Below are 72,089 nucleotides of genomic sequence, written 5' to 3' on the forward strand. Positions count from 1 at the left end.
GACCCTGGGACTGCGGGAAACGAGGCCAGCCACGTGGCACTGAAGGCCAGGAGCCCGCCAGGGACACCGTGCCGCATGCTTGGGACGCCCAGTGCCAGGTAAGGCAGCGCGTCACCGGGGGACGACCTCACACGGGACCATCTTTGACCCCGGTGTGGTCCTAGGCCACGCCACACATGCGCATGTGCAGACAGTGCCGGGGGTTTGGCCCCCAGGAACAGGCACCAGCATGGTCCCGAGCACACTGAAGCCATGTGGATGGGAAGACATCCAAGCAGAGCCAGAGACCCAGGGAGGAGACGGAAGGAGGAAGGCACGGGCCACCGCCGAGGGAGCAAGGCTTGGCAAGTGTCACATGACCCCAGAACGCCAACTGCAAGGGGAAGTAGAAGATTCTTCCCTGGACTTGGGGACAACAGAAGGGTCATTTGTACCTTTATCTAAAGAGTAAAGGGAGAGGACTATGGTAACACACTCCTGGAATCCCAGCCACTTTGAGGCAGAAACAGGAAGATCAAGAGGTGGTAGAGCATTGTCTAGCATTTGTAGGGCCCTAGATTACAATCCCAACACTGTAAAAAATAAAATAAAAGAGGAAAAGGATGAACAAATACAGCAATGGTCATCACTGGGCACTATGCAGAAATGAACTATGCAACTTGTGGGTGAAGAGGAGGGGAAAACAGGAGAGAGGGAGGGAAAGAGTGACCTTGTCCAAAAGGAAATGTACCCTTTGCCTGACCTATGTAACCATAACCCCTCTGTACCTCACCTTAGAGAGGAAGGGGCAGAGAAGAAGAGAGGGAAGGAGTGAGAGGGAGATCCGGAAGGAGAGTGCTGTGTGGTATTAGAGGTCGTTGGAGCACTTGGCTTTTCTCTGGGGCACTTGGGCTGGGGGCAGGCAGAACATGGCCTGACCATGGCTTTTCAGAGGGTCCCTGGGCCGGTGTTTCTGTAGTAAGACAAGCATGCACGGAGGCAGGGAAGCAGGTAGATTCTGGATCATTCCGCCATGCGGAGCCAGAAAGCGTGCCAACAGATGAGCCTCCCTCACCGCTAGCTCAGGCTCCAGGGGCTTCCTGACAAGGAGCAGTGGCTTCTCTTGAGAAATAAAAGCACTGCTTTCTTTTCAAGGATGGTAGTTCACAGCAGTATGGGAGGCCACGGGCATCGCACGAACGGTGGAGGGTCACGGGGTCCACACAGAGCCGGGGTCTCGGAGGGGGAGCGGTGTCCTGAAGGAGCATCTGTTCCCCTCACCTCCACAGGCCTCACGGGAAAGGACCAAACAGGACCAAGCCACCGGGAGCCCTCGGCAGCCTGGGGTGGAGCAAACGTGGTCAGCTCCGGTGTGTCCTCCCAAGGCCTGAGAGGAGAGGTCTCAGGAGCAGTGCCTCCCCAGAACACTTGCCCCCACCCTGACAGAGTGTGAAGGGACCCCCAAATTCACACCAGAACCTCATCCCTGATCCTATAGCATGAGGCCTTGGGAAGGTGCTCAAAGCCCTTATTTGAAAACGAAAACAGGAAAAACACAATTGCCCGGCTTTCCTTGCTGCCCTGTCCCCTTGTGCTATGTGAAGTCAACCTGGAGGACCAGGGGCAGGAAGACGCAATGGAGAGACGTCGTCTTGGACGTGGAGCCCAGGCCCCCGCCCCACACAGAACTCCCCCTGCCTTCCGCTTGGACTTGTAAACTCTAGAACTGCAGGAAATGCCATCTGTTGCCTTTAAGTTCCCTGGGGCCCAAATACTTTGTTACAGCAGCAAAAACTGACTACGACACGTCTCCCTGGGACCTTCAAGATTCTCCATGAGGACAGGATTTTCCACATCTGATCAAAAAGTGTCAGCTGGCCTGAGGTGGGCCGGTGACATCGCCCGCCAGCTGATGGGTGGTAGAGTTGCCGCTGTGAGAGGCTGCACACAGGGCTCCTGACACAGGGGTTGGTGCTTCCCGACACGCAGCTCGGCTCAGACCACAGGCCCAGCCCTGTCCTCTACTGTCTGGGCATCTTCAGCATCTCTTGGAAGAGAAGAAGGGCATGGCCTGCTCCCAGACGCTGAGTATCTAAGCGAGAGAAACAGACCCTAGCTTTGCATTCCCATCTTTTCAGGTATGTGTGACTGTGTCCCTATTCACACAAGTTGTCTTTGTTCTTTGGGGAACAAGGAAGTGTTTAAATAGATAACCAAGTAACACTTTGGTCACACAGCCAGACTCATGCTACCTGTATTTTAATCCTATCTTTTCACTCATTATTATGGTGTAAGTGTTTCCCGTTGTTATTATAGATCTGTGAGCCTAATTCTTAATAACAATCATGTTTCTCCAAGCACTGTAATTTGTCAAAGCCTTTTTTCTGTGGTCGGCCATTGATTTCCAGTGTTCTTGGTTTGTAAATGTTTCAGGGAACATGGGGACCAAATTTATTAATTATATAAGCATTCGCCTTTCCTCTTTGCCTAGTCTCATGCAACTGAGGTTACCAAATAGGGAAGTTATATCATCCATGTCTTTGAGGAGTTTGCCATTTGTGGCGTAGAGAAGGAGGGGTGAGCTTACCCATGAGGCTATGCACCAGCAATGGAGAAAGGAAATACACTTAATTCCTGACTCATGTTGTTGACATCCCTCTGTACATCACCTCTATAATAATAGTAAAGTTTAAAAAAGAAAGAAGAGAAAAGGCTACATGCCAAACAATATATGTACCTGCAGGGTTGGGCTTGTAATCCCAGCTACTTTAGAGATAGATAGGAAGATCATGGACAGAGTCCAATCCAGGCTAAGCTGCCTGACCCTATCTGAAAAGCAAACTAAAGCAAAAAAGGTCTGGGGGTTTGGCTCAAGTGGTAGAGCACTGGCCTAGCAAGAACAAAGCCTTAGGTTCAAATCCCAGTACTATTGGGGAGGAGGGAGTGTAAACACACACACACACACACACACACACACACACATACATACATATATATATATATATATATATATACACACACACACATATACATTCACATACACAGAAGGACAAGTATTAGAGTAGTTCCAGCAAAGGAAAGTAGGTGTGTGTGTGTGTGTGTGTTTGTGTGTGTGTGTGTGTGTGTGTGTGTGTGTTTCAGACACAACCAAGAGTCACTTGCTATCAGTGTAGTCACAGCTCACTGGTGAGATCCTTGTGACCAAGAAACAGCCAGAGGGGCCAAGGAAGGCTCGCTCTGCACCTGTCTGGTCCGGTCAGGGTGGGGGAGGAGTTGATGGGCAGACACAGCCTTCCCTTCCCCCGTGGGGCCCCGGCTCGAGAGCAAGACCTTGCAGGCAGCCGGCACTCCCCTGCCACCGAGCGGGTTAATACACACCACACAGGGCACGCTGTCCTGGCTGTTAAGATTCACAGCTGTACATGGAACACAACAGACTGTGAAATGCCAATAAATCTGGAGTTGCCTCTCAGTTTCACCAATAATAATTAGCAAATTAAAATGGAAATGTCACCATCAACCCATAAAAATTCTTAAGTGCAGCATGGAAAACTCTCTGAGGAGCAGAAATGGCTTCTGTCCGTGCAGGACCCAGGGCAGACGTGCTGTCAAATGTTGCTCGGGACAGCCGTGGCTCCCAGAGAGCCCAGCTCGGAGCTGATTAATCACGAGCTCAGCCGTCTTTATGTGTCAGCCAGCTAACACAACTGTGTCATCAAGCCTGCTTTATGGGGCCTGAAATACATGGCCGGAGGCTGGAAGCCATTGCTCTAACAAGACAGTGGGGAGAGGAAAGATCGCCAACCACACCCCAAGTTCTTCGTGGCCAACATCATGGCCACTGTGCATCCATTTGGCCACACTCGGGGATGTTCAAGAAGAACGAAGTAAATAAGGTGCCATCTGTCTTGCATTTTGGAGAGCTTGGGCACACCGAATGCCAGGAATCCTGGCACGGCCATGGAGACCCAGGCCCGCAGACCCAGGCAGCGGCTTCCTTTTCCTTCTCCAGAGTGCTGGGGATTCTCCCTACAGTAGCCATGAGTCCCACACATGAACATGCAACCAGAGCAAACCCAAACTTCCCAAACCGCTGGCTGTGGAGAAACCGTCCTCGGTGCAAAATGGTTTGAAGTACAATCTTCAGCTCTTCCTCCTCTAAAAAACGACGGATCACAAAGAGCCAGGTCTATCCCCCTGACCACAGTAAATGAAAATCTACACACCTCAGGGCGCCCCAGAGACAAGAACACAGGATGCACCTATAAATAGACACATACAGGGAAAGATTCATTGTACGGAACTGGGTTCACACAATCATGGAGGCCAACAAGTGCCGAGACTGGAAAGGTGACTTGGCAGCAGCCACGTTCCTTCAATCACAAAGAGAAAGAACTAAAATAAGTATTCAGGGTCTAGCTCAGTAGTAGAGCACTTGCCTGGTATGTGCGAGGCCATGGATTTGGTCCGTTAGCACAGAAAAAGAAAGACCCAAGGTATTGGACATCTGGCAGTGAAGGCCAGAGACCCCCACAATTACTCCAGCTGACGGCCTGGAGTTACCAGGCTCAGCAAGCAGCCTAAGGGACTGAGTTAAGAAGGTCTAGCTCAGTCTTGTAAGACCACAGTGGCAGGAGTGTCAGAGAAGAGTGGTACAGAGAAAAGAGAGAGGAGAGAGTTCTAGATGTCCATGGGTCATCCATCAGCTGTGTGTTGATTCCTACGTGAGGAAAACACAGGAGACCACAGAGACCTCCAAGGGAACAGAACTCACCGTTCACACACAAGGCACAGGTCCCCTGCTCATCCCTGCTGGACTGGAAAACCCCAGCATTGACCAAGCCTGGGTCAACACTCAGCAGAGTCTGGCTTCAGTCATCCAAAACAATTACCCTTGGTGGAGTGCCAGTCAATGTCTTCTTACAAAGAGAAGAGGAAGGAAGTCCAATGTGACCAGAAGAGACCGAAATCAATGATAGTGAGAGGGGGAAGTAGATAAAAGTAACACAACTCAAAGTTGGTCTTTGAGAGATCAATAAACTTCTGGCAGATGGAGCAGAATGAGAGGGAAGGCGTGCCCTCCATCATGCAGAATGAGCGCTTCTAGCTCTGCAGGGCCTGCAGGCTGGTGAGCTTAGCGCGGTTGCAGGAAACAAGGTTGATACACAAAAGTCTATCTCACTTCTAGACATCAACCTTATAAAAGAAGTGGAAGATACATGTGCTGAAAACTTCTGCTGAGAGAAATTTTAGGGGTCCTACATAAATGACAAGAGATGCTGTGTTCATGAAAGATTAGGGTTCGAGTGACAGGAAGTCATCTACAGATGCCAGATGCCAGCCATCCACAGATCCCATTCACAACAGGAGGAAGCTTTCTTTGCAGACAGGGACATGCAGATTCTCAGATTTCGAGGGGAAATGTATGAAAAGGACCTAGAAATTATCAAATCCATTTTGAAAAACAACTAATTGATTTCTGGGCTTACTATAAAATCATAGCAGTTAACACTGTGAAACACTGACACCGATAGCAATAAACAGATCAATGAGCAAAACAAGAGTCCCGAAATAAATCCACACACACAGAGGGAGAGCAAGTCTTATACAAAGGGGGAAAGCCAGTCAATAAAGGACAATTTTTACGTAATCAGCTCTGAAGCAATTGATTGTCCAACTACCCAAAACAAAATGAATTTTGATTCAAACCTTGTACTAAACATAAAAACTTGAAATGGGGTAAAATGCTAAGTGTAAAAACTAAATACATAAAACTTCAAGTGAGGTCAATTCTCATGACTTTACAGTAGTCCAAGATTTTTTTCCTATGGCACCCAAACTCAAATAAAGTAACAAATTAATAAATTGAGTTTCATCAAACCTCTGCTGTTTAAAGTATACTGCTAATGAAATGAAGAAACAAATTGATATAAGGAAACTTCTCATGTTGAGGCAAATGCTTCTCAGATTATGAAAATTATTAGGATTAGGGAAATGCCACAGTATCTGGAGATCAGATAGAAAAGACCCTATCATCTGAACATATTTTTAAAAACACATGAAAAGAAAACAAGTGATCTAAGTTGTTAAAAATGATCTGAAATACGTATTCCACTAGTACAAAAAGATATCCAAGTGGCAAATAAGCATACAACAGGCTTCCAAACAGCATTAATCATTAGAGAAATGATCGTCAACACCACCCTGAGAGCCCCAGTCAACCCGAGAAAGACTTGCGCTACAGGAGGTAAAGAGCTTGCCGGGGAATTAGAGTTCATATGCACTGCTGGTGGAAATATAGAGAAATGTCAATGCCGACTACATTCTGCTGGTGGCACCTGGGGTTGGAGCTCGGAGCCTCACACTTGTTCCGCTGGTTTGAAAATGCTGAGCCATGTCCCGTGCTGCTGGTAGAATAGAAGCCTGCGGAAAATCAGCTTTCTGTTGTTGTTGGTTCACGGGTAGGCAACAACTCTATGGAAGCTGCCCTTCCACAGAGATGAGTGTCTCCCAGACTCCTCTCTCCAAGCTAGCCTGGTACTGTTATCCTCCTGATTTCAGCCTCCTCCATAGCTTGGGATATGTGTCACTGTCCCCAGCTAGGAGTTGTGAAGGGGTCCTGCAAGCATTACGACTCAAATGGCCTCACACTGTGATCCTCACATTCTCAGCTTCTCAGGTGGCTGAGATTACAGGCATGGGCCACTCATGCCAGGTTTGGAGTTTCTTTATAGGTTAGGTACAGAAACCCACGTCGTAGAGCCATCCTACGTCTAGGTGCCTGCATTTATGTAAGAGGAAAGCAGTCATGTGTCCTTACGAAGTCTTCCTAGCAACTCTACTGCTGTCAGAATTAGAAATAATCCCACAGGGAAAGAGGTGAAGGGATAAATCAAGTCCTGGTCTACATATTCAGGGGAACACGACTCAGAAATGAAGAGGAGCAACCTGTTGATACATGCCATGCCATGAATTAATCTCAGAATCACTGTGCTAACTTAAAAAAATGTCAGACCTCTCACCACAAAAACAAATTAGAGCATACCCTATATGATTCCATTTCTACAGAATCTACAAAATGTAAAGTCTCCTGGTACTGGCAAAAGCAGATCACTGGTAATGCTTAGGAAGAGTAAAGGACCCTGAGAGGAGTGAGGGGGAGGGGTCCCAACAGGCCACGGGGGGGCTGTGGGGAACAGTGGAGACGTTTGTTATTAGGGGATGTATGCCTTCCCGGAACAAACTCTAACAAACTCCCTCACAGTTGACAGCTTCAACAAGAGAAATGTATTTTCCTACAGTCCTGGAGTCTGGAAGACCAAGACCAAGTGCTGGGAGATTGGCTCCTCCTGACGCCTTTGTCCACAGCTTGTCAATGGCCATTGGGCCCCTGGATCCACAGGTCATCTCCTCTGTCCATGCCTGGGCCCTGACTTCCTCTTACAAGGACACCAGTCCTCTTGTATTAGTTTCCAGCCTAATGATCCCATTTCAACGTAATGACTTTGACTTATAAAGACATCCCATCTCCAAACACAGTCACATAGGACGGTAACACAGGACAGCGGGCAGGTGCACAAGTGAGCTCGTAAGAGGTGATTTCACAGGTGAGGCTTTTACATTGCAAATATGTGTATGGTATTCTGTGCTAATCATACCTCTGTGGAGCTGACTTTCTCCCCCCCCACCCCCCCCCCGCAAAGAAGACTCTCAGATTATGTTGTGTGTGTCTAATCACATGGGATTTGGTTCATCAAAGTATGGTTGGAGTTGAGTTGTTCTGAATGAAATGGTATCATGTCATAACACCTGTCTGTTTGTCCCCTTCCGCCCTCATTTTCCTGCAGCTTCTCACTCGCGTGGCGCTGTGCTGTCTCCATGCTGGAGGTTGTCCTGTTTCAAGTTGACCTGGGCCAGGCTGGAGCTCTCCATAGTCCTGAAAGCAGAAGCTATGGTGACAGACAGCTTGGGCTGACACGGATGCCCCCCTCTAGCCTACCCTCTGTGCATCTCAGATGATCTGGTAGCTTAAAAATCTCCCCGAGGGCTTTCTTGGTCTCAAATCAAGGACACGCTGCTCCCTGCGAGTGACTACAACTCTTGTCCAGGAGAACTCACTTGTCCTTAGCTGTCATCAGCAAATGTCACTTTCAACTTGACTACAAACATCCAGAAGTGTCTGATGTCACTATTAGTTCCAAAAGGACTATAAATGATGTTTTATAGTCAGCTTTTATAGCCAGGCACTGGTGGCTCACAACTAACTACTCAGGAGTCTGAGAAAATGGAGACTGACAGTTCAAAGCCAGCTGGAGCAGAAAAATCTGCAAGACTCTACCTCCAATTACCTAGCAAAAAAATCCTAGTCTGTAGGCACGTCTCAAGTGGCAGAGCACCAACTGTGGGTGAGAAAGTCAAGAGAGCACAAGGCCTTGAATTCAGACCCTAGTGTCAGCATATGTATGTATGTATACATATATACTATAATATATATTACAGATTTATCCTCATTTACTTATCCTTCTAGAAATAACTCTGCTCTCTAGTTTCATCAGAAATTCTGAGCATTCAAATACCTCCTGGGCAGAAAAAAATGAATGATCCTTGAAGGTAAAAGTACCATCCAGGGACTGGGAAGGTGGCTCAGTGGTAGAGCGCTTGCCTTGCATGAACGAGGCCCTGGGTTCGATTCCCCAGCACCACATAAGCAAAAAGAAAACAAAAGCTGGAAGTGGCACTGTGGCTCAAGTGGTAGAGCACTAGCCTTGAGCTGAAGAGCTGAGGGACAGCGCCCAGACTCAGAGTTCAGGCCCCACGACCGGACCCCCCCCAAAAAAAAAAGTACCATCCAACTCAAATTTGTAAGTCAGGGACCCACGTGTTGCTAAAGCAGCCTCTGCCCTGTTAATCCAACTCATCAGTGATTTAGGTCCTGACTGGCACATAGCACGATCTCCTCCCTGGGATCCCAGCCCTATAAAAGCAGAGCCCTGCTCCTCTCCTTGGCTGCTCTGCCCCAAGTATCTAAGCCATCCTGGCATATGGTGGCTGCCCAATAAATGTTAGCTAAACGAGCAAATTGGGCTGTAAACTCTCATGGAGAACTGTGAAACGTGGGAATTCTGTGGCCTGGAACAGTCTGTATGCTGTTCCCCTTCTGTTTAGGGGAATGGGTATCATGGGCCCCAGCAGCCTGGAAGTGGACCTGCAAACCCTATGGCCTTTCAATCCATCAGAGTAACTCATTTCAGCCTGTTTTTTTTTAAATCTATTGTGCCTGCGTGAAAATTTATGGTATGGAAATAAGTATATGACCAGTAGTGGCTCACACACCATCTCAGGAAACTGAGGTTCGGGGGATTGCAGTTTGAAGCCATCCCTGCCTACAAGGCTTGCAAGACCTCCTATCTCAAGCAGTAACTCCTGAGCACAGTGGCACACGCCTGCCATCCCTGCTGTGAAGGAAGTGTAAATAGGAGGGCTGCAATCCAGATTAGCCCAGAGGAAAAGTGAGACACTATGGAAAAAAATAACAAACGCAAAAATAACTGGAGATGTGACTCAAGTAGAAAAGCATCCGTCTGATAAGCGCAAGGCCTTTAGTTTAAACTCCAGTGCCTCCAAGTTCAAAGGCTATCACTCTTTTCTGGGTATGTGCTGGTTCTGGGGCTTGAACTCTCAGCCAGGGCTCTGTCCCTGAGCTTTTTTACTCAAGGCTGACACTCTACTTGAGCCACGCCTCTACTTCTGGCTTTCTGCTGATTAATTGAAGATACAAATCTCTCAAATTTGTCTGCCCAAGCTTGCTTCGAACCACAGTCGTCTGATCTGAGTGTCTAAGATTACAGGTGTGAGCCACCCGCACCCACCAATACCACCCCTCACATGTAGCTCCAGAGCCAAAGCAATGGCGGCCTTTGAAGTGGCACCTCCTTTGAGATACAGGAGAAGTGTCCAATCACAGTCCACGTTAAGAAAGATTTACAAACCAGCGGAGGACAGAGGAGGCGCCACACCATCTCGGAGGCTCCCCACCGCCGCTGTCTCTGCTTCCGCCGAGGCTGTGGAGAGGGGAGGGAGGCTGCGCAGAGGGAAAGCCAAAGAAAGCAAATGCAACAGCAATTCCGCAGTCCAGAGGGCAGTCACATCCAGATGTGGAGACAGGAACCTTTCCAGCCACAGAGACGGTAGAGAATCATAGCTCAGAGCCAGGCAGGGCAATAAGACGTTTTGGATACTGCATCTCAACCAATGGCTGGGATGCAGTGTCACACAGCTGTCATCCTCATGACAAACAGGCTGGTCCGGCATCAAGCAAGACCCCACCTTCAACACAACACGAAGTGGGGCGCTGCAGGAGGGCCCCAGTGGAATACCTGCCTAGTACGCAAGAGGCCCTGGGTTCAGTCCCCAGGACCAAAACATATTTTTAAAAAGATGACAGCATCCTCTCCCGCAGAGAGTGCCCGGCTGACCCTCGAGTTTCAGTGCCCCAAGACTGGCATCCTTTTCTGTCCCTGAAAAATGACAGAGACACCGAGGACAATAAGGGAGAGCCGGCAGAGGCATGCGCGACACCCCTGCTGGGGACGTGCTGAAAGACTGTCCTTTTAAAAACTCCCGAAAGAGCTGTTCCAGCGCGGCGCCTGCTCTCCTGAGACCTCAGATCTCCACACCTCACCCCGTGCCATTCCCCCAACCCCCTCCCTCTGACCACAGCAGGCCCGCCGGAGACCTGACTCATTTGGCCTCACCTCTCCCTGTGACAGGCCCAGGAGCCAGGCTGGTTATATTGTCTGTTGGGTGGTCTATTCCATCTTTGAACCGCTCAGACTTTGACTTCTGTCTTTAATCAGATAAAATTCTCTCTCCCGGAAACCTCAATTCTGCCCTGAAGGTCACACACAGAAATCATTTCTTTCCGACCTGCGGAAATACCCACCAGCACTCAAAGAGAGCCTTCACGCCGGCGGCCTAACGCAGCCGTCCACAGTAAATGCTGCTTATCACATCAGCCCCTTCAAAGCCCATCCATATTTAGCAACGAAAGCCTCACCGCAGATGTGGTGAGCTGGATGAGGGAATCCAGAAACTCCCCAGGTCTGAAGATTCCGATTCATGTGCTCTCTGGCCCATGGTGTCGAGAATCTGCTTCTTCCCAGATGTAAAATTGGAACAAGCTCTCCCATCCTCCCTGATTCCTCAGAGGCTCCCCGCACCCATCCTGCATCATCCAGAATTAAGAATCAAGCCTGCACTGTACATGATGGCTTCCTTCTTCGTTCAAGCAGCAGCACCACGCACAGGGTCGATCAGGACAAACACTGCGTCTGCCCATTTCACTGATGATGACAGGCCCAAGGCCTGTCAGTGACGGGCCCTTCTCTATCACCCAAACCTTCACCCGGCACTCAGCCTTCTCCCCAGCAAGAGTGATTCTCCACCATTCTAGAACACTGCTCCTGGGGTTGCAGCTGCAGGGACCCCAGAGGAGCTGTCAATCCGCCGTCCCCTCTGTCCTTGGACAGGGAGTGTGGAGGAGAGGGAGAGGCTACGGATGAGGACGAAGCCCATGACGGAGAAGTGGAGATCCCCACTAGGATCTCCTGTGACTCGCAGCTCTGCCTCAAGGGTTAATGCTCAGAACACTTTCTCCTAAGACAGAACCCCAAGCAGCCAGCTGCGGGCCTGCACTGGGGCTGGGCTGGGCTCGAGCCCAGCAAGCTTGAAATGGGCCCAAAGGTGGCGGGAACTGGGACCTTCCAACCGCTTTTACTTTCCCTGGCAGAACGGCTGTAAAGAAAACAAGACATAAAATACCTCCCTGTGTCGCCTGCTGGTTTATAGGTGGTTGCGTCTCGGTTCTAAATGGCTATCCAAATGCTCCGTATGGTCCTCACAGGATGAGGGTTGAAAGTACTGTGGAGGCCCCGGGAGCCAGGAGACCAGGAGACCCCAAAGGCCGCTGCCGGGTCCCTCCTCGTTCTCGTGGCCGGGCTGCGTGGGCTGGGGGCCAGGCACTGCCCTGAGACAAGCAGAGCCCTCCTTGGACCCCCCTGCCCTCCTGAGTTTTGCTGTGCTTCTACCCTCCAAGCCCCCAACAGACCTGTCCCCCCACCCCCGCCAGCAGGCCTGGCCCTGCTTGTCAAGGGCCTCCTGTGTGGCTGCATCAGAGAGCAGAGAGTGTCAGAGCAGCACAGACTGTCTGACCTTGAGCACAGGGAATAAAATCCTCCTCCCTCCCCCCCCCCACCGCCTCTCTGCCACCCCTCCTCCAGCCAGCCCCTGACTTCCTGCCCAGCATGGACAGGAAGCACGTGTCTGTTTTACAAGTAGGGGGTGGGAATCACCACCAGAAAACTTGACTCGTGCATGGTTTATATATGCAAACTACCTGCAAGGACTTGATTAACGGCTGTTTTATATTTATACTCATTCATCATACGAAATCAAATTTATTTTTAATATTGATTAAATTCAATTAACATAAATATATTGAGGTTAACAACATATTAAATGTTAACCTATTAGATTATGTTTATCTGCAACATAACCGTGGGCTCAGGGGAAGCTGTGAGAATTGTAGAGAGAGGTCTCCTGAGCTCTCAGACACCCCAGGCTATATAACATCTTCATAGCTAGGACACAAAATCCAACCGGAAGCCAGGAACCAGGACGCCAGCCTGGCCCCCATCTGCAGACCCTGTGAAGAGTCCACTTCCTCTCTGTGCATAGGGAAACCTGTGTGCATGTGTCTTTAGGTGTCTGTCTGTATGTTTGTATCCATCTGTCTATGCGTGAACACATCGAACTATATGTGACCCCATGCAAAGAGAAAGTTGGATTTTATGTCTGTGTGAATGTCTATATGTGCATGTATGTCTCTATGCACCTGTGTGTCTATGTACATGTCTATACATGCATGTGTGTCTCTTTATGTCTCTGTACATGTCTATGCATGTATGGGTGTTTCTATGGGCCTCTATGCCGATGTGCATGTCTATGCGTGTGTCTGTGTGCCTGAGTGTGCATGTCTGTGTGCATGTGTGTGTCTGTGGGAGAGCAGACACTGGGCTCCCCCAACCTGAGGGAAGCTCCCCAGAACCCCCATTCCACCTCATCTCTTTACCACCACCCGCCTCACTCCCAGATCCAGGCACAAAGGCAAGAGGGGCATTTCCCAGGTGGAGCCAGGGTCTCCGCATCAGCCCCCAGAACCCAGCACTGCTGGCTTCTAGGCCTGGAGGTGGCCAGGACCTCTCGGTTTGCCTCCGCCTCCTCCTGGGCCCTGCCACGGAGGGCAGCTCATGTCCCACAGGCAGCAGCCTCCCGAGAGGAAGAGCCACCACTTCCCTATGACCCACAGCCTACAGGAGAGATTCTTCAGGCCCATGCCACGGGTGCCCATGGTCACCGTGGCTCTCAGCTCTCTTCTTACTGTCCCATCTGATGCCTGAAACAAGGCCCCTAGCCCCTGGCGAGTCTCACAGGACCTCTGAGAAGCCAGTGGGGTGAGACACACAGAGGCACCATCGGAGCTATGCCCAGGACCCTTACGGCTGCCAGAGGGACCCCTGCTCTGGGATTGCACCAGATACTGCCAACACTGGCTCCAGGGCAGAGCACTGAAGTGTGGCGCTGCCAGCAGATGAGGAGCTCACTGCCCTGAAGGGCTCAAGGGATGTTTCCATCTCTGACCCCATCGGATGCTGAGCCAGACCCAAAGCAGGAGAACATCTGAGAGAGGAACTGGGAGTCCAGCCCTAGATGGGGTCCAGGGGTGGCCCTTGACCCGAGTCCTATAGTTCCCCATTCCCTGCCCCTATCATGGCTTCTGAGAGTACATGCTTCCTGAGGGCTGAGACCAGGGTGTGCCACTCACCACCCATCCCATTCTCCATGTTGTACAAAGAACATTCTGCAGAAACACTGGCTGAGGGAAGGAAGGAATCCGTGAGTGAGGTCACTGACATTTGAGCTAAAATAACCCCTGCCACCACTTCGGGGGCACCAGAGTTTCTCCATGCTCCCCATGTCCTCCTCACCCTCCATAAGGGTTTCCAGGAACTTGGTCTGTGTTGCACAGGACTTTCCCATCTCTGCAGAACATAGCCTTTTCCTTCTGAAGACACACAGCACGGCCATGATAAAGCTGTTCTTCACATTAAGCTAAATCTAATGCACTAGACTCAGAGCCACGAAAGTTCAGACAAGACATAATTGTGTCGTTTGATTTGTTCAGCAAAGAGCAGGTCTGATTGAAAGGTTACCATCCTCTTAAAAATATTCTGACAACAATTTTTTTGTATTTTAATGTTATCATTTTACCTTTTCAGGGAAAAGGGTTTCCATTTATCAGGGATGAGTCGATGCATCTGAAATCTGGGATTACTGCCTTTGACCTTTTCTTTATCGGCAGGTAGTAAACCGAAGGGGCAGATGACAGAAATGTAATTTGAGGATTACAGAATTTATGAGGAGCAGCCCACAGAGGGGGAAGGAGTGTGATCTGAGTGGGAGAGAAAGTACAGAAAGGGGAAATGCAACAAAAACCATTTCCCAGGCACTCTGGCTTTGGGAAGGAAAATTCCAGTATTTGTGCCTCTTACAGTACCATCAGCATCATTACCACCACCACCAACATCGTCACCACCAACGTCATCACCCACAGCAGAAGCACCAGCAGCACCATTGCCACCATAATTATCATTATCATCACCACCACTATCATCCACAAATCATTACACCACCACCACCAACATCATCATCATCACCGTCACTATCTGTCTTATTATCTAAGGAAAGTGCCTGAGAATGGAACTCTGGGTAACTCACATATCTGTTGCTTCACACTCTCCTTCCCTCCAGAGCTGCAGGTGTCTGGCTGCTGAGCTAAGGCCTCTTTCTTATCCTGTATTTGCAGCCACCCATCTGTGTGGTAGGTTAAACTGGGTGTCCCCAAAAGGATGTGTTGAAGTCTTAACTTCTGGACATGTGAGTATGGTCTTATTTGGAAAGAGCTTTGCCCCATGTGGGATGAACTTAAGACTAGACACATGCCTTACAGCGGCCCTCACCCAGTGACTGCTGGCCTCAGAAGAAAAGGGGAATTGGCAGCTAGATGTGGGGATACAAGAAGAAGGTCACAGAAAGACAGTCAAAGATTACAGGGAGGCAGCCACAAGCCAGGAGTGCTAGAACTGCCAGCAACAGGAGAGTCTGGAGAAGCAGGGGGGGTCCCCCTACTTTATCCCCAGAGCCTTCAGGAGAAGCAGGACACTATGGACCCCATCAGGGCTCCAGAACAGAGAGACAAAACATTTGCATTGTTACAACAGGTCTGGGACATCCAGTTGACAGATATTGGCATGCCAGAGGTTCCTCTAGGGATGGAGCACAGGACAGTATGAACACAGTCTCGCCCCTTTGCCCACAGGTGCCAGGTACCAGATGTTCAATGTACCGGGATAAACATAAGAAATGGGATCTTGAATTTTCTGGGCCACACAGCAGGGGTGAGAAACAGACATATGAGTACTCATGTGATTTGAGGTTATTCCTACCCTAAGAGGGAGAGGCTAGTTAAGTTGAGACTCAGAACAGTTAACAGGCCTGACTCAGGGGCGTCAACTCAGAGCACTGACCCCACCTGAGGGAAAGGGAAGCCAGGCACAAGACTTAGTCAATATGATTATTGTAAAGTACTGACAGTAAAGCTCACCAAAAAGTCCATTGATCTGAGAAAAACAAAAGGTGGTGGGGTTTCCTCCCAGAGTCCCTCATGACTACTCCAAATGGGCAAAGAGTGGAGCCATGACATGTTCCTGTTGGGCAGAAGGGGGCCAATGTTGAAAATATTAAGAAACACTATGGGCTGGGAAGGTGGCTCAGTGGTAGAGCGCTTGCCTTGCATGCATGAGGCCCTGGGTTCGATTCCTCAGCACCACATAAGAAAAAAGAAAAAAGCCAGAAGTGGTGCTGTGGCTCAAGTGGTAGAGTGCTAGCCTTGAGCTGAAGAGCTGAGGGACAGCGCCCAGGCCCAGAGTTCAGGCCCCACGACCAGACCCCCAAAAAAATATTAAGAAACACTATTCACTTAGAACTAAGGTATACCTTACACAGAAGCAGCTTCCATGAGATGGTGAGTACTGACCTTTGTCACTAGGGAATCCAAGGACAGCTGTACCTCTAAGGGATCCCTTGGGGCCAAAGTCTAGCTCAGCTCACCAGGGTGTAACTCAAAAAGATGGACAGCTGTTCTCTCCAATGGGAAGACAGTTCTCCACACTCAACCCATCTTGGGGCCAATAAAGAGATGAGTCTTTGTACAGCACAGCTGTAGGTTCAGAGGCAATTGTTTACCAATTGTAGGATGACTCTTGTCAATTGGAGATAGCCACACATGACTTTCAAATGTAATATAACTTTGGGAAATAAAAGAGAAGCCACAAGGTCTCTGCTTCCATCACCTGGATCAGGGAAAGGCAAGGTTTGACGCAATGCCTACTGGAATGCTGATCACCAGCTCATCCTCTCACCAGAATATATGCCCAACAGCTGCCTCAGAGTGGCCCTGGCTCAGCCAGAAGACTCCACCTCAGAAGAGAGTCCCACACTAGCAGAGTAGATACAGGCCAATATCAGAGCTCTGTTTGATGAGAAATACAAAGCACTAACTGAGAAATCTAGCTCAAAAGTGGACACCAAGCAAATTCAAGCAGTCAGATCAAGAAACATCAAAACTAGGCTGGAAAAGCACTTGCCTAGCAAGTATCCTGGGTTTGATCCCCAGTATCAAAAAAAAAGACAAAAAAAAAAGAAATATCAAAAAACTTTATCTCAGAAGGAGGAAAAATCCCAAGAAAAAAACAGTCTGTGGAGCCAGGTTTCTGTCAGCTCAGCCCCCCACTCAGTGTGGATTATCACTGTGTGAATTACCATTAGGTGCAGATCCATGCTCCATACAGACCCCCACTTAGCACAGGTCCACTCCACTCCGTGCAGCTCCATGCTCCATGCAGATCCATGCTCTGGGCAGATCCCCTCTCAGCACAGGTCTCTACTACACACAACCTGCCAAATGGCACAACTTGCTGTCCTGAAGCTCTTGCAAACTCATTTCCTTTGGGACAAGAAATTCGTTTGCAAGAACTTCAGGACTTCCTTGATAGGTATCAAGGAAGAAGAAAAGCAGATAATTAAGGGTGTAGGAAATGTATTTAATAGAATTATAGATGGAGACTCCCAAATACTCAAAAAGAAAAGTCCATTTCAGTGCAAGAAGACTAGAGGACTTTAGCACACACAATAGACCAGACCAGAAAAGAACTTCCCATTGCCACATCATGATCTAAACTGGTTCCATAGAAAACAAGGAGGGATATTTAAAGTTGTCAGAGATAAAAGGTGTATTATCTATAAAGGAAAACCAGTCAGAATAGCTGCAAATTTCTGAGCTGAAACTCTAAAAGCAGGGAGGGATTAACATGATGTATCCCAAGCATTGAATATTGTATCCACCCAAACTTTCATTCATAACTGAAAGGTAAATAAAAACATTCCAAGATAAACAAAAACTAAAACAATTTATTGCCACCATACCAGCACTACAGAAGATACTCAAAGATGTCCTACATACAGAAAAGCACCTTGAACATGAAATAGACAGTGAAAAAGATATTATCAGAAAAGTGGGTAGATATGGTAATATGGAAGAGATATAACCCCAAAATAGTGGAGGGGGATGACAGAGATTCTCAGGTCTAACATTTAATATCAATGGGCTCAATTCTCCAATCAAAAGACGTGAGGTGGCTTGTTGGGTCCAAAAGCTAAACCAATCCATCTTCTACTTATAAGAAACACACCTAACTGACAAAAACAAATATCTACTCAAGGTGAAAGGCTAGAACAAAGTCTTTCAAGTAAATGGCTCTCATAAACAGGAGTAAGTAGCAAGACTAATGTCAGATAAAACAAACTTCAAATTAAAATTATTAAAAAGAGACAAAGAAGGGCATTACATACTAATAAAGATAACTCACCATCAAGAGGACATAACAATTCTAAACATCTATGCACCAAATGCTAGAGATCCAAACTTCATCAAACAAATACTAATTGATCTAGTATCATACTTAGATCCAAATAAATTGATCCTTGTTGACTTCCACACACCATTTGGATAGCATCTAGCCAAAAACTCAGCAAAGAAGCTTCAGAGTTAAATAACTGCATTGATCAGCTAGACCTAATAGACATCTATAGTACATTCTACCGATCAGCATCACAACATACATTCTTCTTGGTGGCCCATGGAACAGTCTCCAAAGTAGACCACATCCTAGGTTACAAAGCAAATCTCTGCAAACTCAAGAAAATCGAAATTACTCCCTGCATCCTGTCAGACCACAATGATATAAAATTAGAGATCAACAACAAAAGCCATCACAGAAAGTACCCAAACTGATGGAAAGTGAACAGCACAGAGGGTCATCAAAGAGATAAGAAGGGAAATTCAAACCTTTCTGGAATTCAATATAAATGAACACATGAAGTATCAGATCCTCTTAGACACAGAAAAGGCAGTATTCAAAGGACAGTTTATATATGAGTGTCTGTATCAACAAACTAAAGAAACTCAAATCAATATCTAATGATGCCCCTTAAGCTCCTAGCAAATCAGGGGCAGGTTAAACCCCAAAAACTGGATGGTAAAAAATAATAAAAATTATATTTTGCTCATTTCAGCAGCACATATACTAAAAGTGGAATGATACAGAGAAGATTAACATGGCCCCTGCATAAGATGACACTCAAATTCATGAAGCATTCCATATTTTTATGTAACTGTAACCCCTCTGAAAATCACCTTGACTATAAAAAATTATATCAAAAATGAATAAATTAAAGACTAAAAAAATACAGAGACACAACAAAACAAAAAGTTGGTTCTTTGAAAAAATTAACAAAATTGATAGGCTCTCAGCAAACTTGAAAAAGAAATCACCCAAATATATAAAATTAGGGATGAAAGGGGGAAAACATCACAACACAAACAAGCAAAATTCAAAATATTATAAAGGAATATTTTGCAAATCTTTAGGCCAATAAATTAGAGAATCTAGAAGAAATGAATGCATTCCTAAAGAACATCAATATGCATAAACTGAGCCAAGAAGATATGAACTAATTAAGTACATCCATAACAAACAATTAAATTGAATGGTAATTAAAGGCCTTTCATCCAAGAAAAGCCCAGAACCTTATGGATTTACAGCCAAATTCTATAAGACCTTCAAAGAGGAACTAAAACCAATATACTTCAAATCGTTTTAATAAAATAGAGGGAGGTATCACTACCAAACTCACTTATGAAGCCAGTATTACACTCACCCCAAAACCAGACTGGGACCCATCAAAAAAAGAGAACTATAGGCCTACTTAGATGCAAAATTTCTCAAAATTCTTGCCAACCAAACTCCACAACTAACAAAAAAGTTATACACTATGATCAGACAGGATTTAATCCCAAGGATGCAAAGCTGATTTAACATCCATAAACCAATGAACACATATACATCATCAGAAATAAGAACAAAAATTGCATAATCATCTCAATAGATATAGCAAAAGCTCTTGAAAAGATACAACATCCTTTTTTATGATAAAAGCACTGGAGAAATTAGGAATACATGGAACATTCCTCAATATAATAAAGTTTGTTTATGACAAACCTACAGCCAACATCATACTTAATGGTGAAAAGAGAAAATCATTTTCTTTAAAATCAGTAATGAGAAAAGCATGTCCACTCTCCACTCCTCTTCAACAGAGTACTGGAAGCAATAATGCAAGAGAAAGACAAAAAGGGGATCCAAAAAGGGAAGGAAGAAGTAAAATTATCCCTCTGTAAATGACATGATCCTATATTTATAGGACCCTATAGACTCCTCCCCCAAGCTATCAGAGCTAATGCAAAACTTTGGTAAAGTAAAAAGGTAAAAAATCAACGTAAAAAACTCAGTACCTTTCCTGTGTACCAACAATGACAAGATTACAACTGAAATCAGGAAAGCATCTCCATGTGCAATAATCTCTCCCTCTCACACACACATACACACAAAAAAAACCCTAGGAATTAATGAAGAAGGCAAAGGATTTCTACAGTGACAAGACAGATTTCCTTAAAGAAGGAAATCGAACAAGTCATAAGGAAATGAAAAGACCTTCCATGCTCCTGGACTGGCAGAATTAGTATCATGAAAATGGCAAGACTGTCCAAAGCAATCTACAAATTCAATGCAAAACCCATTAAAATCCCAACAACATTTTCCAATGAGAAATAGAAAACAATCTAACAATTCATATGGAACCATAAAAGGCTCAAAACCACAAAACAATCCTTAGCAGAAAGAGCAGTGCTAGATATATAACACCACCAAACTTCAAACTCTATTACAGAGCCATAGTTATGAAAACAACTTGATACTGACCCACAAACTGGCTTGAAGACCAATGGGACAAAATAGAAGATCCAGAAATAACCCCATCAAACTATAACCATCTAATATTTGATAAAGGACCCAAGAACATACAGTGGAAAACAGGTGGCCTCTTCACCAAATGATGCTGGGAAAACTGGATACCCACATGTAGAAAACTGAAAGTGGACCCTTGTCTATCACCTTGCACCAGCATCAATTCAGATTGTGAAACTATGACAGGAAAGAGTGGGCAAAACATCAGGATTAAGAAGAGTGACGGATGAAGTGGGAGGAGAAGGGATGAATAAGAATGTTAAAGAGGTTGACATTGATCAAGATGCATTGTACTCATAAACTGCTTTGTTAAGTGGCAACTCCTTTGTACAACTACTTAAAGACAATTTAAAAATTGCATTAAAAAGGATAAATAGCTCAAAGGTTTCCAATGTGTAGTGTATTTTCTCAAGGCTTCATTTAAATATTTTAAATCAAAAGAGGGAATGGGCTGTTGTGTTTCTCCTCCCAGATCTTATTAAATAAAATATGTGGGCAGATTCATGGTCTCACTTGATTGGGTCACAGTTTCTTTCTTCCCACTGAGATTCACTCTATTGTCAATTGAGAACTTGCTCAACTCAGAGTCCACAATTCAAAGGCTGGTCCAGGAGAGTGTCAAGCACTGTGGAGGAGTCTGTCCTTCGACAAGGGTGCACAGGAGAAATAGTGGCATACCTCTTAGGGGATACTTTACTGGTTAAAATACATATACACATCTATGACGTACTAGACACGCTCTGTCTGTGGACTTCAGGCAAATGTGGGAACCAAGGAAGTCCTGTCCTCTGGAGGTTGCTCTGCCCTATTACGATCCTCAGGGTGAAAGGGGGCGGGGGAACAAAGCTCTAAACTTCATATACATACTCTCCTCAATTAATACCCATCCAGTCATTTTCATATTACAAACCATAAAACGAATGTCATGCGACATCTTTTCAGCTGCTCAGAATTGGGAGCAGCAAGCGATCGCCAGCCTTGATGCCTTTCAAAGTCTGTGAAGCAGGGCTGGTAATTAGGCCTTTGTCGGGAGGAGGCAGGGGTGGGTTTGGTGGGTCCTGTTATCTCCTTTGAACAGGTAATATATGCACAAGGAGAAGATTACAATAAAGCCAGAGGAGAGTCGGGAAGAGGAAGTGTCTTGCATATTATTCCCAAGTCAGGCTTGTATCTGTGAGTGATACGTTAGTGTGTGAATGTCTTCAATACAAAAGCAGCAGCATGTCAAAGAATAGTACAGCTGTGTTTTATTTATCTGGTGCCACACTCTGAAGATGGCCCTTATCAATATGTCTGGATCTGCATCCTTCTTTCCAGGCCACAGCACAACCCATGGTAAGGAGGCCCTGAAGGACTAGAGCCAGCTGCCTCTTGGTGGCCATGCATGCATGAGTGAGTGTGTGTGGGTGTGGGTGTGTCCATTGTGTGGTCCAGCAACTGTTCTTGCTCTCGGGCCTTGCCACGCTGGCTCAGATGTTTATCATCACTCACAGACGAAGACTACTTGCTCAAACACATAATGCACACATCTAAAATGTTGGTCGATGTCCACAAACTGCACCCCCAAGGTCATTCCATCTTACTGTGCCTTTGTGAGAAAAAGTTTCCTCCGCAAAGGTGACGAATAGATTAAAAGGGGGTGCTCACTCCAGGAGGTTTCCTTGCACAGCTGTGGACTCTCATCTTTGCACGCGTTGAGGGCCATATCCTTTCCTGTGACTCACAGGGTGCGTCTTGGTGTGACAGCCTGGAGATTGATTCTGTCCTCTTTCCTCCAGCCGCCACAGCTCACTGACCACCCGTCACCTGTGCTCCTGTCTATGTCCACACATAGGAATGTTTTGAAAGCAAATAGAGCCAAAGACTGTTGTTACCATTGTGCCATCCCCAGAAGCGCCAAATAATATCTACTATCTTTCAAGATCAGTGTATGAGCTCAAATGTCTGGAAATGTCACATCAGCCCGCTAGGAGACGTAGGGCTGGCCAGCAGAGAGAGATGAGAGGGCAGTGGGGTTCTGGGGCTGGCAGCTGTGGGCTGCTGGCTGAGCTAACAGATGCCTGGGAAGTAGCTGCTGGGCCCCAGAACCTGAACCTAAAACCCATGCCCCACTGGGAAGAGCCCAAAGGCATGAGAGAAGCCCACAAAGTGGGAGTTTCTTCCCGGCAGCCTGGCCACAGACCACAATCTAGCCTATTGGTGGACACAGGGAAGTCCTCTCCCACCTACACAGTCCTAAAGCTCTACTGGGGCAGCTGGGCCTTCCTGGCTTGCTCTCAGGTAAGAATAAAATGACTCAAAACACACGCGTGCATGCACACACACGCACACACACACATGAAGACCAATATATGTCAACCTTGATTGGCCACCTACAACAATTGTATCAACATCCAATAGCCAATTGCAATAAATGCACCTCTGCCTAATGTATGAAGTCAGGACATCAGCACTAGAGGAGACAACACAGAGAGACACATGGGAACACTCAATCATCCTGTGCCACTTAAAGCTGTTCTAGAAAAAAAATTTTAAATGTAGTGTCCTCTGGACCCATGCTGGCCTGAGCTACCTCCTTCAGGAAATGTGGCCTGACCCAGCCCATAGCATCTAGCACAGAGATACAAAGGCAACCTGAAACTACATTCACACTGGGTTGGTCCGATGGTCAGCTTTCACTGGTTCTGAGGACGCTGACATACACGAGTGCACAAATGCTTGAGGCCACATGGTCTCCATCTTACAGCTTGTTGGCACAGGACCCAGGCCCAAGACCTCACCTTTATCTTTGTCACATGTCATCTAATTAGCATTGATCCTGTCATGTAAGCCTGTCGGGGCTGTTTTAAATCCTGCTTCTATACCCAAATCCTTCTCCTACTTGCAGCTATCACAGGAAGCCAGGTAGGAAAAGGATTAGAAGTGTGGGCTCAGGCCGGAGCTCCTGAGGTCTAATATGGAGTTGCACGAGATGAGCTGAATGACCTGATACAAGTTACTTGGCCTCTCTGTAGGGCTCAGTAGGGCTCCCTCAGTAGGGCTGTGTGAATGTTAGATGGTAGAGCAATACAGAGTATTAGACGGGACTTGGCTCTCAGGGGGAAGGAGGAGGAGGAGCAGGAGGTGGTGGTCAAAGTGGTGGAGGAGGAAGAAGAGAAAAGAGAAACTTAAGTCTATTCCTGTAATCAAGTAACTGAAGAAAATATATCCTCAAAAGAAGGCTGGAGTTGGAGGCCCAGGGCTCCTAGCCTGCGATATCCCCACACAATCAGCTGGTCACAGCCCTCAGACACCATGGTCCTCCATAGGATTCCGTCTGACAGGGGCCTGAGCCAAGAAGGCAAGAAGAAAACAGGACAGAATGTAAACAACATTCCTTGGGAGAGGACTCTTCCCAAAACCCAATCTCCATTGATGTCCAGAGCCCTCAGTTCCTCAGGTCAGGCCTGGCCTCTGCCGACCTGACCTCTCCTTCCAGGAAAGGACACACAGCATTGCTCATTTACTAGAGGCCAAGCACAGACTAAACACTCAGTTCCTGTGAATTCTTTAACTCCTCATCCATCACCACAAAGGGAGGCTCCACCTGACTCTGCAAAGCTGGTTTCCTCATCTATAAGGCAAGGATGGTGCAATCTCTCCCCACAAGGGGGCTCCTCACCATGAAGGGGCCAGCACACAGGGAACCCTGAGGAGCATCACCTCATCCCACAAGTACACCTGTCACCTCCCATGCTGGGGGGCAAAGGGGGACAGAGCCTCAGAGGGGTGAGGGCAACTTCCATTGTTTCTCCACTCACAGCAGGTAGATCCCTCCCCCACTGCACCCTGAGAGAGTTCGGCTGAAGGCCCTGGCCTGGTGCAGAGGCCACCACCACACACACACCCCCGCCGGCAATGGGCTGCGGTGAGTGGACAGGAGGCTGGAGCAGGCTTAGACCCCAAGCACCATACTGCCCTCCTCATTTGCTCCAGGCTGAAGCTGCATCTTCAGACTGAATGAATCAGATAATCAATAAGTCCTCCAGAGCAGCCAGGCGGTAAAAAAAAAAAAAAAAAGAAAGAAAGAAAGAAAAAATGCCTCTATGCCTGAGGAACTCAGTAATTAACCCTGGTGTGGAGACTGGCTCTGTCTGCCGGGTGAAATTGGCTTTCAGAAGGAGGGGTGAAAGAATGGTGGGGTGCCCCCAGCTGTAGGCAGAGAGGGGGCAAATGGAGCTGAAATCATCTGCCAGGACTGAAGCTCTGGGCAGGCAGGGTCTGGGAGGCAGGGCCAGGCACACAGGATGGGACGCGCTTTGTACACACACCATTAATCTTGCAGCCAGCTCAGCCTGGGGAAAGATGGGGCGGCTGAGGACAGCTCAGGGTCACCTTTCCTATCAGCGTCTTCAGCCAGCCCGGGGCGGCCGCCATGCATCAGTCCACCCCTGGCTGAAGGTCGCAGTGAAAACAGCACTTGGAACAGTGGAGCGGGGTGCAAAGAAGGGGCTCTGGGGGGCCTGAGGGGGAGCAAGGGCAGGGATGGTGTGAAAACAGACAGGGACCTCCCGGCCCGATGACAGCTCCGACCTCCGAAGACAAACCTCAGGGCGAAGGACACCATGTAGGGGTCATTTCTTGGCCCCAGGACATCAGGGAGAGGCCAGGTATGGAATGGCTCTAGAACCTTGTCAAGGTTGCCTGGACTTCAGTGTCCAACAGATTGGACTCAGACTGGGCAGCGGGGTGGCTGGCCTCCAACCTCCAGTTTCTTATTCACCAAAGTCACAGGGAAGAAGATCGTAACCACGTACCAGACCAGGCCATGAGACCCAGCAGCCCATTGGAGATCCCTGTCAGCACCCCTTGGCACCCTGCCCTGTCCTGGGCACACAGGGAACAGGGAGAGGTAGCCAAGGAAGGATGCTGCCCCTCAGGACTCTCAGAGAATCTTCTAGACTTGAACACAGACTCAGTTCCCTAGAAATCAAGTTGCTGGATATGAACATGAGAGGGATGCAGAAGTATAAGGAGAAAAACACACACCTACCCGGTACAGAAACCCATCAGACCAGCCCAGAGCCCTGCTCTGGGGCAGTCGAGGAGCCGGGGGAAGGAGCTACGGGCCTTGGAGGCTTGTGAGGTTAAGAATGAGCCCACCGCCAGGTGGGTCCGCTTCCCCGGTGTCCCCAGAGGAGGTTTCCATGCTGGGAATGAGAGATGCGGCCAGAAGAAGCCAAGCGCACACCCTGAGCCATGGACGCCCTCTGAGGGGCCCTGCCACGTGGGCTCAAGGACAGGGCACCCTCGGGAAAGGTGGCTGGCTTGGTTGCCCACTGGCTGTGAACGAGGCCCCTGGCTGGCTGCGTTCTGACCTTCACATCAACCTGCAGGTTGTACAGGGAAGAAAACAAATTCAGAGAGGCAAAGCCACTTGTCCCAAGTCACCCAGCCATTAAGAGGGCTGAGTAGAATGGAACCCAGGCCCTTCTGCCCCTTCTCTTCCCAGGGAGCCCCTGCCTCCCCATCACCCTCACGCCCTCTGGGGCACAAGCCTGGCCCTGACCACGCTGGTGGGCTGTGGAATTCCTCTCCCCATGGAGCATCCCCACCCCCATCAGGCACTGTGAACGCCTCCATGGTTCAGATTAGAACTCTGTAGCTTAGAGGTGAGGTCCATGCTCAACGAGCACCCAGCTAGGCACTGATACCAGGGTGGAGCTCACTGGGGTGGAGGATGGCTGGGCACCCACACCTCTGAGTCCAGAACCCCACAGAGACATGGACCGGGCCGCATTGATACACTCAAGGCCCTGAGGAAATGATTCATGAGGTGCATGCTGGGAGATCCGAGTGCTCTATCTGAACACACTGTAACTGGCTGGCTGCTGGGTACACTCAGACCACAGGACCCAGAGAGAGAGAGAGAGAGAGAGAGATGTGCCCCAGTGCTCTGACACACCAACTGGTTACAGACTGCTTGGGGTCTGGACAATACTGGCTTCCTTTCTGCCAAGATAAATGCTGGTGGGGACCTGCTCTGAGAAAGGCCACCGGAGTGCAGTCGGGGGGGGGGGGAGGGCTGCCAAGAAGTGTTGCTAGGATACAGGAGGTACAGGACCAGGGCATGGGGATCCAGGGGCTGCACACGCATCTGCGGGCAGCCTGGTCAGCATCCATGGAGCAGGAGGATAAAAGGGATGGACGCCAATCCTTGCTTTCAGTGTGATGGAGCCTACTAAGTGACAAGGGCTCCCAGGCTGGTGTGAAATCTAATTGCTGAGTGTTTTGGTTTGGTATTAGGAACGTTCCACTTGGTAAATATCAAAGAGCTTGAAGCCTTCTCTGATCCTCTAGGCAAAGTTTACCATCGCTGCTTTGGCAGTGAGTGAGGAACTTGCAAAAGCCAGGGGTGGGAGGAGGGAGGGGGAGAGACCTCGAAAGAGGGAAGAGACTAAGAGGAAAGGACGGGGAGATTTAAAATGGAAGAAAGAGGAAGAAGGCCAGAGCAGGAGAGATGGGGAAGAGAGAAGGGAGAAACAGAAACTGGGAGATAGAAATGGGGAAGGGAGGAAAAGAGGGAGAGAAGAGGACGATGAGGAAGGCAGGAAGGGAAGGAGGGGGAGGAGAGAGAAAGAAAGAAGAAGAAAAAGAAAAAGATGGAAAGTGAAGGAAATAGAGAGATGAGAAGAAAGAAGAGAGACAAGAGATGAAGGGACCGGGGTTAGAGAAAGAAGGTTAGGAAGGGAGGGGTGGAGGGAAAGAGGGGGGTGAGCTCACACCACAGGAAAGAGGCGTTGAAAATAGAAAGAATCCACTAGAGGACCCAGAGGTGTGGGTTATGGTGTCTGTTCCATATGGCCTGGCTTTCTGGGCGATCGCTGCCTCCATCTGCTCTGCTAGCCCCTGCCCTGCCCCTGCTGCCCACCTGCCCCTCCATGTAAGCCACGGGGGACAGAGCCACAGACACCATGGTGGACACCGGCTGAGTCCTGGTGGACTGGGGGAAGGGGTGGTGGGGTACAGAAGAGGTCATTTGTGCACGTCTGTTCAAGGAACTGCAGCTTCCACATTTGCATCTTAGAAATACGGTTCCAGAGTCATCTGGAACACGAGCAGAGCCCTTGCCTCAAATGACACGCGAGCAACGGCAAGGCCACCGTGTGTCCAGGGAGCACTGGTAACCTCGGCCACAAGAGAGCTCCGGCTCATCTCTCAAGGGTAAACCACGAAAATCTGCATTTCCTACCATCGACACGGACTTAATTTCTCTATTAAGTAAAAGGTTCCTACCAAAAACAAAATCAATAAGACAAAGAAGTCCAACAGCCTAACAAGAAAAGATGGTTTGCAGAAAAGGAATAGGAAGTGCCTCTTCGATGTATGAGAATGTAATGAGCTTCCCTGGAAAGGAGAGCAGAGACTGGATTCACCACCACCGCCACTACCGCCACCGCCACCATCACCACCACCGCCACCATCACCACCACCATCATCATCACCATCATCACCATCACCATCACCACCACCAGCACCACCACCATCGCCACCAGCACCAGCACCACCACTACCATCACCATCACCACCATCACCACCACCATCATCACCACCACCACCATCACCACCACCATCACCATCACCACCACCACCATCACCATCACCACCATCATCATCACCATCACCATCACCACCACCATCACCACCACCATCGCCACCACCACCACCATCACCACTACCACCACCACCACCACCACCACCACCATCACCAGCAGCAGCAGCACCACCACCATCACCACCAGCACCAGCACCAGCACCAGCACCACCATCACCACCACCATCATCACCACCACCATCACCATCACCACTATCATCATCACCATCACCACCACCATCACCACCACCACCATCGCCACCGCCGCCGCCTCCACCACCACCACCATCACCACCATCACCATCACCACCACCACCACCATCACCATCACCACCACCACACCATCACCACCATCACCATCACCACCACCACCACCATCACCATCACCACCACCATCACCACCACCATCATCACCACCACCATCACCATCACCACCACCACCATCACCACCACCACCACCATCACCACCATCACCACCACCACCACCATCACCACCATCACCACCGCCGCCACCACCACCACCGCCACCACCACCATCACCACCACCACCACCGCCAATCACCACCACCACCACCACCCAGAGTGGCAGTGTCACATCGCAGCTGGGGCAGGAGAGGAAGACGGAGAGGGGGTGGAGAGAGGGGCCATGGCCTCCTCCTCCCTAGCACAGACAGAATTCCCTGTGGTCTCCCTTCCCGCAGCCACAGGACCTCAGAGCTCGTGTTGGCACCATCAGGTGTGGACACATTGGCAGTGGGCACCGTCTGTCGGGGGTGGACACATCGGAGGTGGGCATGTCCGGGGTGGGTGCCGTCAGGGGTGGAGGGGGGCACTGTCGGGTCTGGGCACGTTGGGAGTGGGCGCCGTCAAGGGTGGGCGCCGTCAATGTGGACACGGTCCTGTGTGGGCACAGTTGGGTGTGGACATATGGGGGTGGGCGTGGTCGGGGGGTGGGCACGCCGGGGTGGGCATGGTCGGGGTGGGCGCCATTGGGGGTGGGCGCCATCAATGTGGACACGGTCGTGTATGGGCACAGTTGGGTGTGGACACGTCGGGGGTGGGCGTGGTCGGGGGTGGGCACGACGGGGTGGGCGTGGTCGGGGGTGGGCGCCATTGGGGGTGGGCGCCGTCAGGGGTGAGCAGGTCAGGGATGGGCACCCCCGCACCCTCCTAAGCTCACGTTTGCTGGCGCAGGGGCCTTTCTGGGCTTCCACAGGTGCAGAGCGGAAATGCACCCCCAGAGGAGCGGCGAGGGGTGCAACTATGGGGGCGGGGCGGAGGGCAGGGCGCGGCGGGGGCGCGGGGCGGCCTTGACGGGGGTGTGGCTACAGGGCGTGGCGTGTGGCATGTGCGGTGGGCGGGGCCTCGACGGGGTGTGGCTACAGGGCATGGCGTGTGGCATGTGCGGTGGGCGGGGCCTCGACGGGGTGTGGCTACAGGGCGTGTGGCATGTGCGGTGGGCGGGGCCTTGGTGGGGGTGTGGCTACAGGGCGTTGCGTGTGGCACGTGTGGTGGGCGGGGCTTTACAGGGGTGTGGCTACGGTGGGCGGGCCTTGGTGGGCGGGGCGTGGTCTGTGGGCGGGGCCTTGTCGGTGGGGGCGGGGCCCTGGGGGCGGAGCACTGCGGCCCAGCAAGGGGAGCAGGCGGGTGGAGGAGGGCGGTCCAGGCCCGGGAGGACGCGGAGCTATGGCAGAGGCCCCTGGGCAGTCTGCGGGCACTGTCTCAGCCTCCAGAGTGTGACGGTTAAGTGAACGGCTCTGGGGCCCGCTGGCCCGGATTCCAAGCCGGGCTGATGGCCGGCCAGGTGACCGCAGGCCCAGCCCCACCTGACGCCGTTCCGAAGGCCGTGACCCTGGCTCCCCTGCGAGGGACGGGTAGCAGCACTGTCTCCGGGAGAGGACACCGAGGGGTGCGCGGGGACAGGCTGCAGGCGGCCCAGCGCGGGCGGGCGGCTCCTCTGCCCCTCCCGGGTCGGGCATTCAGGATGGAGATCCCAGGAAAGGCGGGTGGCTGATGCGCTTCTGCAGCTCCGCTTCCTCCGCGGGGCTGGGACCCCGCCTCCCGCCAGGCCAGGCCGTGGGGGCCGAGTCTCCACCACCTAGACACGGCTTGGAGGCCGAGAGGAGCGGCTTGCTGGAGGGACGTGCGGGGACATGTGGGGACGTGTGGGCCTCTCCGGCCAGGCAATTACCCAAGGAGATAGCATTGATTAACACATTAATAAATAACGTGCTATTAAAAGATGGTCTCAGACAGCCTGGGATAATTGCCTTGGTCAGGAATGGCCTCTGCCTCGTCTCAAGATGCCTTCCTTCTGTCTCTGTCCTCAGTAAATCCAGAAGCTGTTCTGTGGCCTGGCTCTGGCAGGACCCTGGGGAGGCAGAGTCCTAGGCTGGGTTTGTACGGAGGCCGAAAGGATCAAGGGCAGATGAAGCCCAGAATATCTCCTGGTGCCCTTAAGCCAGACCAGGCAGGCAAGGCTCCCCGGCTTTCCACTGCTCAGTTTCCTGCTAGGTCACGCTGCAATCGTAGAAACTCTGGCTCAGCCCCCTTCCCTCTAGGATCAAAGCTCCAGGGCCCGCCTGCCCAGGACTCGGTCCTCCCGGATGAGAATTTAATGCCTGGATACAATCCAACCCATCATAAACAAGTTTGGGGGCTGTCCTGGGGACAGCCCTGCCTACCTACGTCCAAACATTCTCACAGCAGTTTGCCTTTGGCTCTGATTCCCTGTGGCAGGTCCACTCCTGGACTCTCCTGGCGGGTCCTGTGCTATGGTCTGCAGGAGCATGAGGGCAGCGGGCAGAAGGACCACCCCCATCCCTGAGCAGCAGCAGATGACAGCCAAGACCCCACACTACCAAGGGCCTGCCCTGTGGACCTCCATCCGCTGCAGCCCAGTGAGGGAGCTTCCTTCACCCCACCCCACCCAGCAGGAGTAGCAGGTGGGGCCGCCAGAGCTGAGGAGAGGGAGGACCCATCCTGCCAGGCAGGTACTTGCTGTGGGATGGGAAGTTTGTGCTGTGTAACATCCAGCCCCCTCTCCCCTACCTCAGTGCTCCTCCCAAGGTAGGCTTCCCCTGTACACCCCGGGGACAGGGGGCAGTGCCGCTTCTCAGGGGCAGCCCACCCTGTGAGAAAACAGTGCCAGACCAGCAGCCCTCACGCTGCCTGCCACCCACCCTGGAGCACCGTGGGGAGGTGGCACAGGGCACCTCTAGACACATGAAGGGACTCACAGCTGGGCCTGCATGAGAAGCCGGCGTCCCCAGCCCACAGCACCTTCCTGGCTCCCAGAGGATGGTGTGACGGGGAAAGAGACTGCCTGCTACCTGGGTTTCCAGGAAATGCCATTGCTTCATCTCAATTGTGATTGGATCACGGTGACCTGGAGCCCTGGCCTGAGGAGGTCACCTGGGTCCCGAGCTTGTCTGCAGTTAATGGAGAGTCCCGGGTCCTGCGGTCAGAGCCCCACTGGCCTGTGGACTGTGATCTTTGGCACCCCTGGCAGAGGGCATGCCCCCTGAGGTGAGGCAGACCCTCCAGCTGGAAAATTCATCCCGCACCATCAGGTAGAGATCAGTGCGTTTAAAAGGGGAGAAGGGCTGTACACAAAGCCTTGTGTGTCGACTGTGGAAGGAAAATAACTGGCAAGTTCCACAGGTGACACTGCTTGGCGGCTGCTTCCTGGGAAGCCAGAGAGGCCAGGCCAGCATGGAGGGCCTGGAGAAGCTGGCAGAGCCCAGGCTGCAGCGCAGGGGGCATGGAGGACGCTCCGTGGAGCAGGAGCACAGTTCTGCCGTGCAGAGCTGGGCTCTGTGTACCCAGCAGGACAGGGGCTGCTGCTGGCTGCAGCGGTTAGCGGCTGGGGTGCCATCCATCCCTTGCCACTCATCAGACAGACACCCACAAGCAGCCCTGCCATCAGTCTCTCAGGAGACCACTGTCATACTGTGTCACATGAGCAGACCAGGGGCCGCGTCCAGGGTCTCCTGGGCAGTGTGTGGCAGAGCAAAGCAGCAATCTCTAGAGGCTGTGCCTCACCAAGAGACCTCCACATCTGGGGGTCCAGAAGCCCCCTCCATGGGCTGTTTGATGTTCCAGAACAGCATCTCCACCTCCCAGGGAACCATCTGGAGCTCGCACCTACAATCTCCTATCTCCACCTCGCCCTGCCCAGGGCCCGCTGGGGAGGAAGGGAGCCCCGCAGCCTCCATCTGGAGCAGGGAAAGAGAGGGTTACCATGTTCTTATGGCCGCCACCTTTCACCTGCACATGAAGAGGGGCCTCGGGGCTGGAGTGTGTGGGAATCAGCAGTTCTCCAAGCCCTTACAGCTCTCCTCCAGCCTCAGTCCCTGCACTTGACAGCTAAATTAAAACCACCAGGAAAACAAGCGCCGGCCTATAAAATATGAATGAAAGGGTCAAGAAAGCCTGGGACTGTGCAAAGTGGTCTTTCCCACCTGGGGCTGGTGTGGACAGAAATGGAAAGTGGCTGGGCCAGCCTTCCCTCCATCCCTCCCTCCTTCCTTCCCTCCCTCCCACCAGCCACCAGCAGGGCTGCGCCTACACAGGGCCGCGTGCACGCGTACATGCATGGCTTACAACTACATGCTGACTCCACATGCATAACTCTGTGCACACAGCCTGCATGCATGTATGAATGTGTCCACAAGTGCACATGGAGAGACGTAAGTCCCTGCCTGTCCTAAACTTCCTCAAGTTCTCTGTTGAGTATCTGCCACATGCAGGCCCGGCGGGGCCCCAGGTGACATGGCTCCTCCCGGGTGAGTGGAGCAGGTGGTAGCTGCAGAGCAACAAGCCTGTGAGAGCCAGGGGCAGGAGGGGTGGGAAGCTGCTGTGAAAATCCAGAGGACGGAGCTCCCCTGGGGGTGGGCGTACGTGCTCGGAATGAAATTTATGCATCCCAGCTCAGCGCCCACACCCTTGGGCCCTTGTCTTTATTTGTTGAAGGATCGTGTGTCCGGTGACAGATGGAAGGTCACCGGTGTCCCTCCCGCCCTCAGCCCCAGGCCTGCCGCTGGCCGAGTCCGGCTCCTTGCCAGCGGTGTGGGGGAGCGGGAGGTGGTGAATATAGGAGTCCCCGTGAAAATCCCAGTTTCAGGTGCATGGCTTGCTCTCGCGGCTCAAGTGCTTTATCATGGAAATGCCTGGTGGTTTTTACAAAAGGAATAACGTGGCGTGTGGGGTTTTAATCCTCGTTCTTTCTCCAGACATAGACACGTCCACAGCCATTCCGTGAGTCCCTGGTTGTTTCGGGAGCAGCAAGCAGACAACAAGGATGATTTATCTTAATCCCCACTCTAGTCTTTGAAGTTAGAGGTGCTTACGTGCCTTCGAGTCCCAGCACCACCCTTCACCGTGTGGGCCGGGCTGCCTCGCTTCCCTTCCGAGCCTCATCGCTGCTGGAAGAGAGGGCAAGCCGTGTATCTCCCCGGGCTGCGTGAGGCAGAGCAGTCCACGCTGCGCTGCCCTAACGACTGTCCCTGGAGATCTCAATGGCCTAAACCACAAAACCGCTTTCGCCTTCAGCTCTCGTGCCCATCGTGGGTGGAAAAGGTCCTGGGAAAGTGGTAGTCGTTCGGGGACACGGGCAGGTGGAGCTCATCCCAGAAGATGTTTCCACAGTTCCAGAGGGTGAGCAGAGAAAACACAATAAGCCTCACGCTGTTTCTTATAATCTCCTGCCGTGAAGGGGGGCTCATGCCTTCTGCACCCAGGCTGCGGCCTGAACTCACCAAACTAAGAGGGGAGCGAGGGGGAGAGCCGAGGACTGGAGCAGAGGTGGGGCTCACTTAGTGGAGAAGTCCGGGTGGCTCTTTTCCGCTCACTCCCAGCGGCCGTGCGTCAGTCTCCGCGGTTGTTCCTTGCTTGAGTCACCAGTGCGTTATCTCCCAGCTCCAAAACATGTTGGAACAGGAGCCCTGGGTTGAAAGGCAGGTTTCCTTCATGTTTTCCTAAAGTGGGGGGTTGGTGGGCGTCTCGCGGGGCGATGATAAGAGGGAGGCAGTTAGGAAAGGCTCCCTTCCTAAGCCATGGTGGTGTGGGACTGGCAGAGCCCCCCAGGGGTCCTCTGTGACCTCACAGCCCAGTGATCACTGCAGCATTCCAGCACGGAACCCAGGGCTCCTGGGATCCGGAAGTTGCCCCTGCTTCCTTCTGTGAGACTCTGACCCACCGTGGTGCTTGGGAGAACCCATCCCTGGCCAAAGTAACCAGACTCACCCGGTCCTCAGGCAGGGAAGTGGCCAATGGTGCTGGCCTAGCGGCCCCTCCGGCCACCCAGCCCAGCCACCACTACGAACGTCCATCATCCCGTGGTCTGAAACACAGTTCCTACAACCACGAATATTCCTTTCTATTTGACATCTCTGAGGGAGTTTGTCTCCTGCTTAGATCCAGACCATCACGCTTCCTCATCCTCACACACACTCACTTAAGCACCCCAACCAGAGTCCAAGATCAGCAGGGAGACAGCAAAGACCTGATAGAAAAAATAAAAGGAGTTGGGCCGGAGTCACCTCACAGAGCCATCAGGGATCAAACAGAGATAATGAGCCTAAGGTGAGATATTCAGCATCTCAGTGACCCAGAATCAAAACCTGACAAAAGCCTCCAATGTTACTTCACGCCTCTCTGTTGGGCACACAATGTTAGGAGAGAGAATAAAATATTCCAAGGGCTGGTGACACATATTGCTGCAGACTGGACAAATGGGAATTTTCACGCTGCTGGGGAAATACAGAGGGAAGTGAGTAGGCCCTCAGACCTCACCTGGTGAAGCGCAGTGTCTAGATCAGCACATCAGCTCAGTGGGGAGCAGCTTTTGATGGCAGAATTCAGAGATGCAGAATTCTCATCTATGGGGCAAATATTGATGGAAGGCAAAAGTAAATTTCTTTGGGACCGAATGTCTACAATTAAACACACACACACATGTAAATGAAAATTACATTTGTTCTGGGTACACATACTCAGCAAAGACATGAATGGAAAGGCAGGGAGGAAAAGGCGAGAGAACTGGATAAAGGGAGGAAGAGAACTCAACCCCGTCAGATCAGTAATGCTGTTGGTTTTTTTCCTCTTAAAGCCAAGTTCTGATGCAAACATGTCAGGGAGCTGTCAGGTACTAATTCTCACTGTGTGGCACATGAAGGCTGCTATTATTTTTTTTTCCTTTGCACCCTCTCCTACCGTAGTAATTTTGTGCAGTATCTTCAAAGCTTGCTGGGGCACAAAAGGAAGTGTACCCCCAGGGTGGGTGGCCATGCTTATCTGTAGGGAGTAGATTCCTAGCTTGCTGCTGCGTCGTCCTTGTGCATTATCTCCATTTCCTTTTGTGAGGATTCATTACTGTCGTGATAAGGAATCGTGGGTTTTAATTCCCTGCATCATGAGCAGGCCATGCCCTGGCCGGGAAGTCGGGGTGAGGTAAGAGCAGACCTGGCTCACCTGTCCAGCCCCAGGGCAGCTCTGCAGAGAAAGATACCAACACATGACTCTCCCCCCTACCCCGGCCAAAGAGTCAAGAAGACTGACTGATGTGAAATCATTCTGGAAGCTAAATCCTCGCCTTATCTAATTCTTTATCCTGAGGCTGATTAATTTAAGCTCCAAAATAAAATAAACATCAGCTTTAAGTAAGGATTAAGTACTCAGCAGGACCCTGAGTCGATCAAACTGACATTGTGCATTTTATGGTATGGATTGAGGGGGCTTCGTGGGGGGGCGGGGGCTGGTGCACCAGTGAGCATGCTCTGAGCTACAGAGAGAATATCACCAAAGCTTTGATTCAGGATTAGCTCCATCTTCAGTCTTGTTTCTGGATGCCTTCAGAAAACCCAAAGGCCCACAGGAGGAAGCCTCTTGTCCCTTTTGCCTCAGTGTCCCCATGAAGAATGGAGCTCCTCAGAATAGTGGGGTAGGACACTGGAGAAAGCTATCCACCTAGCTGCCTACAGGTGCAAGTGTGAGGAAATCCCTTTAACACATGGGTATTGAGCTTTAGACCTGGAAACAGTGTGCTAGGACATGAAACAAGTCACAATCTCCCCAAGGGAGGCCTTGTAGCAGCTGGACAGAATCCAAAGGATGCTAAAGCCAACTGGGAAGGGCAGGTATTAGATAAGAAAGACAGAGTCTGCTTGAGATGCTTTGTAACTAAGCCCCCAAAGGGGCAGATTCTCCCCTCCTGACAAAAATTTAGACTCATCCCTTTAAGACCTTCCCAAAGATCAGAGGGTAGAGAAGAGCAGGTTCTTGGCATATCTAGCCACAGACTTCTCATAGAAGGGAGCCCAACCATCCTGGGGCTGGCGACTCAGTGTATAGATACATCTACTGATTCTTTGATGCATGGACTTGGAGCTATGGACCAAGCGGAGACTCAGAAAGGCATAAATGAGGAGAGAAGGTACTGAAGGAGACAGTGGAGGAGAGAGACTGGGTGATGAGAAGGGAGTTTTAGGATGCCCATCACTGACACACAGGTCTCTGCACACAAGAACTTGTCATGTGTGACTCCAGACACACAGACACCAGCCTTCCACGCCACCGGGGGCCTGCACGGCCACCTGGGTGACAGGTACCATTGCTGCTGTTGGAGGAGCAGGGTTGTTGAATAATTGCACCCAGACCTGTCAGAATCAGGTTTAAATTTATCACCCTGCTATTTTGTACTTGTCCCATCTGTTGTCTGGGCCTCTGCTTCTTCTTGGTTTTGGTCTTCTTTGGGGCTGGTGGAGTATTTTTATTGCATTTTATTTTTGTCTGTTGGGTTTGTACAGATGACTATTTCTGTTCAGTTGGGTTTGAATTTTGTACTTCTTTAATGACTATAGTACACCTTTTACTCAAGATCGACAGCCCTCCAGTGAAGTTATACCATGCCCGACACACATGCTGAATGGATACGCTTCTATTCCCTTCCTTGTGGCTTTTGGACCATGGCCTTCAGGCATTTCTGTGGAGGCTTGGTTTACGCACATAGTTACCATTTCCTGGGAGTTTTATGCCATTGTATAGATTCAGATTTTTACCTGGTATCATTTTTCTTCTGATGAAAGGATTCACTTTAACCTTCCTCAAACAAGGGGCTGTCAGTAGTGAATTCTCCAGGTTAAAGAAGGTCTGCAAATCTCTGCACTTACTGAAGGGTGTCTCTGCTGGCTATGAATTCTCTATAGACCCATGTTTTGTCTTTGAGGACTTTGTGGATGATACCCCATCGTCCCCTGGCTGGCATTGCTGCTGACACGAAGTCAGCTGTCATTCTCTGCTCTGTCCCTCGGTTGAATGCTGTCTCCTTTTCCTCTGGACATTTTTAACCTTCTTATCATCATCACTGGTGCTGAGCCATTTGATGATGAGTTTGGTGTCCTTATTTCCTGTTGAAATTCTCAGGCCATCAAGTTCATAGTTTTCATCAAATTTAAACTTTTTCAACCATAGTTTTTCCAATATTTTTTCTTCTCCCCATCTTCTCTATCTCCTGCTAGAACTTTGATGGCAGACACATCATACTTGTCAGGGCTGGTTTTCTGTTGAATTTCTTTTCAACCTTTAGAATTCTCCATGTTCTTTTTTTTTTAAATAGTTTTCTACCCCTGTGTTTTCAAGTTTGCTAAGCTTTTCTCCTACATGTCAAATCTGTTGTAAATTCTATCCATGTACTTTTCACCTTAGAAATTCAACTGTTCACTTCTCAAAGTTTGATCTGAGTCTTGGATGTTTGCGTTTAACAGGGGCAACTTTCCCTCTACTTTCTATTATTGTCACAACTGTTCTAGTGTCCTCTCATTCTGTCCTAAGAGTCATTTCTGTGTCTGTCTTTATCAGCTTTGCTTCTCATTATAGAGTTTGGCTTCCTGCTTCTTGGCACACCTGATCATTTTTGGTTGAATGATAATGTAAGTTTTATTTTATCTTTTGTTGGATATTGTGGGTTCCTATAAATATTACTAAATTTTGTTCTAAGATACAGATTAATTATCTGGAACAAGTTTAGCTCTTTGAAGGTTTTCTTTTAAGACCTTGTAGATAGGACCAGGACAGCCTTAGCCTAGGGCTAACCTTCCACACTGTACTGGAACAATCACTGTCCAAGGTCTCTGCCATGTTCTGAGAAGTACATGTTGAATATCTCTTTTCCTGAACTATAAGTAGACTTAACTCATCAAAGAGCTATCCATAGAAAAGACATGAAAGTTGAAGGGGCTATTGGGAAAAAGGAAGGAGACCAAAGGGAGGGAAGAACAAAAGGGACCAGAAGGGTGAACGTGATCAACATACATTATTTTAAAAGATAATGTTAATGATTGCACAACTTTGTGGCTATACTGAGCACCATAGTATTGTATATTTTCAAAGGATAAATCGTATGTTAACTATATCAGAATCAAAAATATGAGGTGTTAAATAAAAAGAAAAGAAAATGACTGGGTGCCAGTGGCTCATGCCCGTAATCCTAGCTACACATGAAGCTAAGATCTGATGATCCTGGTTCAAAGCAAGAAAGTCCATGAGACTCTGATCTCTAATTAACTACCAAAAATGTCAGAAGTGAAGCTATGGCTCAACTGGTAGAGTGCCAGCCTTGAGCAAACCCGTTCAAGGACACAGCATCCAGAGCCTGAGTTCAAGACTCAGGACCAATGTGCACATGTATACACACATATGCATGCGTGCACACACACACGCATACACACAGACACACACACACACACACACACATGGCAAAGTGATTCAGACAGACTAAAAGAAATGGATTGCCAGGCACTGGAGGCTCACTCCTGTATCCTACCTATTCAGGATGCTGAGAACTAAGGATGGAAGTTCAAAGCCAGCCCAGGCAGGAAAGGCTGTGACACTCTTATCTCCAATAAAACCACTCAAAAAACCAGAAGTGGTGCTGTGGCTCAAAGTGGTAGAGTAGTAGCCTTGAGCACAAAGAGCTCAGGGATAGCATCCAGGCTCCATGACCAACAAAAGGAACATAGATTTAAAGCATATGAAGAAAAAGGGGGAAAAAAAGAAATGTTAAACAATGTTTATGATTTTGCTATCCCACAAGAGAGGAAAAATACAGTAAGCCCAGCATTGGTGCTTCACTCTTGTAATCGTAGCTACTCAGGAAACTTAAATCTGAGGATCATGAACCAAAGCCATCCCTGGGAACACAAATATGAGAGATTTTTGTCTCCAACTAGCCAGCAAAAAGCCAGACTGAAGATGTGGTTTAAATGGTAGACCACCAGCCTTGGGTGATAAAGCTGAGCAAAAGCTCAAGGACCTGAGTTCAAACCCTGGTACCAACACCAAAAAAATGTAGTAAATGATAAGATAAAGATATTTTATAATACTAAAGGTTTTCTTAATACTGAATAGCTCAGCTGAAATCCTTTGGACTCCATTTCTCCTTTTCTGGATACTTTCAGATTGGTGATATTTGCATATAGATCATGAGATTATCTTCAGGACAGTCCCCACGCCTAAATATGGAATTTATTTATGTCTCATGGAGAGCCTATACCTATAGTATGAAGGAACCACAATACAATATTCTTCATAATTTTGTGCATGCAACAAGATTTCATGGCGTGGAGTGCAATTCACCAGTTGTGGCATCATGTGGGTGCTGACAACATTTCAAACTTCGGAGCACTTTGGATTTCAGAAAGTCCCTGTGGTGCCATGGGAGTGCCCCGCACACCTGGCTCGGTGGGAGGGTTGAGTTAGCAGGCTTCCTTCTGTCCCTCTCTGCAGTCTTGGGGCATTCACACACACACACACACACACACACACACACACACGTGCGCGCACACACACACGTTGATATTCAGATGTAGACACTGGAGAGTGTGGGTTACAGCTTTCTCCTCTCCGGTGCTCTGAATACCTTCATCTGCAGGGTTGGGCTGAGCTGCCTTGGTGTCCCCAGACCCTCCAGCCTCATCCCCTCAGCTCAGGAGTGTCCTCAGGCCTAGCCTCTCCCTCCCTGGGCTGTGGACTGGAAATCTATGGAAACAGTGTTTTTTAACCATCGATCACGCTTTCCCCTCCGTCCTGCCTGGAGAGTGAGGAGCAGGTGAGACCCTCCGCCCGCACTGTCTCTCCTCCCAGGCACCGCAGCAGTTGTTGGACGTCCTTATGTCTCTGCCTAATGAGTCCCTCACCACTCACTCCCCGGCCTGGGGAGTCCTAGACCTTCACACTGTCACCCAAAGGCGCGTCTGTCAAGGAATCTATAGTGATCAAAGGCCGGATGTCGAGTCATTACAGGCCAGGATGGACACTCGGAGGGGCACTTGAGCACAGCAGTCCTAATTAGAGAGAAGGTCTTCAAGGAAGCCCCCTCAAGAGCCCCTTCACACATTACAAGTCTGCTCTGAAGTGGCTTGTAGTATTGGATATGGGAGTTCAAGGTGGCAAGTCCTCAGACCTTCTTCCTGAACGGCGGAGTTGATTATCATGTCCTTCCCCCTCCCCAGCAGAAATCAAAGCTGTGATTCCTGCTTCCCGGTGAATTGAGGAAAGAGAAGTGCAGAAGCCTGGGTCCGACCTATTCCTGGAAGACGCTAGACAGCTCCTGGAGATGAAAATAATGACCGCTAATGGATATACATGTTTAATGTTTCAGTTACTGGTAAAATTAATACTCTGTTTAATATTAATAGAAGCGATGTGCGTCTCCCGGGCTGTTAATCTGCTACCTTTCCACGACGTCAGATGTAAAAATAGCTCTCCGTGATTAGCCAGGTGGGACGAGCCAGGGCAGGTCAGGAGAAGGAAGACCTGAAGAGTGATAATGGGACAGTGACAGCCGAGTGCACCCTAAATCATCGCAGCTCATCAGAATTCTCAGGGAGAAGGTTTTCATCAAACTTCATTGGGGCCTCATTCATATTCAACAACTAATGCGTGGAGGCCTTCTTCCTTCAGAAGGCCAGAAACTGAGCTCCTAATAGCAGGAAGAAGAAGGTAGCTCAGGGAGGGTGTTGAGCCCAGAGGCCAAGTTCACGGTGCTGATCTCACAGCTAGGTAACAACTTCAAACAGTCACCAGAACTAAACGAATACAGGGTAAACATCTGCCACATACCAAGCACTGTGGTCACAGTAGACTCAGCCCCTGGCCCAGGGAGCTAGTAGCTTCTACACTGCTGGGACAGACAGAGAGAAGAGACCCACAGACAAGTAACTAATAGAAATCAAGCCAAGAGCTAGACATCCAAGAAAACAGCACCAAGTCCTGCTGAGCGCTCTGAAGGAAAGCGGGAGCAAAGCTGACGGTGGGGACAAGCGTGGGAAAGAGAATATCAGGGCCATCCTGAAGGAGATTCTCTGGGAAGTTGCAAGGGAAACCATCTTCCTTGCCCCTTGTGGAAGAGGGAAGGGTTGTGGGATTGGGGCAATCTGAAAATGGACAAGGGCTGGAGTTTGAAAAGGACCAGAAGAGGGACACCGATGTCTCAGAGAAGAGGAGTTTGGTGTCTCAGGGAAGGGGAGGAGGTGAGGGCCACGGCACCCACATGTCTGGCAGCAGGTGGCTCTGTGTGGGAGCTGACGGAGTAACCACCTTCCAGCCTCTTCCTCCTCCCACACGTCCTCGTCTGCTCCTGGGAGGAGGGTAAGAGCAGAGGGTGCTAGCTGCCTGGTCGGATTGTGGGCTCATTCCTTCACTAGGTTACAGTAGAGCACCAAAGTCTTGTTGCCTTGCTGTGGCTGCTTATTATTGCTAAGAGAAGATTCTCAAAAAAAAAAAAAAAAGGTTAGGTGACATAAGTTTTGAGTGGATGCTGCATAGCCAGAGAGCTAAGCCACAACACTAAAATGGAGGCTGGAGGGCAAAGAGAGGTAGATACTAGCAAATAACAGGCACAAAGACCCTGGGGTAAGAATGTAAGTCAGCAAAGAGATGAACTTTTCTGTTGTTGGTTGATTAGCTTCATTGTTTGTGACAAGAACTCATTATCTTACTATGTAGCTCAGGCTGGCCTTGAACTCATGATTTTCCTTCCTCAACTTCCCAAGGGATAAAATGACAGCTGTTCTCTATCACATTGGACTCTGAAGAGATGAATTTTATAATCTCAAGAAAGGAAATGGTTCTGAGTATGAGATACACAAATAGAGTAATACTATAGGGAAACATGATGTACAGGATCCAGCCACCAGAACTTGAATGTGCCAACAAACCAAAGAAAGAGACAGACAAAACCGGGATTATTTCTTAGACAATCAATACAGACAAGAATGGAAGGATAGATGGATGGGTCAATTGATCAATTGATTAATCAATAGATGGGTGGATGGATGGATGGGTGAATAGATAGATGGATGTGGAGTTGAATGGGTGAATGAAAGGATGGATGGGTAGATGAATGGGTGGGTAGTTGATGGAAAGATGAATGGATGGGTAGATAGATGGACAGATGGGTGGACAGGTGGATGTGTAGATGGGTGGCTGTGTGGATGGATGTGTGAGTGGATGAATGAATGGATAGATGGGTGGATGGAGGAATGAGTGAACAGGTAGATGGACAGGTAGATAGATGGATAGAGGTGGTTGGATGGATATGTGGACAGAAGGACGGATGGATGGATGGGTGGATGGACCCATCATAGCTGCAAATGTGACTGGGTCTAGCCTGTCCCCAGGACCTGTCCCCTTTCCCTGGATGAATGTGTGCAGGGTTCCAGCATAGCTCATCTTGCTGTATGAACTTGAAAAAGTCTTTTCCACACTCTGAGTATCAGTTCACTTCTTTGTAAAACAAGAGAAGCTGCTCCTGATGTTTGCAAAGTGGGTGGAAAAGAGAACAGGGGGTCCGGGAACTCTCCAGTGAACCCCTTCTTGTGAGGCTCCTCTTTCCCACGTCCATGTATTTCCTTCCCTGTTTTACAAATATTCTTTCTAAAGCTGGGTGCTGGTGGCTCACCCTTGCCTGTCATCCTAGCCACTCAGGAGGCTGAGATCTGAGGATCACAGTTCAAAGCCAGCCTGGGCAGGAAAGTCCATGAGATTCTTTTTGTTTTTTGGGTCCGGTCATGGGGCCTGAACTCTGGGCCTGGGCGCTGTCCCTCAGCTCTTCAGCTCAAGGCTAGCGCTCTACCTACTTGAGCCACAGAGCCACTTCCAGCTTTTTTTCTTTATGCTTATGTGGTGCTGAGGAATCAAACCCAGGGCCTCAGGCATGCAAGGCAAGCTCTCTACCACTGAGCCAACTTCCCAGCCCTCCATGAGATTCTTATCTCCAATGAACCACCAGAAAAATGGAAGTGGCACTATGACTCAAATGGTAGAGCTCTAGCCTTGAGCTGAAGAGCACAAGGACAGTGCCCAGGCCCAGAGTTCAGGCCCCATGACCAGCCAAATATATTCTTTCTCCATTCCCAGGTTTGGACTTGACTCTGGGTACAATGAGGCACACACAGACCTGGCTCTGCCATTGTAGAGCTCAGAGTCCATCAAGGCCTGGGGTGGTGGCTCTAGAATGTTCCTGGACACTGCAGTCATGGAGACTTCCTAGAGGAGACAGGACAGATAAAGAACTAAGATGACAGAGCCCTGGGGTCTCACTCAGGGTCTGTGGAAAAGGCCAGGCCCCAGCACAGGGTCCCCTGCGTGGGGCCCTGACAGAACCATGGAGGCAGCTTCCTGGGCTGGCCTGGAATCCTTACAAGTCCTTTGTGAGACAATCTCGCCGCGCATGCTGTGACTTGTTGGGACAGAAGCAGCCGACGGTGCCATTGTCATCACACACGCCCCGTGGCAGCCTGCATGAAGCCTTGGAAGGAAGTCTACTCCGGTGTTTGCTCAAAAGACTGCAGATTAGCGCACTCTGCCCCGTTAGGTGTTGATGACCCCCTTCTGTCTTCCGGCTGCATAGAGCACAGCCCACCCTCACACGGCAGCTCATTATCTGTTCTTCTTCCCAATGGCATATTTCAAGGCTGGTAACAGGGCCGCCTACAGAGCAGTGTGTTACAGCCCAGGAGCCACAAGGCTCCAACACCCCCGCACCCCCCCATCATGCCGGAGACATGAAATGTTTTCACTGGGAAGCCTCTGAGCCGGGGGAGGCGGGGAGGGGGAGGAAATTATGTAACCACGTGGTTCTGTGGCTCCTTCAGGATCTCTGATGGCTAGGGAGAGAATCCAGGCTCTGATCGGCTTTCTGCACATGCTTGGCCACCCCAAGGAGCAGCCTGGACATCACCCGCACAGATTACATTGCCTTGTGGTCACATCTGGGGCCTGAAAGGCTCCCATGTGGCCCCTCAAGACCTGAGCCCAGTGCAGGGGAAATGGAGGAGGGCGGTCCCAGTTTCTACAGGACTGCCGATCAGGAGACAGGGGGAGGCTCTGGCAGGGTGGCTTTGAGCATGCCACAGTGCCCTGTGCCTCAGTTTCCTCACTTGTAAAATGGGCTTTGTGAGAAGGCTGTTTTTTAGGGTGACAAGGTCGTGTCTTGCTCAGCAGAGCCCAGCAGCAGCGATGCCTGGGGCTGTCCACTGCTGTGATCCTGCCTGGCTCCCCTGTTCTTCTCCTCCAACCCCACCAGCCAGGACAAAACGAGCATAGAAAAGCTCATTCTCCAAAGGCAAAGCCTCCTGCTCCTCACTGGCATCCCAGCGGCAGAAGGAGAATCAGCAATTAGCCCTCAGTAATAAAAGTTCCCAGGCCGTCAGCCAGGCTGCCAGAGGAATTTATGGACTCTGCGGAAGCCTGTGTGGCTCCACGCAGTCTGTCAGGGGACACTTCCCAGGTAAGAACAAAAACAGCCCATCTGTCACTGCCACATCCTCCCCACGGACAAATACTAAAGCACCGCTGTCTCCCTCCACACTCCCCAGCCTTCCACTGCGAGCCCGCATTATTTTTATAATCAGACACAAAAGCTAATAAACCTGAGCCCTCAACGCTCTGGTCAGAACACCGTGCCGCCCAGAGCCACCTGCAGGAAGAGCTTGGCCGTCCCTGGAGCCCAACCAAGATCCATGGTGCAAATCAGTCATCAAATGTGTGAAGCTTCTTATCCTGTCCCAGATCGGTCATGAGCTTGGAGGGCCTACATCAGCTGCAAGCCCATCTCCTGGGCTGTGGATGGTGGCCAGAAAGATGTATCCTTCTGGGGCCTCCTGTCCCTTCCACCCAGGCCTGCCTGGCTGGCTTTCATTCCCCACCCATGTATTAGGAGCGTAAAGAAGCAGGTTCAGCTGTTCAAAACTGCTGTGGTTTGTTTGCTACTTCTTCAGAGACGAGAAGGGCTTTGGGGAAGAGTGCATAGCTTGGAGACCATGCCTCCTGGCAGGGAAGCTTGGCCACGCCTCCTGACAGGGAAGCTGGCCACACCTGGGCGCTGACAGGGAAGCTGGCCACGCCTCCTGACAGGGAAGATGCCACGCCTCCTAGCAGGGAAGATGGCCACGCCTCCTGACAGGGAAGATGCCACGCCTCCTGACAGGGAAGATGCCACGCCTCCTAGCAGGGAAGATGGCCACGCCTCCTGGGTGCTGACAGGGAAGCTGGCCACACCTGGGCGCTGACAGGGAAGCTGGCCACGCCTCCTGGCAGGGAAGATGCCACGCCTCCTAGCAGGAAAGATGGCCAGGCCTCCTGGGCGCTGACAGGGATGCCCAGCCTAGGACAAGGAATCCAGTTGCCCACGGACTTCTTGACCAGAGGGGATTTAAGGTTCATGCTCAGAGAAGCTGGTGGGGCATGGGACATCCTCCCCAGGAGGTCAGCAGCCTTGGGGATAGAAGCACCTCCCATCCATACACATGGCCTCCGAAAGCCTCCCAGAGAGCCTGGGGTCAGAGGCTGGGCTGGTCAGGATGCCATTGCGCCCAGACCACAGGCACAGGCCCCGGGCGGGGTGGATCCTGAGGGCAGGAAGCTGGCCAAGGGCAGGCAGAGGCCAAGGCTGTGGTTCCTAATCATTTGGATGAAGGAAAAACAACAACTACAACAACCAAACAACAAACAGCTGCCGCTTTGATAACTAGCAGAGCTTGGCAGATGCGTCCAGCAAACCTGCCACCGAACGCCAGCCAGGGAGGAAGGGCGGGTTTTGTCCACCCCTGCTCCTGCCTGGCCAACACTCCCACGCAACCTGTCTCCCCCCGCCAAGGTGGGCAAGAGAAGCCTCTCTGCTGGGGGGCTGGGGAAACACCAGAGTCCCAAAACTAACATTCAGCAGGTCCCTCACCCCGGGACCAGCAGAACCTGGCATGGCCAGTTAATCCCTGAGCCTGTCTTGGGTGGACAAGAGGTGCTTTGGAGGGAGGTCAAGGAAAGTCACCTGGAAGGAAAGATTCCTGACCTCAGGGACGCCATCCCCAGACACCTACTCATCCACGCTGCCAGCCTGTCACGAAGGTGGACACGGACGGGCCCAGCCTTCATCCTAGCCCTCACTGACATCAAGTCTCGGATTATGGGGTTGCTTTAAACATTGATAAAAGCTGGTACATGGTAGAGGGGTCCTGAGATCCAGCTGAAGGAACTCTTTTTAGATGGCAGGAGGAAAGAGGAGAAACTACTGTTATCTAAAACTACCATGGCTCTGATCTGCAGGAATTAGATCTAAAAGACCCTGGGATATGATCAATTTATACAGAATTCTAGATACACACACAGTGAGACCAAAAGAGGATCCTCTAACAAGAGAAACACAAAGGCACAATGCCTATGTGCCTCTCCATATTTATATAAAATATTATATATATTGAAATGAATTCCAAGATATGGAAATGAGAAATCTCTTTTTTTAATGTTTATTTTTTGATGATTCTGTCTTTATGTATGGAGTATTCGTGTGTGTATCTTCGGGAGGGTGGGAGAAGGTACTCAAAGGAACAGGAGTGGAAAAGTGCAGCAGACACAGATGAATGTGAACTCTACAACGCGTGGGTGGAGACGGGAGGGAGGGACGGGGAGCAGATGAGGAAACAGGAGACATTGCACTAAAGGAAATGTACTCATTACCTGACTCATGTAATCGTAATCCCTCTGCATATCACCTTTATAATAACATTAAATTAATTAAATAAAACTATGATGGGCTGTCTCTAGAGTTGCCCATAAAATCCTGGTTCTTTCCCTTCTCCCCTAACCTTCCTTGGAGGTCAATGTTGTCACCTGACTTGCTTCGTCCAATGGAGAGAGAGCTGAGGGTAGGCCTGGCTGGGTGACTGGCTTGGTCCACTGGAAAGTTTGCAAAGTGGATAAGTAGCCACGTTCCCAGGGCTCTGCTATGGTGCACAACGCAGAGCCCATGAGGATCTCACTGGGATGGTGTGGGACAGTGTGCTCTGCGCATTTGAACAGACAGGTCCTTTTTACATCTCTAGAGCAAGCTCCAGGGACGGCTGCGTGGTACGGCACCCACTGTGTGCCCCACAAACAGAATGAGTCTTGGTTGGCCCCAATTCTGTGAGCAGGAAGCCCTCTGGGAAAGCTGCCCATCCCCAAAGAGGCTGCAGCCTATTCCTGGGGGGGCCCAAATGTGGCAGGGGTACGGGGTGGGGAGTAAACAAACTCCTCAAGATCGGGCAGCCCCAGCTGTGGCCTACTGAGCTGGGCATAAATATTCCCCATCCCCACAGAGGAGCTGGGCCTTCAAATGCCTGCTCCACAGGCCCTGCCCTGATTCCAGCAGCTCTATGGGGGTGGCGGGGGGGCGTCCCTTTGTGTCTTTAGCTCATACAGATCACGGGGGCCCCCTGTCCAGGCCCAGCATGGCCACGGCTACTCTCACCCAGAGCCTGGACAAGCCCTGTTGATGGAACTTGCCCCAGACCCCCCCACCCCAGGGGGCCTCCTCCCCACCACCCCAGAGCCCGCTGGGATGCTTTGAATTTATATTTGGAAACAGAGCATTTACTGATTAAAAATAGAACTAATGATTATCTTTGTTCAACAGAAGACAATGCTCTGGAAGGATCCTCTCTCTCTCTCTCTCTCTCTCTCACACACACACACACACACACACACTCACATACCCTTCTCTTTCCATTTTTCTGCAATCTATGGCGTTTCCAAGTCTTGGAGAATTTTTCAGAGTATTTCTAAGAATAGCTTGGCCAGGACCCACGTGGAGGGCATGAAATCCGCCCTTTTCACTCGAAGAAAAACTGTTCCCAGCCCTTCAAAGGGCCTGGCTGTGTTTGAAGCCGCAGGAAGCCCTCGGAACAATGGTTCCTGAAAAGCATCTTTTTATCACATTAAGGTTGAAAGACAGCCCTTTAGGATGAAAACCAGCAGGGAACTGAGGTCTTGCTGCCCCCAGCCTCCCTCCTGTCCTTAGCCACCCGGGTCTCCTCCAGAGGCTGCACAGCCGGGCATGGCCGAGCCTCCTGAGCCCACGGCTTCTAGATGAGTGTCTCCCTCAGAGCCCCAGCTGCTGAGACCCCCCAAGTAGAACCTGAGTGTGTGTGTGTGCATGTGAGAGACAGAGAGAGGAGAGAGAGAGGGAACAAGTCCAAAAATGACCTTCAGCCACACATCTCGACCCAAACAGCAAAAAGTAAGGGAGAAACAGGAAAACTGCACAGTGTGCGTGCATGACACCAGAACAAACAAACAACCCTGAATCTGACAGTGTCACTCTCCGGACACGATAAGATCTCAGACCTGCCAATCATAAGACCAGGAAAGGGCCAAATAATATAATAGTTTAAGCCTACGTAAGCATGTGTGTGCATGTGTGTATGTGTGCCTGTGTGTCTGCCTATGTATGTGCATGTGTGTACATGAATTGTGTGAGCGGTTTGTTGCTGACCAACAGAACTGCAGCAGTGACCTGAAACAAAGGCTGTTTGAGAAGGCCAGGGTGGGAGGGGCGGCGGGGAGGCGGTGGGGACAGTGGGGACCGTGGGGCTGACCAGCTGGGCCACTGGCCCCCTGTGACCTTGCGTAGGATTGTGCCGGGCTCTGCTTTGATTTTGGTGGGCAATGGGGCCGGTCATTCACGGGCATGCATGCCGCCCGGCACACCTCTGCAGCTTTGCTCTTTGCTTCTCCATGTGCTTTGAGAGACAGGCAGATGACAGACAGACAGACAGACAGACAGACTGACTGACCAGGCTTTCCTGCCCTGAGATCAAAGCCTTGCAGTCTTCATGGTCGCAGTGTGGCCTGTTACCTGGAGGAGTTTTAGCATGGAGGCATCTGGCTGGGGTTCAGACACCCGGAAGACAGAAGCGCCCTGCACCAGTGACACCTCCCTCCCCTCCCTCTTCCTCTTCCTCCTTCCCCCTCCGATCCTCATCCTCTTCCTTCACCTTCCTCCTCCTCATCCTCTTCGTTCCCCCATGCCCCCTCCTCCCCCTCATCCTCTTCTCCTTCCTCCCCTCCTCCTCTCCCTCCTTACCACTCACCCTCCCTTCTTCCATCTCCTTCCCCTCCCTCCTCCCCTTCATCCCTCCCTCCTCTACCTCCCCCTCCGTTCCCCCTCCCTCTTCCTCCTCCCCCCCTCTTCCTCCTCACCCCTCCTTCTCCTTCCCCTCTGCTTCCCCCTCCCCCTCCCCTTCCCCTCCTCCTCTTCCTCCTGCACACACCAGCCCACTCTGACACTCACAGGGAACAAGAGTGAGAGTCAGGGTAACATCCTGTTCCTCCCACTCAGTCACCGCTGCCCGTGCCTGCAGTCCAGGCCAGCTTGGCCCAGGGTCCCCCGTGGACCATCCGGGCACTTAGTGACCACCCTGGCCCCACCCTCAGCCTCCCACGGGGTCCCAGCACCGCTGTGGTGACCAAAGAAGGCTGCAGACGTTGGCCAGTGTCCCCTGGGGTGGAGACCAGGAGACTCGGGGCCCACACAGGGCTGGGCTGTGTGTGCCTCACTCCCCACCACACAGGAGGCCTGAACACACATCCTGTCTCCCTGCACCAATGAGCACAGGACAGGAGTCCCTCAGAGAAGGCGCCTCGGACAGATTGGGTGTGGCCTGGCCCTGTGGGGTTGGAATCACTTGGCCTGGGTGCCCACAAGCCCACCCTCCACCCTCCACCCAGCGGCTGTCTCTGTCTTGTCTCCTGTTTCTCTCCATGTGCCTATTGAGAGTGCAACAGGACTTTAACTAAACTTCTTCTCCATCAAGGTGAAAGCAGGTAAGTAAAAATGAAAGAGAGCAGCATGGCTAGTGCCAGATCTCTCCCAGGCACAGAGATGACATGCATTAACAATTTACTAGAGCCCTCAGCAGGCAATGGCAAAAGCCCTGGCCCCTTGGGCTGGGAAGGTGGCTCAGTGGTAGAGCACTTGCCTTGCATGCATGAGGTCCTGGGTTTGATTCCTCAGCACCACATAAGCAGAAAAAGCTGGAAGTGGCACTGTGGCTCAAGTGGTAGAGCACTAGCCTTGAGCTGAAGAGCTGAGGGACAGCGCCCAGGCCCAGAGTTCAGGCCCCACGACCGACAAAAAAAGGCCCTGGCCTGCTCTTTCAGGAGGCTGGGCTGGCTGCTGGCTGACCACAGCAGGGGCTCCGGGGGGACCCGGGGCCTGCCTCCAAAGCTCTTCCCACACAAACAGCAGCTCCTGAGTGCAGCCCACTGCTACTCCTGCACCTGACTGCTCCTTCTTCCTCCTCATCCCAAGGTACAGGTTTCTGAATGGACCCCTGAGGACAGAACTCAGGAATCCAAAACCTCCCGTGTGTGTGCACGTGCACACCCAAGGGTCAGAGCCGTGTTCCCGGGACATGGCTTTCTCTGTTCTGCTGAGGAATGCTGCAGCAAATCCTGAAGTCCTGGCCCTCAAAAAGCAAAATCAGCGAGGCACCAGTGGCTCACACCTGTCATCCTAGCTACTCCGGAAGCTTAGATCTGAGGATCACAGTTCAAAGCCAGCCCAAGCAAGTTGTGGAGCTGTGGCTCAAGTGGTGGAGTGCTAGTCTGGAGTGGAAAAAGCTAAGGGACAGCACCCGGGATCTGAGTTCAAGCCCCCAAGACTGTCACCAAAAAGGAAAGGAAGAAAAGAAAAACAAATTCTAATCAATGGACACTTGAGAACACCAGACAGTCACAAAGAGAGAAAGAGAAAATGAGAAAATGACAGGCTTGGTCGGAGGCTCACCCAGAGCCTCGGAGTGGCTCATATTGTGCTGCCCTCGCCGGCTACAATAAAGGAAGTCCTCGTGTGACTTCGAGGCGGTTATTTGTCATCCTTCCTGCAAACAAATCCCCCCGGCAGTGAAGGCCAGCAGATTTATTGGGAGGGAAAAGATCTATATTCCTGGGACTACGGTGACGTTACCAGATTGGGTAATTGCTGCAAAAACAATAAATTACCCATTGATTAATTGTGTTTCTAGAGCCTTCTGGAGTATTTTTCATGCAGACAGCTGTAGACACAACAACAGTGAACCGGGACAGGGACAGGCCAGAGTCCCGCCCCACCACGACAGAGCAACCACTAACAAGATTCCACTCCCCTCACCCAGACTCTGCCACCAGGAAGGCCTCCCGGCACCACAGATACTCAAGGGACCCCGTTAATAAAGGCGGACTTTAAAATACACGTCCAGGCTCAGTAACAGAGCCCTTGCCTAACCCACGGGTTCCTCCCCCAGTACTGAAATTAAAACAAAAACGATCTGCATGAGCTGCTGCACGTACCAATCAAGATGACTAAAATCGCGCCCCCCTGGGGTGGCTGGTGAGACTGCAGAGCGAGAACTGGGTCTCCAGCACAAGACAGCAGGAGGGGGCTCATCGCTCTGACACCCCTAACCACACCGCCAGCCACCCTGCTAGAATCTACCCAGAATGAGCAGAACAACAAACACGTGTCGGCAGGCACACGTTTATTCATAACAAAGGTCAGCTGTCATTTTTAAAACCTGCAAGCAACTGGCAAGTCCTTCCATGGGTAGAAAGATACCCGCACAAAGGCTTTCTGTCTAACGGAACACTATACAGTGGTGAAAAACAGCCAACCATCAAACCGTGCGGTGACACGGTGTGTCCGGCACACACTGATAGGAGAAAGCTGATGGTCTTCGGGACAATAGAAACTCCGGCTCCATGGCATTCTGAGGAAGGCAAAGCACAGAGCAGAAAACCGAGCCCGGAGGCGCTACACTGAGGACAGCAGAACGCAACCGTGGACCATGGGAGGTGAATTTATCTATTGTTCCTCAGTTCCCTCCAGCTTTGGCCTTTAGAACAGAGAGCTTTCTTTCTATGGCTCCTTGTGTCTCTTGGACGACACCACACACACACACACACACACACACACACACACACACACACACACACACACACACACACACACACACACACACACACACACACACACACCATGTTTTGGTTTCTGATGCTGTGTGAATCTTGCATGGGTCCTGTCTCTGGGCTGGAGTCAGCTGTCTCCCTAAGACCCTTGCTCCCTCTGACTTGTGAGGCCAGGAGTGAACGAAAGGCAGGACATGGATGTATGCAGAACTCCTGTGTGGCACTTGGACCCCATGTGAAGACGTAAGAGGCTGGGCCCATAGGAAGCAGGGACGTCATTTACGCTGCTATTTAGCAGGGGCCTCCTGATCTTTAAAGGGTTTTCAGGAACTATAGCCCCCATCTTGTCCTTTCTCCTGAAGTGGGGATGCTGGGTCTAAACCAGCACCATCTTGGCCACGTAGTGGATATGAAATTGGGATTAACTGGTGCCATCTTGTCTTCATGGAGGAAGAAGGTGAAGTCCCACCTCCCGGGTGCCGGGCATGCCTGAATTCCTAGAGGCAGTATGTTACTGGAGCTGCCGATCTTGGGTCATGAACTCTCCAACTCCTCGTGACCCTGCCCCCTGACCCTACTTAGTCTGAGACCAGCACAGGTGGCAGGAGGCTTTGCCAGGTGTCTGTGGCTCCTGGCTCTCCTCTGGTCACCCTGCCGTCCGGCTTCAGCCCTCCATTGGGTCTGATCTGGCTTGTTGGTTCTGTTTCCTCGTTTCTCTGCTCTTTCTTTCCTCTCCTGCAGTCCTGGCGCAGTTTTCTGACAGTGTTCAGTGTATTCGAGGAGCTGCAGGTCTTTGTGGCAGGAGTCCTCCGGCAGTCACTGGCTTCCCAACCAAGATTCCCGATTCAGCCTCTCAAAAATGTGTTTTCTCTATTTCTCATAACTGAGTTACCTTATCACACCCCTTGCTCCAGGTGAGGGTCAGCATTTCCCCTTGGGAAGAAGCAAGAACACATCTTGGAAGCAGATACAGGGCCCTTGGCCAGGTCCTAGTCCACCAGACATTTCCCCTTGCACCGTCAGCCTCCATGAGAAGTTATTTCTGTTGTCTTCATTTGTTATAGCAATGCTGACTCAGATGGACTCCCATCCCCCAACACCACAGGAGAGCCACCAGCAGTTGTGCAAGCCTATAATCCCTAACACTCAGGAGCCTTAGACAAGATCTCAAGTTCAAGGTCAGCCCAGGCTGACTCAGGAAACCTCTGTCTAAATAACAAATAAACTGATTCCACAGGGCAGAATGCTGACAAGTCCAACTGAGCGGGGCAGGCCTTTCCCTCCCGGCCGCTCCCTCCTCCCTGCCTCATGTACCCCAAGTTCAGCCCAGCTCAGGGCCTTTGCACTTGCCGTCCTCTCTGCCTTGAGTGTCATTCTCTGGAATTGTCACAAGCAAACCCCTCCTTTCTCTTCCGTTAAACATCACCTCCTCAGGGGAGCCCACTCTGAACACCCAACCTCAGCTCTCCCACCCAGTCTCCCTCCCCACCACAACCCTTGGTTGATTTTCACTCTCAGACCAAGGAGCACTGTTTGATCCCTCTCTTGTTAGAAACTGAGTTCTTTTCATCTTGGTCCTGCACTTGACCTGCAGCTTCTACCCCCTGACCCAGCACCCCCAGACTGCCTGGGGTCATCTGCCTCCCGGCAACAGGAAGAGTACCTGGATACAGCAGGTGCTCAAATGGTTTGTTGTGTGAGTTAATTGATCGATGGATGGATCAATAGATCAATGGATCGATCGATGGATGGCTCAATGGATAGATGGATGGATGGATGGAGGGATCGATGGATGGGTGGATGGGTGGATGGATGGATAAATGGATCATACAATGAATGGGTTGATGGATGGATATATGGATCAATGGATGGATAGATGGATGATGGAGGGATGGAAGAATTGATGAGTGGATAGACTGATGGATGGATGGATGGGTGGGTGGATGGATGGATCTATGGATGGGTGGATGGATGGATAAATGGATCATATGATGGACGGATTGATAGATGGATGTATGAATCAATGGATGGATAGATGGATGATGGATGGATGGATAAATTGATGTGTGGATGGATTGATGGATGGGTGTGTGGATGGATGGATTGATGGATGGATCGATGGATGGGTGGATGGATGGATGGATGGATGGATGGATCGATGGATCGATCGATCAATAGATGGATTGATTGATCAATGGATGGATGGATGGATGGATAAATGGATCATACAATGAATGGATTGATGGATGGATGGATGGATCAATGGATGGATAGATGGATGATGGATGGATGAATTGATGAGTGGATGGATGGATGGATGGATGGATGGGTAGATGGGTGGGTGGATGGATGGATTGATGGATGGATGGATGGATGGATGAATTGATGAGTGGATGGATGGATGGATGAATGGATGGATGGATGGACAGACCCATCTGTCTTAGTTGAGCCACACAGGCTGAGGCATGATGGCAGGCACTTACATCCTGAGGTCCAGCATGTGGGGAGGGTCCCTCTTCTAGCTCACTCCTGCTTGCCCCTTCTGTCCTCAGGGATGCCACCCTGGTGATCGCTGTGTACAGCTGGGATGAAGGCTGGCACGCTCTCCCCAGTTCACTGGTGGAGATGGTGGTCTGGTCCTTTTTCTTTGCTCCAGCTGGCTTTGAACCCCGATCTTCCAATCTCCACTTTCTGAGTACTTAAATCGGGAGGCATGAGTCATCGCAGCCAGCCTTCACTGGCCACTTTCAGGAGTTTTATTCTTTTTTGTTTTCATTGTCTTTAACTTTTAGAAGTCTATTACATGTGTTGTCATTGATTTCTTTGGGTTTATCTTCTTTGGGATTTGGGATCGTTCATTTTTGTGTATGTGCCAGTCTTGGGTTTGAACTCAGGTCCTGAGTGCTGTCCAGCTTTTTTGTTCAGGGCTAGCGCTCTACCACTTGAGCCACAGTTCCACTTCTGGCTTTTTGCTGGTTAACTGGAGGTAAGAGTCTCACAGACTTTCCTGCCCAGGCTGGCTTCAAACCTTGATCCTCAGATCTCAGCCTCCTGAGGAGTTGGGTGACAGGCGGGAGCCATCGGCACCTGACTGGGTTGACTGATTTGTCTGGCCACAGTGCTCGGAGGGGTGGCCAAGCAAAGTGTGCTGAATGGCTCATCAAGGATATTTATGGATGAGATAAGCATCCAAGAGTGGAGCAGGCTGCCTCCAAAATGCGATGGGCTGGGGGCTGGGGCTCGAGGGGTAGAGCATCTGACTGGCAGGTGTGAGGCCCTGAGTTCAAACCCAGTAACACACGAAGAAGGAGGAGGAGGAAGAGAGGAAGATGGGAGGAGGGGGAAGAGGAGGAGGAGGAAGAGGAGGAAGAAAAGGAGGAGGAGGAGAAGAAGAGGAAAGCAACACCTTATACTGAGTAAAAGCTATTAGATTCAGAGCAATGTTTTGATCAAACATCAGTCCATGGGAGGTAGCCTAGCACGGTTTGTGTACTGAAAGGAAAGCACCATGCCCAGCATCTGATAGCCAGTGAAATATCCTTTCCGAGCGACACTCTCACATGAAAGAGCACCAAGAGAATTTGTGAGCAGCAGGCTGACTCCAAGGATGGCTAAAGGGAATCCTGAGAGAACAGGTGAAAAGATGAAAGAAAGGATCTTGGAACAGCAGGAAGGAAGAAAAGACACAACGGGCAAAAAAAATAAACCACCCCAGCAAATGTAATTGGATTTTTCCCTCTCCTTTTGAGTTTCCTAATTGTATGTGACAGCTGAAGAAATAATTACACCACCGCATGATGCCATTCTGCGTGTGTGCGAAGGAAAATGTTGTAGACATGAAAGGAGGCAAGGTTGCTATACTTCTGGAAGACTGTTGAAGTGGCAAAGTATGTGGACTATGATTTGGAATGTGTACATGCAATAATGTCCGGAGCAACTAATAAAGAAGCAGTAAGAAAGTCTGGAGTGGCTCACATGGTAGAGAGTCTGCCTGGTAAGCTCAAAGCCCTGAGCTTAGACCCAACCATTAACAAAGAAGGAGATGAGAAGAGGTAATCACAAGAAACACCCTAACACACTATCCCAAAATAGGAGGATTCTGATCAATGGAGAGGAAATAAAAATCCAGAGAATGACGCTGAGATAAAAGGCAAAATGGGGCCAGCCCTGAAGAGACTAGATAAGCATCGACAATAAATGTACCCATTGAAAGCCAGAGGTTGGCATAGTGGATTTTAAAAGCATGACTTCACTACATGCTGTTGGAAAAACTTCCCACTCTAAGCATGGCAATATTGACAGAAAGTAAGAGAGAAAAAAAATCACATAGTATAAGCATTAATCTAACCAATCAATATAGGCACACCCAGCTAGTGTCAGATAAAAGAGACATCAAGAAAAGAAAACTCCCAGAGAGACAGAGGAGTGTTTTCAGAGTCAATGCTATGGTAAAGTACAGCAATTCCAATTCTGCATGCACCAAACAACAGAGCCGCCAAGGACTTGAGCCCAAATCTAATCTATATGTCTACAATTACAGTCAGAGGCTTCAAGGCCCCCCTCCCCCGCAGTCAACAGGACAACTACACAGCAAATGCCCCGGAACTCGGTGACATGATCCGTCAACAGGATCATACCAACACCTACGTCACCTTCCAACTCACTGTCACATAATACACCTCTTTTCAAATGCCCACAAATTGAACACCCGAATGGACCGCGCCCTGACACATAAAACAAAATTCAAGCCATGCAAAAGACAAACTACGTATGTTGTCTGTATTTTGTCTCCACGAGGGACCCTAAAACTTGAAGCCTGTAACTGAAACAGGAGATTCGGAAGTAGTTGGAAAAATAATGGCATGTGTCTGAACAAGCCATAGGTCAAAGAGAAAATCCCAAGTGAAATCAAAGAGTATGTTTAACTTAGAAATAAGCAATATGATAACGGGTCAACGTGGCACAGGCAGAGAGTGAGATTTACAGCCCCAATGCATCAACCATCTAGGTTCCCTACTCGAAAACCTAGAAAATAAGAGTAAAAATGAAGCCAAACTTAAAAGGAAGTAACTGATTTAAAAATAGGAACAGAAATCAATGGCATTGCAAACATAAAACAATAGAAAATCATCAATGAAAACAAATACGTGGTCTTTGAAACTATCAGTAAGACTGACAAACCTCTAACAAAACCGACAAAGAAGAAAACAAGTAAATTGAACCACAAATTACCAATGTGAGAGTAATCACGGGTATCACCGGAGAACCCAGCCACTTTCAAAAGGATAAGAGGGAGACTATGGACTGCTCCCACAAACAACCTTGACGCCTTTGACTTCCTTGACAGATGCCAACTCCCAACTGGCCCAATGTGGAATCGCGTGCATGAGCAGCTCCACAGTCATTGAGGAAACCAGATTTGTCTGAAAAGTCCTCAAAACAGATTTCCCACGTGAGCAGTTTCACAGGAGGATTACACTGAGTGTTTAAGGAAGAATTCGTGCTGCATTTACCAATCGCTTCCAGAAAATAGAAAAAGACAGAACAGCTCCCAATTTATTTTCTAAAGCCCGTGTCATCTTGATGCCCAAACTTAAGACAGTACAAAACCCAACAGCACAGAACAATACCCCGATGAATACAGAAACATAAATACTTGACAACGGGAGCTATTCTGGGGATACAAGGCAGATTCGGGATCTGAAAAATCAATACATGTCATTTGCATATTAACAGGGTAAAGAAAACTATCATGGCTGTATCCATCAATGCAGAAAAGCTGCATACTCACTCATGATTTTTTTAAAACTCAGAAAAATAAAAAATCAAAGGGAACTTTTGGAACACTTTTAAATCCTAGCAAGGAACATGTAGATAACAAGGCAAAATCAGAGCTTCCATGCTCTAAAGAATTAGCAGGTCTACTACCTTATATAATTGCCTCTCTGCGTAGCAAGAACACTTAAGATACACTCTCTTAGCAGATTTTGAGTGTTCCATACATCAACTATAGCTAGCACTTTCCACTGTATCCATAAAGCAAAGGATCAGGTTGAACTTCTTGAATCCAATGTTGTCAATTATATTGTGATGGGATTTCTTTTTAAAGCAGCATGGATGCCAGCCAGGCGTGGTGGCACACGTCTCTAGTCCCAGACCTCTGGAGGCTGAGACAGGAGAATCTTGAGTTTTAAGACCAATATCCTAATACTCAGATTTATCATGACCAAAAATAATAAATATTTGCTTTTAAATCTAAAAACACGTTGCAGGACTTGTATGCCAAGACAGCTTAACACTGATCAAAAGAAATCAAAGATCTAAATAAATGGAGAGACGTACAATGTCCATGGGCGGGAACCCTAAACAGAGTAAATGTGTCACTCATCCCTAACTTGATGTGTGGATTGAACACCATTTCATCCAATCCAAGCAAGATTATTTTGTAGAGAAGGTTTTAAAACTGCTGTTGAAAAGCAAAAGAACTCATCACTAGTGCAACTTAAAAGTGAGAAATAAAGTAAGCTTGCTATACCCAGCTTCAATACTACAGTGTGACTATGGCAACCAAGGGGGGGGGATCGGTGGGGGACAGACACACAGGTCAATGGGACAGAAGAGAGGGCCAGAGAGAGACCCCCCACATGGGTGCACAGCCGATGGCTGGCAGAGGGGAAGGAAGGGAAGGAGCTCTTGTGAAGCAAATGGTGTTAGGAAAATCAGGTTTCCACAGGGAAAGAAGAGGAGAGAGGGGAGGAGGAAGGGGGAAGAGGGGAGGGGAGGAGAAAGGAATGGAGGGAAGGGGAGAGGAGAGAAGAGAAGAGGAGATGAGGGGGAGGGGAGGGGAGAGGGGAGGACATTTGTTCTTTATTTAAAAGAAATTAACTCAGACTGGACATAAAACTCAAATCAAAATGTGAACCCATAAAAATTTACTGAGTAAAATAGGCTAAGCAAAGCTCATGAAACTTGATATCAAAAAAAAAAAATAAAAAGAAGAAAAATGGTAAAACAGACTCCATCAAAACAGACTCCATCCTGTGCTCTGTGGAAGGTGTTCCAGAGGACTAAACGAGGATGAGGTGTTTTCAGACCCTGCACACGAATAGGAAGTCGCAAAACTCAACAGCCAACGAGCAAGCGCAAGCGCACTCCCGAGGAGTCCCGAGCCCTGCGGGTGTCCGTCCTGCACCTGCTCTGTCTGTCACTTTGCCCTGGCTTGTTCTTCCCCTGCCCACCACACAGGAAGCAAACAAACCTGACTGTGTTCCGCTCATGGTTTACTATCTAGGATTCCATTTTATGGTGGAAGATACATAAAATTGCCCATCTGCATCATTTTTAACTGCGAAGTCTAAAGGCCTTGGCCACCTTCACATGATTAAACATCATTCACATCCTAGGCCATCTCCAGAATTCATTCATCAAAGAGAAATAATCCTCAGCCCAGCCCAGGTCCCACAAGGTCAATTGCTGTCTCTGTGAGTTCAGCCACTCTGGCTACTTCTTACTTGTGGGCTCTCTGTCTGGCCGATTCGTTAACAGAGGATCTTTGTGGTTCCTCCATCTGCTGTGGGGGACAAGGGGGCTGGGTCGTATTCCTCCAGATTTGAATGGATTTGAATTCTCCATCCCATCAATTGACTGGGCAATTGATCTTTCCCCTGGAGTAGCAGCCCGCTGGGCACCATCCTGAGGCTCCAGGCACCTGCCCATCTGCCCCAGGGCAGGTGCACTAGGTAAATTCTCTTATAGTTGGCTGGGTAAAAGGGACCTGGAGAAACAACTTGGGATTGACAGGTTAAGAGGAAAAGGAGGCCATGTTTGGGAAAGAGATCATTATGGAATGGCTGGCACCGCCCAGGGGCGTGGAGATCTGAGACCTTTCAGGGACCCGCTGGAGTGCAAGCCGCCGAGTCCAGGAGAGTGGACAGGGGAGGCAGCGGAAAGCCAGGCCAGGCCCCAGGCCATGGGGTCCGGCAGGAGTTACAGGAGGTTCCCCCTGAGTCCATCTCCCCAGGGGCGGATAGCCACTCCACTGCGATTGCCAAAGCAGCACGGAGGGTTAAACATGTTCTACAAACGCCCTCTGCCTCTATTTTATGCTCTGGATTGGGAGATGCGGAGGCCACAGCCCTCCCTTATCAGCTAGAGGAAGGGAAGGAGGAACACAGCTTCTGAGAAGGGGTGGGGGGAGCGGAGGGTGGAGGAGATCAGTTCCAAAGCGATTCCTCTCCACTGAGTGAAGGAGCTCAGCCTCCCATCGCAGATCAGCCTCTCAGAAAATGCCTTGGAAATCCAGTCAAGAGAGTGTGCATGTCTCCCTCAGATAACGCGGCTGCAGGCTAGCCTCTTAAACAGATCAGCGGGCTGGGGACAAAGAAAACACTCACTTAAGCAGCGTCTCAAAGCCAGCAAGCTGACCAAGGACATCTGGGGCCACGACACTCCAAAGAAGGGGAGTGGGCGGGCGCCGCTGTGGGGTCCTGGGACAACCCGCTGTGGCTGAGGGACTTCCGGGGTCCCTGCAGCCAGGATGCAGGGGACACGACAGGATTGCTGGGCTCCCCCGCCCCCACCCTCAGCTTCCCGCGAGCCCCAAACCCCACAGTGGGGCTCCAGACTCCCTTTCTGCTGAGGGTCAGCATGAGGTCATGCGTGCACAGTGCGGAGCCCTGTCGTGACTCCGAACAGCTGTGGCCAGGGTTTTTCCGTGGCCACCTGCTGGCCACCAGGGAAGAGAGTCCAGGAACGCAAGAAGGTGTCTGGACGTGATGAATTGGCTTCTTCAGAACAAAAAGGCTGTGAACCCAGCCAGCTCTCTGTGGAATGGCTGAGGCCCTTCCTGTCACCAGGGAAGATGACCCCTGGGCAGGGATGGGTGACATCCCCAAGAGGATACAAGTTCCAGCCTCCAGGAGCTGGGTCCCCAATCCAGGCTGCACCTTGGCTGTGGCCAGCTTTGGCTCCATGTGGCCGGAGGGCAAGAGTGTCCAAGGGAGGACATGTCCCCACGCCCAGGCAGGGCACGCTGGGCTCTCCTGGGGCAGAACAGACCACATCATAGAAATAAGTCCTGGGGTAATGGGTCAGGAACCCCAAACATCTTCAAGGAATGGAATGCAGGTGCCCTGGGGCCAACCACAGAACAACAGAAGCCGGAGAAAGGCCGGCCTTTGTCACAGCTGCCAGGACAGTCCCGGGCACCTCAGTGCCAAGGGACCGTCCTGTTCCTGCTCCCTTTCCTCTCACCCGGGAAGGGCCAGGCACTTCGGGGTGCCTGTTCACCCAGCCCAGGCACAGAGTGGGGGCTGGTGCAAATGCTGGTCAAAAGCGGCTTTCTTGCTAATCCTTAGGAGTTGTTTAGAAGTCGCATTCACTGCTTAGAAACTCATCCCCCGTGTGACTGAGAACAAATCCTTTAACCCAGCCCCCTCCAGGAAAGCAAAGAAAATGCCTTCCCTCCAGACGACCACAGCGAGCACCCCGAATCCGCTCAGGCTCCAACTCTGAGACGCAGCCAGGCCAGACCTCCGACAAATGTGACAGTGATCCCTAATTGCCCAGACATCACTTAGCTCTTCCTTAGAAACACAGCACAGTTTCCCGCTGAGTAAGGACGGGAGTCCAGCTAAAAAACTACATATCCCAGACTCCTTTACGCTAGCTGTGGCCAAGTGATGCCGGGCCAGAGACAGAGTGATGTGCGGTGAGATATTAACAAAGGACTCCACAGTCGACCCAGGAAGTGACTCCAAGAGAGGACATCCTGCTGGGGACATAGGTGTGACGTCCCAGTGTGCACCTTGGACGTGAGAACAAGGCACACTGGGATGCTGATGGCTCCCAACTCCACAGCCACCCACCTCCAAACCACAGTTACCCAGAGACGCAAAGCAAATCCAGGACTGTTTTCTGGAGATGTCCTGCTAAATGCTGCCGAATGGCCCACTCACCTACGACATCCACCAAACACACTGCCGGCTGAGGTTATGGTCGGTATCTAGGCCAGCATTCAAACACACACACACACACACACACACACACTCTGTATGTGTCAGGTGGGAAAAGAGTGGTGTGAGGCTCTCTACCCCAAGCCAATGTGATTCTCTGCGTCCACCCAGCCCTTCCCCAGTGGATCTCAGAGGAAGGGGGTGTGTGACTCTCTCGTGGGCTCCCTGGTTAAAGGCTGAGTGGTGAGGGTCTGGGCCACAGCCTTGCCCTCGCGCTGGGTCCGCCTGGGTCCGCCTGACTTAGCCTGGCAGGTGTCACGGCTGACTTGAGTTCACCAAGAAATCCATATAACTCCCAGTCCCTTAGAATGTGACCAGATTTGGAAATGGGTGTTTGTGGATGGGATTAGTGATGAAGGAGGAGAAAGGGTGAGCCTCATTCCAAAATGATGGGTGTCCTACAGAAAGGGCAAGTTTGGCCACACACCAACAATGGGGAGACAGTGTGAAGACTGGAGTTTCACTACCACAGATGATGGAGAGGCCTGGCGGAGCTGGAGCGGGCATGAGGAGACACTCTCCCAGTGACGTCAGAGAGCACAAGGCCCACACCACCTTCCTCACGGACTTGGCATCTCTAAAACAGTAAGCTAACCAGTCTGCTGTCCAAGCCACTCTGTCCAACTTTGTTACAATGCCCAGAAAACTAATCCAGCAGGGTCCACCCTATACACACACACCTGCCCTCCAGGAGTTTATGTCCTATGTACCATGATGCACTGGCTGGCTGGTACACAAATGTTTCTTGGGGAAAAGCACAGGAAAGTAAGTGGATGGATGGATGGATGGATGGATGGATGGATGGATGGATGGATGATTAGATGAGTACATGAGAGGGAAATGGATGGATGCCTTCATGGGTGAATGGATGACTGTATGTAGGGATGGATGAATGGACAGATAGATGGGTGACTGGTGGGAAGATGGATGAGTAAGTGGATGGGTCAGTGGATGGAAGAATGGGTGGGTGAATGGATGGATAGATGGATGCATGCATGCATGAATGAATGAATGAATGAACCAACAGACAAAGATTTGGGGAGCTACCAGGGGCTGCAAAGATTGTGCAGCTGCGCTGCCAGAATTGAGGCTGAGAGGGCGTGCGTCACACTCCGCAGATTCCACAGAACTCGGTGCACCTCAACACCAGGAAAAATAGGTCACCATTAATGGCTGATCACTGACTAAATCCATCCACTTTACTTTTCACTTTTAATCCTTTCTAATACCACCGGGCTTGCGTAGAAGGACTCCAGGAGTACCTGCTTGTGGCAGTGAGGACCGGGCAGATGACGAGCAGCCTTTCATGAAGGAAAACATCCCACAGCATTTCTTCGCCAGCTGGGTAAGACAGGCAAGAGAGCAGCAGGGCCATGTGACCGCTGCCCCTGAGTGAGCTCCTGCCTCTTGACCAGGACACTGGGTCAGGAGAACGGAGACTCCCCGGGTAAGGGAAGAGGGCATAGGAAGCAAGCCTAGGAAGAGCCGGAGGAGCCCGCTCAGCCCTGGAGACGCCCGGCCCTCCCTGAAACAGAGCCTTGGCCGGCCCCTCACAAAGCCCCTGAGCCCAGGCACAGCTGGCCAAGGACCGCCTAGTCGCCGAGTGAAGCAGATCACCGTGATTGGTGCCCGGCTGCCTCCGGAACTCCAGACGCTTAGCTGTATCTGTCCCCAGTGCACAGGCCGCTGAGATTTCTCCCCTCCAAAAATAATAACTCTTGGAATGAACCCCGTGGACAGTGAGAAATCTCTGGAAGCTTCCAGAAGATGCCGTCAGTTAATTTCCTCCTTTCGGAAGCTGCGGACTCATTTGGCCGGGCTTTGGGGGCAGTCGCTGCCAGCATGGGCCCAGCTAATAAGTAATTAGAAGATAATTAACATTTGTAGCATACAATAGAAACATCTGGACCTGCTGACTTATTAAAAACCTAAAAACTTGATTAATCAGTTGTAGAGCACGAGGGAAAGCAGGCTGGGGATGGGGGTCGGTGCCATCAGCCTCGGCCCTCCCCTCTCTACCTCATCCACGCCCCAGTGAACCCACACTCCACCACCCCATGTGCCAGCCTCCCCACAAGGATGCCAGGGAAAATCCAACCCTCTTGTACTGGACAAGGCCCTCTTGGGATAGAGAAGCCAAGGATTGGGGTGTGGCATGGTGGTACCCGCCTATTCCCTTCCCTTCCTTCTTCCCACCTTCCCAGACAGACACCCTGGAGCTTGGAGCTAGAAGGCCCCACCACAACGCACCACGGCTTAATCTAGAAGAGACCAGTGACCCCCCAACTCTTCACACTCAACACTCACCCAGGAAGGTGAAGAGCCCTTCTCGCAGCCCACCGCCAACCCGGGGAAGGTGCCAGCTGGCCCTGGCCTGCTCTCCCGGCTCTGGGCCACAGCCCTCCAGCCGTCTCCCCTCTGCCGCTTGCCTCTCCCCTTTATCTTCCAGGCAGCAAGGCAGGAGCGAGATGTGTGGGAACACATGTATCTGACGAGGCCGAACACTCTCCGGAACGCCTTGGTTTCTGGCCAACACATTAGGATGTTGCTCTACCAACTAACCATCTTCCCTCAGACAGGAGGGAGCTGATAGAAAATTCCTGGTGTTTCTGTGAATGTGAGGAAAAGCCAAGCAGAAGAGAGCAGAGTCCTGGGCCCGCCCTTGGGATGCCTTGTGAAGCTATTTCCCTGGTTTGGGAGAAAACTGGGTGTGAACGGGCCCCACTCCCACTCTTCCACAGAAACCTGAAGGGAAATGCTTGCTTGAGGGGCCAGAGACAGACTTCCGTTCCCATGAGGTTGCCTTCCCCAGCTGTGGCCATGGCTTCCCTTCCAGGGTGGTCTGGGTCCAGTCACGTGGTTCTGGGAGAGGCTGTCAGTCACAGAACGTGAGCCCTCCTAACACACTGATTGGTTCAACAAGTGATCAAGGATACCCATACGGCCAATGAGAGGCCTTCCCTGGGGTTCTCCTTCCTCTAGCTGAGAAAATAGGCCTCCCTCTCCATCTCTGTCTGGGAGATTGCAAAGAATGAGGCCCAAAGCTACTCTAGCCTTCCTTCCTGACCAGCTTCCTGAAAATCCAAAGACACCCATCACTGGTGTGGATGACAGGTGTGGATATGACATCCCAGGTGTGGATATGACGTCCTAGATGGGGACCTGATGCTGCTCCTGGGGTACTGATGTCACTGCTGGGACCCTGGTGTCACTGCTGGGACCCTCATGTCACTGCTGGGGACCCTGGTGTCACTGCTGGGACCCTGGTGTCACTGCTGGGGACCCTGGTGTCACTGCTGGGACCCTGGTGTCACTGCTGGGACCCTGGTGTCACTGCTGGGGACCCTGGTGTCACTGCTGGGACCTCGTGTCACTGCTGGGATCCTGGTGTCACTGCTGGGACCCTGGTGTCACTGCTGGGACCCTCATGTCACTTCTGGGACTCTGGTGTCACTGCTGGGACTCTGGTGTCACTGCTGGGACTCTGGTGTCATTTCTGAGACCCTCGTGTCACTGCTGGGGACCCTCGTGTCACTGCTGGGACCCTGGTGTCACTGCTGGGGACCCTGGTGTCACTGCTGGGATCCTCGTGTCACTGCTGGTGACCCTGGTGTCACTGCTGGGACCCTCGTGTCACTGCTGGGACTCTGGTGTCACTGCTGGGATCCTGGTGTCACTGCTGGGATCCTGGTGTCACTGCTGGGACCCTGATGTCATTGCTGGGGCCTTGTGTCACTGTTGGGACCTCGTGTCACTGCTGGGGACCCTCGTGTCACTGCTGGGGACCCTAGTGTCACTGCTGGGATCCTGGTGTCACTGCTGGGGCCTCGTGTCACTGCTGGGGACCCTGGTGTCACTGCTGGGGCCTCGTGTCACTGCTGGGGACCCTGGTGTCACTGCTGGGGCCTCGTGTCACTGTTGGGACCTCGTGTCACTGCTGGGACCTCGTGTCACTGCTGGGGACCCTGGTGTCACTGCTGGGACCTCGTGTCACTGCTGGGACCCTGGTGTCACTGCTGGGATCCTGGTGTCACTGCTGGGACCCTGGTGGTGTCACTGCTGGGACCTGGTGTCACTGCTGGGACCTCGTGTCACTGCTGGGGACCCTGGTGTCACTGCTGGGACCTCGTGTCACTGCTGGGACCCTGGTGTCACTGCTGGGATCCTGGTGTCACTGCTGGGACCCTGGTGTCACTGCTGGGACCTCGTGTCACTGCTGGGGCCTCGTGTCACTGCTGGGACCTCGTGTCACTGCTGGGACCCTGGTGTCACTGCTGGGACCCTGGTGTCACTGCTGGGGCCTCGTGTCACTGTTGGGACCTCGTGTCACTGCTGGGGACCCTGGTGTCATTGCTGGGACCTCGTGTCACTGCTGGGGACCCTGCTGTCATTGCTGGGACCCTCGTGTCACTGCTGGGGACCCTGGTGTCACTGCTGGGATCCTGGTGTCACTGCTGGGGACCCTGGTGTCACTGCTGGGGACCCTGGTGTCACTGCTGGGGCCTCGTGTCACTGCTGGGGACCCTGGTGTCACTGCTGGGGCCTCGTGTCACTGCGCTGGGGACCCTGGTGTCACTGCTGGGGCCTCGTGTCACTGTTGGGACCTCGTGTCACTGCTGGGACCTCGTGTCACTGCTGGGGACCCTGGTGTCACTGCTGGGACCTCGTGTCACTGCTGGGACCCTGGTGTCACTGCTGGGATCCTCGTGTCACTGCTGGGATCCTGGTGTCACTGCTGGGGACCCTGGTGTCACTGCTGGGACCTCGTGTCACTGCTGGGGACCCTGGTGTCACTGCTGGGACCCTGGTGTCACTGCTGGGATCCTGGTGTCACTGCTGGGACCTCGTGTCACTGCTGGGGACCCTGCTGTCATTGCTGGGACCCTCATGTCACTGCTGGGGACCCTAGTGTCACTGCTGGGGACCCTGATGTCACTGCTGGGACCTCGTGTGATTCCAGCCGGGCCACTTGCTCTGCCTCTTTGCTGGGCCAGGACCCCAACCCAACCCCCTTGGTCAGAGTCTCCCTCTGTGAGCTTCTCCCCAGGGTGCACTTGCCTTGGCAGGCGGGGCTGGCAGGGACACTCCCAGACGGCCACCAGTCAGGCCCTGGAGGGGAACTGGCCAGGAGAGAAAGCTCAGCCACTTAGGGCCGTGAACCTACTAGGCAACCAATTTGCACAGGACTTGTCCTTAACTTGTGCCACTGGCAAGGTCTGTGCGGGCAATTTGGGTCTATCAGCTTTTAAATTATAGACAGCCGTATCACTCCGTCAGGCCTGCCGCAGCGCGGAGATGGAGCAGCGTGGGGGTGAGTGACAGGCCCAATAAATGCCTTCCTGCCAGGAAAATAGCATTACCACGAGGAGGTGCTTTGGAGAGTATTGAACTTCAGGAAGAAATAAAATAAAAGTGAAATGGTTCTGGCACTCCCGGGCGCTCCGTCATTACTGCCAGACGCGGTGGGAAGGGAAGGAACCCATCATCAGGTAAATACCTCCCTGTCCGTCCTCAGCCGAGAGGGGCGTGGCCTCCTGCTCCCAGCAGCCAATCAGGAAGCACATGTCTGAGGCACACAGGAATCCAGCTTACAGATGGGGAAACAGAGGTCAAGGTCGTGCGGTAGGTCAGGCTGAGGGACCGGAAGGGATTCAAATGGGCAAGAATGTGTCCTCGCCTGGCAAGACAGATTCCGGGTCACTCTAATACGGGGGGGGGGGGAGGCCCTGGAGAGCTGGGACCCACACAGCTGCCGCGTGGTCTGTGTGGGGCCCTGGCTGTGGCCTCCAGGGATGAGGCAGGACAGGGGAGACCCAGAGCATCTCCAGCGCCAAATGTCCCAGCTGGATGCCTACTTTCTCTTGTTGAAGCAAGGGGTTGAATTCAACAGCGTGGCACACTTCTGGATACCCGCATCTTCCTCCACACCCCCTCCCTTCTTAGACCTGAGACCCTCATCTGTTCCTCCTCCCTGCATCGGGCTGTGCGGGAAAGCTCAAGGTACGCACGGGGAGGACTCGACGTGGTGGTGCTCACGACTGCATCCCGCCGCCTGGTGAATGTGTTCAGTGAGCAGATAGACCCTGGGACGCAACACGGATGGACGGAGACGCAACCCTGTCGCTGCTTCCCAAGCTCACCTGGCCTTGTCCACTGTCTGCTTTTCCTCCATCTTGTCCTGCGGGAGCTTTGTGATAGCACGCATCTCCTCTGGAATCCATTGGGAAATCACATCTGTAAACCCCCTCCTGCAGCGAGTGAGACCCGCACAGGGCCGGGGGTTGGTTAGACCCTGAGCAGCTGAGGGCTGTGTTTCCTCACAGCCCCTCGATGGCAGGATAGGACTGTCCTGTGCTTTCGGGGAAGGCTCCTCCAGTCCCTGGTTTTACATGACAGGGAGAGACTGAGCGCCTGCGAGCGGCAGGTCCCAGCCAGCGCTCCAGTAGGAAGACAGCGGGCAATACCAGACCATGGGCTGCTACTGACCCCGATACAATATCCCAGCTACTTGGGAGACAGAGATTGGAAGGATTGCAGTCCAGGCTGGCCCAGACAGAAACACAAGACCTTATCTGGAAAACAACTAAGCAAGAAGGACTGGAGGTAGGGCCCAGAGCAGCTACCGAGCAAGCACAAGGCCCTGAGTTCCCACTGCAGTACAAGGAAGGGGCTCCAGCCGACAGAGCTGCCATGCGGAACTCTGGGAGCAGGGTCTGGTTCATATACCCACAGAGGTGGGGGCCGCGTCCCTGTGGCTCTACCTGTCTGAAGGGAAAGAGAGGATGTGTTTGTGTTTGTGTTTGCAAGTCTGGGGGTTTGGGCTGTCCTCCGGGGCCCGCTGCCCCAGCCCCTGACCCCAGCCGTCCTTGGACCCTTGGGAAGTGCCGCACAGTCTTCTTCCATCGCTGCTGGGGAGGTTTGTTGTATTTGAGTCCCCGCCCCCCCCCAGCAGAAGAACAAAATGAATCACTGTCCTGCCCTGCGCGGCTGTGTTCTGCTGTAAGCAATTTCCACATGGAAAGGTCAGTAGGAGAAGAACGCTGTCCTGAGAAGCCAGCCCCAGAACCATGGGACAAGACGCGGGTGCTGTGCCTGAATCCCAACGAAGCCGGGAGCGGGCTGTCAGTTAACTGCGAGGTGGAAGCCGAGGCCTGGGGCTGATTTCAGCTGATGTGAGCTCTCCTCCTTTCCTGAAAGATGTGGCTGAGAATCATAGTCATGGCCAGCCTCAAAGGCCAGGCCACGAGAGCCTCTACCACACCCCACCACACCCCCACCTTGGACCAGGGAGGACTCAGCACCCAGCACCTCCTTCCAAACCCTCTCATTCCTGCAGCCCCCCATGATCCCTGGGGGCCAGGATTATAGCCTGGGAACATGTGCACCCAGCTCAGACTTTGTCATCTCTGTGTGTGTGTATGTCTTGAACTCAGGGCCTCGTGCTTTTGCTCGGCTTGTTCTACTCTGCCACTTGAGCCACACTTCCACTGTCAGATTTTTGCTAGTTAATTGGATATAAGAGTCTTGGGGATATTTCTGCCCCGATGGCTTTGAATCGCAATCCTCAGATCTCAGTTTGGATTACAGGCGTGGCCACCAGCGCCCAGCATTGCATCTGTTAGTGTGCGAGTCCACCATCAGCTTTCTGTCTGGAAGGCACACTCTCTGGGCCGGGATGTCCCCCCACTCAAGTCCAGCCCAGTGTGGATTTACACATGCCAACGGTCCCCACACCAAAGCTAAGTGTGCATTCTCTGTCATACATCACGTTTTCAAAGTTACGTTTACCAAGAGGAAAGTGGTGGTAAGACGCAGAGTTGAACAGAACGGGAGAGGCCCCGGGGCCCACAGCCTGTTTTCCATGCTGGAGGAGGCGCAGACCAGAGGAAGGTCTCTCCCTGGTTGCCATGGAGATGGGCGATGCAGAGCTGGGATGGAGGCCGCGTTCTGACATGATGCTCCCAGAAGGACCCACTGGCCACAGGAATGAGCGGCCGGCTTCCTCCTAAACCGCGCCGCTCCCCGGGGAGCAGGACTGCCAGCGGCTGGAACCCGGGGTTCTAAATGGCCCAATTAAACAGCCAGAATTGCCCCAGCCAGCAGGCTCTGCTCCCAGCCTCCTTGACCAAGGAATAATTCTGCAAGAGTAAATACGGATTCTGCATCCGCTCCTGCCTCTGCGCACCGAGACTGACCCATCCCTCCCCAGGGCCCAGCTGCAGGCATAGTCCAGGAAGAATCGAAGGTCGCTTTCTGCACCAGGAGCCTGGAGCCTTGGGGAGAATGGGCCGGGGGAGCGGCCAGGCCGTGGGGAAGATGAAGAGCCTTCCCAAACCCCACCGCTGCTCTACGTCATCTTCTGACGCAACTCGCATGCCAGTGGCTGCCGCCGCCACCCCCAGAACACAAGACAAACCTAAAACACATCACCAAATGGCACATGGGCCTGGTAGCTAGGTGCCTACAGGAGGCAGGCACACCAAAACACCACCTGGGGGCCTGGCAACCCCCCGCCCCGCACTGAGCAGGCTCATCTCCCAGCCTGCACTGGCCATGGGGCAGAGGTACAAGGGTTCTGGGGTGAGAGAAAGGTAGAATAAGCCCCCAAAGACAGCCGGGGGGGGCGCATGGCTGTTCCAAGTTCTGTGCAGGGAAAAGTGCCAGGCCTGGAAACTCCGTTCTTGAACCAGAGGTGTTAGAAGCCCTCTGGGCTGGTGGGAGAGGCCAGCCTCCTGAGCGGAGGCCCCTGGAGGTGGGAGGCTGATGGGATCCCCTCCAGGAGCTAGAGGTTGGGTGAGGAAGAGCGGCTGGTCCCTGAGAAACAGGGGTGAGACCCTCCTCACTCCCTGCTCCCCGCCCTCCCCAGCGAGTAAGCCAGACCTCCCCCAGATTACCCAACAGCTCCAGGGCTACGGCTATGGCTCCTGAGATGATCTCAGGTGGCCACAAGGCCTGGACAGAACCCCCTAGAGGCCAGCCCAGCCACCCCCCAGCTTGTTTGCAGACCCCAAAAGTACATATTCATTTTCTCTCCCTCCCTCTCCCTCCCTCTCCCTCCCTCTCCCCCCTATCCCCCCCCTCTCTCTCGGGATGCAGCCCCACATTTCTGTGTGCACACAAGCCAAACACTACTCCCAGGCTGCCCAGCCAGCGGGGGCCCTGCCAGCGAGGCCAGTGAAGGAGACAGGAGCGTGGGCGCACAGGGCACTTCCCACAGCCCCGCTCCAGCCCGCTGCCCACAGCCCCGCACGCCAGGAGAAAGGCGACCGCCCAGCCAGCAGCTCTTCCTCCGGGAGGTCCTCCCTCATTCCCTCCACCAAGATGCAGCACGCACGTGCCCACGGGGCTCTGGGCACCAGCCAGGCCGCCTTCCTCCCGCGGGCAGCAAGAAGCCACCATGGCACCGGGTCGAATTCCTCTGCCCGTCCGTCTCCCACGGGCAAACACGGCGGCCCATCCAGCATGCACACCGCTTGGCAGGGCGCCCGCCCTCGTTACGACTAAAATAACGAATGTCACAGATCTAATAAAAACAATAACAATAGCCAACATGGGTCGCAGGCTCTGAGCCAGCTCCACACAGCCCCGGAACCCGCCTCCGCCTCCACAGAGCCCCGCGGCCGCCACACTCCTGCCAGGGCCCAAACAGCTTCTCCAGCGTCC

The sequence above is a fragment of the Dipodomys ordii genome, unplaced genomic scaffold (assembly GCF_000151885.1).
Source record: "Dipodomys ordii isolate 6190 unplaced genomic scaffold, Dord_2.0 Scaffold6, whole genome shotgun sequence".
NCBI classification, from domain to species: domain Eukaryota; kingdom Metazoa; phylum Chordata; class Mammalia; order Rodentia; family Heteromyidae; genus Dipodomys; species Dipodomys ordii.